The 72089-nt window shown below is 42.9% G+C and overlaps 1 protein-coding gene across 1 annotated transcript; it reads left to right on the top strand.

Annotated features, from left to right (window-relative positions):
• Nucleotides 1–24808: 24808 nt before the first annotated feature.
• NPL (N-acetylneuraminate pyruvate lyase) lies at nt 24809–69838 on the top strand. Its single transcript, XM_040263844.1, has 12 exons — nt 24809–24859; nt 29649–29732; nt 40517–40590; nt 41688–41775; nt 45492–45549; nt 53439–53514; nt 55023–55115; nt 56068–56216; nt 56854–56900; nt 59459–59543; nt 64070–64109; nt 67836–69838. The coding sequence occupies exons 2-12, from the start codon at nt 29665–29667 to the stop codon at nt 68018–68020; spliced, it is 963 nt and encodes a 320-aa protein (XP_040119778.1). The 5' UTR covers nt 24809–24859; nt 29649–29664; the 3' UTR covers nt 68021–69838.
• Nucleotides 69839–72089: the final 2251 nt, after the last annotated feature.

The following is a 72089-nucleotide window of genomic DNA, read 5'->3' as shown; positions in this document are numbered from 1 at the left end:
GATAGGGGATCCCAAGAATCGAATTTTTCCTACTGCACAGCACAGGGAACTCTGCTCAGTGTTACGTGGCAGCTTGGATGGAAGAAGAGTTGGGGGTAGAATGGATATACGTATATGTATGGCTGAGTCACTTTGCTGTCCGCCTGAAACTATCACAACATTGTTAATTGGCTATACTCTGATATAAAATTAAAAGTTTTTTTTTTTTAAAAAAAGAATCAAATCTCAGTTCTTCCGTTGGATGAGTTAACTTTCTCCTCTTCAAAACAGAGAATTAAGTGAATAAAACTGCAAAGTGCTGCTGCTGCTGCTGCTGCTGCTAAGTCGCTTCAGTCGTGTCCAACTCTGTGCAACCCCATAGATGGCAGCCCACCAGGCTCCCCCATCCCTGGGATTCTCCAGGCAAGAACACTGGAGCTGGTTGCCATTTCCTTCTCCAGTACACGAAAGTGAAAAGTGAAAGTGAAGTCGCTCAGTTGTGTCTGACTCTTAGTGACCCCATGGACTGCGGCCCACCAGGCTCCTCCATCCATGGGAGTTTCCAGGCAAGAGTACTGGAGTGGGGTGCCATGGGGACTTCCCTGGTGGTCTAGTTGCTAAGACTCCATGCTCTCAATGCTGAGGGTCCTGGGTTTGGTCCCCAGCCAGGAAACTAGATCCCGTGATCCAGTGCAGCCAAACAAATAAAAGTAAACATTTTTTTTTCAAGGACAAAATTACAAACTTTATTAAAATAAATGCAACTTATATTTTCAAGTATAGCAGCTGAGTCAGAGATCATCTGCTGCTGCTGCTGCTAAGTCATGTCAGTCGTGTCCGACTCTGTGCGACACCATAGACGGCACCCAACAGGCTCCTCTGTCCCTGGGATTCTCCAGGCAAGAACACTGGAGTGGGTTGCCATTTCCTTCTCCAATGCATGAAAGTGAAAAGTCAAAGTGAAGTCACTCAGTCATGTCTGACTCGTAGCGACCCCATGGACTGCAGCCTGCCATGCTCCTCCATCCATGGGATTCTCCAGGCAAGAGTACTGGAGTGGGTTGCCATTGCCTTCTCCAAACATTTTTTTTTTAATATAAGAAATGATTCAATATGTTTGAATCATTCACTCAAGAACTCATGGAAAGAGCTCCCACCCTAAACAGAAACCTCTCCATCTTCTTCAGTCTACAGATTGGAAGAGAGGTCTCTGCCTTCATTTAACTTAAATTAGCAACTTTTTAAGTTTAGAGGGACAAGAGGTTTAAAAGTTTTATCTTGGGATAAAACATTAATAGGAACCTCCTCTTTTGGCTACTATACCTTTGAAACTTATTCAACTATACTGGATGATTTATGGCCTATGTAATCTTTTACCTTAAGAGCAAACATTTAAGATGCAAACTTGCAGTGGTGTGTATTGGGAGCTGGTGCCTCGAGACAGCAAGAACTTATTTTGCATATCTCTTCCCAGTTTTGTGTTTTGTGATATCATGTTGGTAACTTTAAGTTAGCCATAGTGCATGTATTTAACCCTTGCAGTTGACAAATGCTATAAATCAGTTGTTGGGCTTTTTTTTTTTCTCTCTCTCTCTAAAATTTGGCTGACCACTGACTGGGCCCCAAAGGACTCAAGATTCCCCCAGCCATCACTCTCCATCCACACACTACAAAAAGGAAACTGCAACCACATACACAAGTACTAGACAGGAATACAACACTGTGTGGCTAGAACAGCAAAAACAAAATGAAAACCCCTGGTGTATTAACCGTACATTCTTATCACGTGAGATTCTGACAAAGAGATGTCTTGAGTTTTCTTCTTTTTTAACTGAGAGTAACTGTAATATGCCAGAGAATTTTGAATCAGCCTTATCTGGAGCTTCAACTGAATCTACTCAAAAGACATCTAACAGCTGAAATTCAAACATCTCCGTTGCACGTTGCAGGTAATATAATGATATAATAACTGGCTTGTCAAAACAGGTGACCTCTCACTTTCCCCAGTGAGCTAATGTAGTGTTGCCGTTATAACCTTTCAATCCATGGTGGTCAACTGAACACATAGCCTTTGTTTTCTCTTACTTCTATTATCTATTCTCCTAAAGTTTAAATGGATTGTTCCTTTTCTTCTGCAACTCCAGACATTATGCTGTGTTCCCAAGACTGACAGGGGAAGAGGAAAATGCCTGCATGTATAGACCATTGATGCTTCTCTGGGGTCCTTTTCGCATGCAGTTCTTACTTAATTCTTCCGCACACCCTCTAAAGTAAGGTGCATCCATTTTCAGAGAAGGAAAAAGATGTTCCTCATGATAAGGGCTGTGGACTCGGCACCCTATTGTCATTGTTGCTCCTAGCCACTGGACACTGACTATCATAGCCATCAACACTCTGCCCCTAGACTGACGACAGTAGGGGAGCAAAAATTGCCACCCCAAATTGTGCCTCTTTGGCATGAAGGTTAATCTAGGCTGGTTATTTTTCAGGCCTAAAAGATTCAGGAAGAACCACTGAGTTTTCCCTAACAGCCTAAAAGTGTAAATAGAAGACCAATTCCAGGAAGGCATTATCATTATTACTGATACCTGTAGTATGAACTAGGGAGGAACCTGAGAAATTTCTGCTCGTAAAAATTCCTCTCTGTACCCCACTGTCTCCGTATGCCCTGCAAACATTTATTTATCAAATATTTGCTTTTCCACCTCCGTATACATAGCCTTCCTCCCTTTTGTAGGTCCAAACCATTACCCCCAACATCCTCTTTTATCTTTAGCTAAAAATGGAATTTATGATGAGGGCTCTGGCCATTTTGGTGAGTTATTGAGTTTTCCTGGGTTTCTCCCATGTATACATGTTACGAAACTTGTTTGACTTCCCCTGTTAATCTGTCTCCTGTCTACATAGTTTTTTAGATCAGCCAAAAGAACCTAGAAGGGTAAAGGAAAATTTCATCCTTCCTAACACTACCAAACTGCCCCTACTTCTTAGGGTCATAAAGCATAGGACAAGAACTTAAGTCTCATGTTCAAATACTATCTCATGTCAACATTTCAAGCAAACCTGGTCTTTTTTTTTTTTCATTTTGGTTTTTGCCATAGGAAGATTCTCCACCTAGAAAGACTTACAAAAAGGTAAATTCCCCAAACATAGGAGGGCGTTCAAATTCAGGACAGTGAATATTAAGATGATGATCATGGGCATCTATCCTATTCATGGCAGTCTATTAGCTTTTGAGTCTCCTTCTTTATTTGGGGAAATAACCGAATTCTGATCATTACCATTCCAACATAAGAAAGAATGCAAATTCCCAGCCTTCCTGGCAGCTAGGATTCAGGCATGCGCTTTAGTTAAAACCAATCAGGGGTGCCATGATAAGACTTGGATTCAGAAGTAAGCCACAAGGACAGATGCTCTGGCTTTCTGTGGTGGTAGCAGCAGTTGTGGCTATTTCCCAGGGATTGCAATGGTGTATTTCTGCTGTAAAAGCAGCAGCTGTGCAGCAGCAGCAAATTTCTATTAGATCTGTGTCCTGGTTTGTGGTATTGTTCCTCCAGGCTTATCCTCAAGTCCAGTTTTCCAGTTCACTCAACAGTCCTGTGATCCACCCACTATTTTTTAAATAAAATGCCTTTCCACTTATTAGCAGGAGTCAGCTTCTACTGCTTAGAGAACTCTACATAAGAACAACTATTTTTCTATTTCTCAGATGTGGAAACGGAAGCTTTCAGAGGTTAAATTCCTCAAGATCACAAAGTTAAACAATGACAGAACAAAGATTTGAAGCAGGACTGTTATAATCCAAAACTCACATTATAAACCAGGAAAGTTACACCACAAGGATGTAAAACTGATGAATCAGAGTTGAGTAGCTGTTGTTTTTTGAAGTTAGAATAAATTATAGAAATACCTAGTCCTAACCTGAAGTTCTGTGATATAAAGTGAAAAAGCAGAGGCCACAACCCAGATCTTCTGATCTGACGTGCTTTCTATGGTACCTCTCATCTTATAATCCTATCACATTGTTTCTTTATACATTTTGGGATTTTAAAAAATTATTTATTTATGGGTTACACTGGGTCTTTGATGCTGTGTATGGGCTTTCTCTAGTTGCAGCGAGCAGGGGTTGCTCTCCATCGCAGCGCACAGGCTTCTCATTGCGGTGGTCTCTCTTGTTGTGGAGCACAGGCGCTAGGCATACGGTCTTCAGCAGCTGAAGCTCGGGTGAGTCCGGTAGTTGCGGCTCTCAGGCTCTAGTTGCCCGTGGCATGTGGGATCTTCCCCGGACCACAGACTGAACCCGTGTTCCCTGCATTGGAAGGTGGATTCTCATTCACTGTACCACCAGGAAAGTCTCTTGAGACGCAATTTTAAGTGCAGTTGAATTCAAGACTTATACAGGGAGGCTTTCCATCGTTTCTTGCATCTCACATTGCCCTTCAATGCCTATCTTACCAAAGAATATGCTTTGGTAGTTTTGTCCACAAAAATCTATTTTTTAAATTATTTATCATTAAATACTTTTATTTCCCTTTCATTCTTTATGATAATTCTGTTGAATATAGATTTCTGGGCTTCCATGGTGGGTCAGATGGTAAAGAATCTGCCTGCAATGCAGCTGACCTGGGTTTGGTCCCTGGGTTGGGAAGATCCCCTGTAAAAGGGAATGGCTACCCAGTGCAGTATTCTTGCCTGGAGAATTCCATGAACAGGGGAGCCTGGTGAGCTTCAGTCTGTGGGGTCGCAAAGAGCCAGACACGACTGAGGGACTAAGCACACACAGATTTCTAGGTTGAACATTATTTTTCATCAAAAAAAGGATGGAGAACCTCTCCCTGCCTCCCTAATGGCTTTCTGATACGAGGAGTGATGGTTGTATCGTCTGCATAGTGCTTTTAGGGAAATGGGCATTCATGCCCCTTTTCTCTTCCCTGCAATCTCCCCACCACCCCACCCCACCCCGCCGCCTAGGGTGCAGACCAGATTGCCAGAGCTAAAGAAGCCATGGGGGATCCTGAAATAGAAGCCACAGATTGAAAATAACAGAGCCACTCTAGCAGCCTTTGACATCTTACATGGGAGAGAAGTAGCTTTCTATCCATGTTTTAGGGTGTCTTTTTAAAAACCTTTTTATGTCATATTGGAATACAGTTGAGTAACAATGTTGTGTTAGTTTCAGGTGTACAACAAAGTAAAAAGTGATTATTTTATATATATGTGTGTGTGTGTGTATACACATATACATGTATCTGTTCTTTTTAAAATTATTTTTCCATCTAGTTTGTTGCATAACGTTAAGCAGAGTTCCCTGTGCTATACAGTAGATCCTTGCTGGTTATCCATTTTAAATATAGCAATGTGTACGTCAATTTCAAACTCCCTAACTGTCCTTAGCCCCCAACCCCTCCCCTCTGGTAACCAAAAGTTCATTCTCTGTGAGTCTGTTTCTGTTTTGAAAATAAGTTCATTTGTATCATTCTTTTAGATTCCGCATATAAGTGATATCATAAGATATTTGATGTTCTTTGTTGGACTTACTTCACTCAAGTGGTATGACAATCTCTTGGCAGAACACTCTGTTAAATCTGAATTTCAGATAAACATTTTTTACTTTAAGTATGTACCATTCAACTCTTAGGACATACTTATACACACACACACACACATATATATATATATATTCATTGTTTATGCAGAACTCAACTATAACTGAGTATTCCGTATTTTAGTTTGCTAAACCTGACAAGCTTAGTCACCCTGCCTAAAACTGGCCTGAGGCCACATATCCAGTCTCTACATGAGCCTCAGCACCCCAGCCCCAGATTCTAGGACACACGTGTAGGTCCAGGAATATTAGCTACAGTTAACACATTGACTCTGAGTTCCTTTTTCATAATGAGAACTAAACTGTTTCACTTACCTTTTCAATACTGGTTATACATATTTTTAATTGCTGTCATGTTTTATCCAGACCTCTACACACAGGTAGGGGGAGAGGAGACTCGTCCATGTCAGCTGTTGGCCATTGTCAGAAATGGTTTAATTACTCTTTATATGCCTCTCACCCTCCAGCAGAGCAATGTGAGGTGCCATCCAATTGAAAGCCTGGAGCACAGAGGGTTAATCACCCGAATTAACGGAAAGACAAGGGAATGTGCAGGAACAAGCCCTCACTTGTACTCCAGGGATGCTGCCCATCTCAGCAAAAGGAATTATTCCTACAGGATGCACTCTTCAAAAGGGGGGCAAACATGCCCCCGTTTTAGCTAAGGTTTGACTTTCCCCAAACCTGGGTATCCAAAGGTTTCTTCTATATTTGGGAAACACAGAAAAGGAAGCAAAATTTTGACTTTGCTGGGTTTTATTTCACTGGGCCAACCGAAGATGAGACACTAGATGGTGAGGTAAAAATAGAAAATTATTAACTAAACGGGGTTCAAACAAGTATATTTTAAGACCTTAAATTAGTCAAAACCTAAAAATTGTAAGACACCGAGTCATAGGATGAGAAAATAAAGCACTTTTGTATTGAAATGTTTCAGAGAAAGGCCCCTTTCAAAACAGTTCTAAATCAAGTTCTCGGAATTGAAAAAGAGTATTTTGTTTTGACTTTAGACATGGAAAATCCCGTGGACCAAAAATTCCAAAATCCTTTCCAGAATTCTGGCCTTTTTTCCAGCAATTCCACATCCTCCATGTGGTTTCAAGGCAGGGCCTAATTTGCCTTCGACTTCATATTCACCAAAATTCTCAAATTCAGGCCTTTGATCTATCTCCAAATGAAATTTTACTTTCTGTTCTTGTACTCTGTGTTCAGGCATTTGTTCAAGATAAACATTTAAAATACAACACAACTTCTCAATTCTGTTTTGGTGTGTTTTGTTTTGTTCTTTTTTTTTTTTCTCAGTATTTCAGACACCTTAAAAATTGATTTATGTCCTAGGCTTTCTGCCCCCTTTAAGGTTTTGCTGTTAAAAATTCACAGTGTATGGGACTTAAAAAATGTGCATACCTCCAAAACATCTCCTACTTGATATGAGTTCAAGAAATAAGGTACATATTCTGCTAAATAGAAATTATTTATAACTCAAAGGAAAATGGAATAGTGCTTTTGATGTGTGTCTCTAAGCCCAGCACTCCTCTGTTGCATGAGTTCTTCAGTTCCAACAACCTCTACCTCCACCTCCAGTCCCTAGGCCTGTAGAATTCTTGTCTACCCCATGCTAAAAAACTCACAGGATAACAGTCCAAAGTATGACTACTCAAACTCTCAAAATAAATCAAATCAGAAAATCATAGACTTTTAATACATATTTTACATCAGAGCAAACCAAGTAGCTTGGGCAACATTTGGAAATTATACGAAAGCATAAAGAAGTGGAAAATCCATATATCTCCACCACTCTGATAAACATTTTTAACAAAAATGAAATCCTACTCTAGAAGATGTAGAATTTGCTTGTTTCCACTTAGCTACATATTGTGAATATTTCCCAGCATATTAAGTATTTTTCTACAGCATTTTAGTAATTACACATGCCATTTTCTAAATGTGTGTTATTTCATTAGTCCTTTATTTGAGGACATTTAGGTTGTCCCCAATTTCTCTCAACTCTGTAATACTTATTCTTGTAGAAAAGTTATCCTTGCAGTCAGTCATGATTATTTCCTTAGAATAAATTCCCAGAAGTGAAATTGATAAGCTGACGACTAAATGCATTTTCAAGATTTGAGGGACACGTAGCCAAATTACATTGCAATATGTTTGTCAGGCCCATCAGCATTCAAGAGCATCTATTTGCTTGCTTTAAGGAATCTTGTATAAACTAGGAAGATTATCTATTATGGGAAGGTACTCTTTATTAATGAAAAGGACTTACCACACAGTTCTATAAACATTGAATCTCTTAGTACATGTAAAACATTATTCAATTTAAAATAAGACTTTAGGAACCCCCTTGGTGGCCTGGGACTTCCCTGGTGGCTCAGACGGTAAAGAGCTGCCTGCGATGTAGGAGACCTGGGTTCGATCCCTGGGTGGGGAAGATCCCCTGGAGAAGGGAAAGGCTACCCACTGCAGTATTCTGGCCTGGAGAATTCCATGGACGGAGAAACCTGGCAGGCTATACAGTCCACGGGGTTGCAAAGAGTAGGACACGACTGAGGGAGTTTCACTTGACGGTCCAGTTATTAAGAATCCCTGCTTCCAATGCAGGGGCACAGGTTTGATCTCTGGTCAGGGAACTAATTTCTCACATGCTATGCAGTAGGGCTAAAAAATATATAAAAGTAGTTTAAAAACAAACAAACCTATCACAGGAGCAAAGACCATTAAAAAATAAAATACAGGGACTTCCTTGGTACTGCAGTGCTTAAGACTCCATGCTTCTAATGCAGGGGGTGTAGGTTCAATCCCTGGTCAGGGAACTAAGATCCCACATGCCTCGGGGTGCAGCTAAAAAACATAGAACAAAAATATGATTTTCTGTTTCTGAGGAAATTTTCTGTAGCACAATTAATAAAGAAAAGAAGGCATTTCTCTGTTTGAATATTTTTTAGTGGAGGATGCCACCTGTCAAAGAACCCCTTCTCTTTCTCTCCTCACCCAGCCCGAGGGGAGGTGCCAGGGTACAGCAGCTATTCGGCTCTATTCCATCTCCTATGTCACATTCAGTTTCCCATCATGCTCTGGGTGAAACAGCAGCCTGACATGATGAGAAGCCTCCCTGAAGACTACAGCCCACACTCATCCCTCCCTTCACTGAACTCTATTATACTTATTGTCTGTACCACACAATTAGCACTTTATTATATACTGTCTTGTTCTCTAATTGCCTCCACCACACAAGTTAGCACTCTATTACATTCTGTCAGATTCTGTAACTCTGTCATGTATTTTTGCCTTGTCTTTCCACACGGATTACGAGTACCAGGGTGGCAGGGACCCTGTCTGGTCTTGCTCTGGAGTTTCCCACAGCCCCAAACACTGTTCCAGGAGCAACAAAGTGGGCCTTCGACAAATGCCGGCTGGTTTACTGGTTGGCGGGGGGTCTGGGAGACTGGTTGATTTTCTGGTGGGCTTATTTAAGCCAGCATCTGAGCTATCTAGAACCTGGAGGAGAAAACAGAGAAGGTGCTGGGTTACAGAACACGGCACATGGTCATTCCAGCCACCATCCTTCAGTTCAAACTGCCTCATCACCGACCAAGTCATTTCGTTTCTCTCTGACTAGGTTTTCCATGTACGTAGAATAGGGAAATCAAAACATGTCACCAGATAACACCATTTTTTATATCACATGATGTTTTTCATCCAAAGATTTTACATGATAACATCCTCCCATGGGACAAACATCACTGCGTAGAGGAGAGGTCATGCTTTGAAATTAGAGAGACTTCTTACCAGCTATTTAGCTATTTGTTATCGTTAACAAATAGCTAAATAAACCTCTCTCCCTGAAACTAAACTCTCATCTCTGAAGTTACTTCAGTGACTGTAATTATTTGTAATATTACTACTGTCCTTAGGCTTGTTGGAATATTCTTATTTTTTCCAATTTCTGCAAGTGCCATGCTTCACAGGAAGTGTTAAGAATTATTATTATCATAGTAAGTATAACAAACACCTCTGTTTGTCTCATACACTGGTTAAAGAGTGTCTGCTTCAGCGGTGATTCATGGGTTTTCTTCTTAGAGAACAAAGTCAGGGAGTTACACAATTTCTTTATCTTTCTTGGTTGAGGGATTGTTTATGCTTAATGGTCTATTACATGACTTCAGACTTATTCAACTACGTAAAGAAACACCCGATACGCAGCACTAACAAATCCATTCCTCAGTCTGTCTCTTCCACCTCTGCTATAAACATGTAGGTGAATGGGGCACAGAGTTAACCTTATTTCTCTGAACTACGGATGATGCAAATAAAATATTCTGTCCCTGTGTGTCGTTTGCTTCCCCCCTTTTGATCAGTATGCTTTGCCATACTGTATCCATTTCTGTTTTTGTCTTTGTTTTCCAGATCAGCAGGAACACAATGCAACTAGTCACATAGCTGTGACATGTTATTTTCTTAAAACAAGAGCAGTTTAAGCCTCCCCCAAGTGCTGCTCTAACCCTGGATCTTCTCCACCTGAGGACCCCAGGAGCCTAAAGAGCTTCGAACAGCTACTTTGTAGGATAGATGACTCCCCCCCTTTTTTAAATTATTTTTAATTGGAGGATGATTACAAAGTTGCGTTGGTTTCTGCCATACAACCATGTGAATCAGCCATAAGTATACATATGTCCCCTCCCTCGTGAACCTCCCTTCCATCCCTCATCCCATCCCACCCTCTAGGTTGTCACAGAGCACTGGGCTGAGCTCCCTGTGTTATAAAGCAGCTTCCCAGCAGCTGTCTATTTCACACTAGGTAATGTACATGTTTCAACGCTACTCTCAGTTCGGCCCTGCTGGGTCCACAAGCCTGTTCTCCATGTCCGTGTAGAGGACATCCTTTAAGAAGAGTTTTCCTCCCTCTTCATGGGTTGCCTGAGTATCCCTTTGGGAAAGATGAACTGTTTCCTTTTGCGTACCTGTGCTAAACAGCTATTCGATTATTCTCTCAAAAGTATTCATCAAGGTCTGCCGTGTAACGGGCAGGGCCTGGGTGCTGGAGAGACAAGGGTGACTACCACTCTACCACCCAGAGCTGGGGACTCCCACTGCCTTAGGAACCCACAGTTTGATGGAGGAAGCAGAAAGCCTGAAAGATAACTACCACACAGGGAGATAAGTGTGAATCGAAAGTGTGTGGCCAGGCTGTCAGCCTGAGGCCAGTGTTGCCCACCACTAGGAGTCAACTTTGTCTGATAAATCTAAGGGAGCAGTTGGCCTGGTTAGGAGCTGATTAGACTGAAGGGAAGGGATGGCTTGAAGGTGCTTGCGACAAAGGAACGATAGGAAGGAACAGTCCTGGGGTGCAGAATGGGGCATGGGAAAGAAAAAAACGTCTTCTCTCTGACCTTGGCTCCCTGCCTAAGCTCTATAGACTCATTTCTGAGCCTGTGGACAGAGAGCTTGCAGGCAGAGAGGGTAGGGCTCAGTGAGGCGCTGGATAAAAGTCATGTCACTTTGAGACAAGGGTGAAAAACTGGCCGAGAAGAAGGGGCTTTTCTGTGTCTTTAGGCGCTGAGAGAGCAACTCTGGCTGAGAGCGCTGTGACAGTGGCTGAGGGGAGACACTGCCCCCCAGTGGCCTCATGGCAGGGGACACCAACAAGGAGCTGGAAGACTAACAGGAAGACGGGAGGGAACACCAGCGGTACCACCTGCCTGCCAGGAACACTGGGGGAGAAGCGGAGGGAGGGCTGCCCACTGCGCAGGCGGGTGGACGCACAGCCAACGCGAGGGGAGTTCTCACCACTAAGACAATAACCGTTACCAGCAGTGCTGATGCGCAGGTAAAACTTCAGGAAACAGAGGTTCAGTTCAGTTCAGTCGCTCAGTTGTGTCCGACTTTGCGACCCCATGGGCTGCAGCGTCCCAGGCTTCTCTGTCCATCACCAACTCTGGGAGCCTACTCAAACTCATGTCCATCGCGTCGGTGATGCCATCCAACTGTCTCATCCTCTCTCGTCCCCTTCTACATGCACAAAAGTTATGTGAACACCAAAAAAAAGCCCTTATTTTCTGGCCACAAGATTAAGCAGAGTGGTACATGCATTAGTTAGTAATGGGTCTGATAGGTAGAGCTATAGGAAGTCCAAGATAAGGAACAAGAGGAGATCCAGACACAACTTTGGGGGTGGGGGTGGAGACTGGGTGGCGGTGAGCGGGAGTTCAGCCAGACAAGGAGAGGGCTGCTGCAAAGCTATGGATGCAGGAGCTTCCGGGAAGATGCTGCCAAAGAAGATGGACCTGAGGCTGCACACAGCCTGGAAGTCAGACGACCAGACAGGAATACTCAACCAAATTTAAAACAGGACTTCTCTCCTGAACTAAACAAAATAAAATTCTATCCACAAGTACGTGGTTCAGTGGAAAAATGAAACAAAAACTTCAAACGGCCCTAAAAGGCATGTTGAAAAATAAGTCCCTCCCTTCCTCAATCCCTGTTGCCAGGAGAAATGACTGATAGCTACTGTCATACACTACTATAAAACAACTAGCAAGTTGTTAAATTTCTTAAATATTTCCTTTCAGGTTGATAAGTAGCTACTGCTTCAAGTCCATAAAGTGCTGCCTGCCCAGAATTTCAATCAATCATTAATGGGTTAAAGTTTAGATTCTAGGGGGTCTCCAGCATCCTTCCAGCTTGAAGGCCAGCAGCCATCCTGTTTGTCAATGCCGAGCCAGATAAATATTCTGAACAACACTGTTATCCTTCCAGATAACCTATCCACGTATATAGGCATATCCCTACACATATCTTTACTTCTTTTAATACAGATGGAAGAATTGAACACTGTTCTGTGTTTTGTGTGGTTTTTTACCTGCTTGGCCCACCTTTACAAATGTAGACTGTATGTATTTCTTTCAGAGCTAACATAATCTAGTTATAACAAGCTAAACTGACCTGAGAAATGGGCACAGGAATAAAGAGTGAGATTCTCGAATAACTTATGGGAGCTTTCCAGTAGACCCAGAAGAACTTGGCCGATGGATACAGTGGAAATACCACTTAAAGCTGGAATCCGAGAGTGCTGGCCTAGTATAATGATGCCCTGATGGCTTGGGTGGAGAGAATGAGGAGGGACAGGGCCAGAGAAACCTCCCTGAGTCTCCCTCCAGAGACCATCTGGGCTCCTACCCCTGTTACCAGCTGACAGAGGGGACCTAAGCTTTCCAGAGGTTGAACGATTAGCATCTAAATTCAGGCCTTACCCAGAATCAAACCAGTCTTGGATAAATATATATTAAATTGCCCTTACCTCAGTGAATTTCCTTTCTTTCAAAAGGGACACATAATAAATTTTCCTCATAAAACAGTCAAAATATGTTTCTCTTAACTGCTCCATCTTCATCTCAAATGTGAAAAGAAGCATAGAGCTTTTTTATTCATGAAGGAGAAAATACTTACAAACTAAATTTGAACCACATTTTTAAGTATCCTCTACATATCAGAAAGTCAAGACCACTGAATATGCATCTTCTTATAGTCGTCTTTATCATTAAAGCACAAAAGACTACAATTTGCAAGGGGGGCGGCTGGGGGACATAGTTTTTCATGTCTAGCTTTTGTGTTTCTATACATCCTTTTTTTAATATTAAGAGGCAAGGATTAAACAAGATTTAAAATTAAAGATGTCATCTGCATAGATTAAGGGGAAAGGAGGATGAGGAAATGGGAGAAGGAAAGGATTAACTAATATTGTTATTGTTTACTGATATTCCCAGAAACTTTCAGTCCAGAAAGGACTCATCAAAAGAGAAAGTAATTTCCGCTGATAGACTGCCACCTGGTGGTGAGTTTTTACTTTACGCACAATACTGGGTTCAAAAGAACTTTTTGGCCAACACAATATAAGCAGTTACTGAGTTTTGGGATGTTTTGGATTTCTGTTTGAGATCCCTGGGGAATGTTATAGACTATTGTCCCAAGGAGAATGGACTCACTTGTACGCTTACCAAAGACCTAACGATCAGGTGGCACAGTGGTAAAGAATCCGCTTGTCAATGCAAGAGACAGAAGAGACACATAAGACCCCAGGGTTGGATCCCTGGGTCAGGAAGATTCGCTGGAGTAGGAAATGGCAGCCCGCTCCAGCATGCTTGCGTGGAGAATCCCATGGACAGAGAAACCTGGCGGGCTACAGTCCATGAGGTCCCGAAGAGTTGGACATGACTGAGCACAAATGCAATCATCAGGTAGACAGCAGCAATGCAGGCTGAACGTCTTTCAAAAGGGAGTCTGGTCTTTGTAATTATTTGAAGATTACCAAAGAAGCCCAGCCAAGCAAAATTAATATTATTACATTTCTCTTCTGTTTTCAACCTATGGCATGCTCATAAGTCACCCTTGCTAGCAGTCAAACAAGGCCCAAATTTTCAAAGGGTTTTCCTCTGACTGGGTGGTGACAAAACATGTGTGCAACCCACTGGTTCGGTTCAGTTCAGTTCAGTCGCTCAGTCGTGTCCGACTCTTTGTGACCCCATGAATCGCAGCGTGCCAGGCCTCCCTGTCCATCACCAACTCCCGGAGTTCACTCAAACTCACGTCCATCGAGTCAGTGATGCCATCCAGCCATCTCATCCTCTGTCGTCCCCTTCTCCTCCTGCCCCCAATCCCTCCCAGCATCAGAGTCTTTTCCAATGAGTCAACTCTTCGCATGAGGTGGCCAAAGTACTGGAGTTTCAGCTTTAGCATCAGTCCTTCCAAAGAAATCCCAGGGTTGATCTCCTTCAGAATGGACTGGTTGGATCATCAGTCTAAAGACAGAACAGAGAATGTCCAAGTCAGCAACAAGGCAATGTTCCCTGGGTTTGATCCACACCAGGAATAATCTCCTCCCTGCTCTCAGAGGGGCACTACTGTTTCTGTCCGGCTCCTGTGTCCATCGGGCTCCGTAGTTTCACATCTTCTGTGTTGACACCATCCCTCTTAACCACAAAGGTCCCTCAACAAAATATTAGCAACAAAATTCGACAAAATATCAAAAGGATCATACACTATGATCAAGTGGGAGTCATCCCAGGGACACAAATGGGTCAACATCCACAGATCAATGTGACACACTACATTAATAAAATGAAGGATGGACTTCCCTGGTGATCCAGGGTTAAGAATCTGCCTGCCAATGCAGGGGACGTGGGTTCAATCCCCACTCTGGGAGGATTCCACAAGTTGAGGAGCAACTTAGCCCATATGCCACAACTACCAAGGCCCAGGCACCCTAGAGCACACGTTCCAAAACAAGAAGGGCCACTGCAATGAGATGCCTGAGCGCCGCAACTAGAGAGTAGCCTCCGCTCGCTGCAACTAGAGAAAGCCCCCATGCAGCAATGAAGACCCAACACAGGCAAAAATAAATTAACTAATAAAAAATAAATAACATGAAGGATGAAAACCATATGACCATCTCAATCAAGGAAGAACAAGCATTTGACAAGATGCCAAATGAACTTGGCGACTAAATCACCAACCACCACCAAAATGAACTCCAGCTTTTCAACCAGGCCCTCTGACATGCCTGAGAACTTCAAGAGAATTCTCATAACTGTAAGCTGGTTATATGTTCTTTCCCCTGAATGGAAACAACTCCGGCTCACTTAAGGACACGCCTGTTTCTGGTCCACAATGGATGGCAACCCTTTAAGATCCAACTTACACTCTTTCCTTCATGGATGTGCCCCCAATGTAGCACATTCAGACGGCATGTTAGCTGTCTGAAATCCATTTCTTTTCTAATAAGGCAACTGTGATATTTTGATCTATAGTAAGAAATATATATTTGGTCTTCATTCAGTTCCTGGTATGGAGGGCCTAACACCCTTGGAATTTCCTAAGTGATAAGAGCAAATCACTACAGATGGTGACTGCAGCCATGAAATTAAAACACGCTGCTCCTTGGAAGAAAAGCTATGACCAACCTAGACAGCATATTTAAAAGCAGAGACATTACTTTGCCAACAAAGGTCCATCTAGTCAAGGCTATGGTTTTCCAGTGGTCATGTATAGATGTGAGAGTTGGACTATAAAGAAAGCTGATCACCGAAGAATTGATGCTTTTGAGCTGTGGTGTTAGAGAAGCCTCTTGAGAGTCTCTTGGACTGCAACCAGTCAATCTTAAAGGAAACCAGTCCAGAATATTCATTGGAAGAACTGATGCTGAAGCTGAAACTCCAATATTTTGGCCACCTGATGTGAAGAACTGACTCATTGGAAAAGACCCTGATGCTGGGAAAGATTGAAGGCAGGAGGAAAAGGGGATGCCAGAGGATGAGATCACCGACTCAATAGACATGAGTCTGAGCAAGCTCCAGGAATTGGTGATAAACAGGGAAGCCTGGGGTGCTGCAATCCTTGGGGTTACAAAGAGTCAGACATGACTGAGCAACTGAACTGAACTGAACTGGCCTCTGTTCATGAGTGCTGAATAGAAACGAGAAGACAGAATCTGAAGGGGTAGAAAAGAAGAGCTTTATTACTTTGCCAGGTAAAGGAGGACACAGTGAGATCCTGCCTTGCAAAACTATGTCCCTACCCAGGAGGATCTGACTTGGAGTCTTGTAACTCCCAAGGGCGAGGTCTCTGACAAGCTGAGGGTGTGTGCAGGGCCTCAGGTGATGGGTCTCCTAATCTTCACAAACTTCTCATTGATCTCGCCTCAGGTGAGTCCTTGGCTGCTTCTCCCTTGATTAGCAACTGTTCATATCTGCCCTTTGGAACTCAAGGAAGGTCATGGAGGCTGGAGTCTTGCGCTATGTGCTTAGTCACTCAGTCATGTCCAACTCTTTTCGACCTCATGGACTGCAGCCTGCCAGGCTCCTCTGTCCATGGGATTCTCCAGGCAAGAGTACTGGAGTGGGTTTCCATGCCCTCCTCCAGGGGACTCTTCCTAACCCGGGGATCAAACCCAGGTCTCCCACAATGCAGGCGGATTCTTTACCATCTGAGCCACCAGGGAAGCCCAATTTCTTCTGAGAAATGGGGGACAAAACAGAGGCCTCCATGCCCCGAGGCCCCACAGGGCCCCACTCTGTTTTACTTGGAGAGTGGTCAGAGTGGTGAGGGCATGAAAAAATCTTCTTACCGTCTTTCCATGCCTTGCCGTAAACATCTCTTCCATCTGGCTGTGCCTGAGTTGTATGTTTCTCTGAGTTCTGTGAGCCATTCTAGCAAAGTAATCAAACCCATCATGGCACAAATATGTTGAAATTGGCACTAGCACCTTTCAACAACCTCACAAGAAGAAAAGGGCAACCTTTGGGAGAAATTACCATTTACCCACAGTCGGCAGTTCAGGAGCTTGTAATGACTCCACTTCCTTCTCCAAAGATGGAGCCTGTGGCCGTTCTGATCAATTACAGTGCTCCAGAGTCTCGAGCTCTTTTCTCTGAATCACAAAGTTTCAAACCTGAGTTACAGTAAACAGTATACGATGCTAAACCCCAATATGTTTTTTAAAAACAAAGAAGGGTTGAAGGGAGTCAGTGCCTCTAAGCCCCACCCTTCTGGCCTCCATGGGGACAGACACTGTGCTCTCTGCACCGCATGAAAACAAAGAAATGTGCCCCAGTGCCTGCTTGGAGCACCTCACAGTGGTGCTACGGGGCAGAAAATAAAAGCACAAAAAGTTAATGAAGGTGATTAGATAACACTGGGTAACAAGAGACGAAATGTCACAGAGTCCTTGCCACTCATCGGAAAAGTGTCAGGGTGGGGAGTGATAGTTAGGGAGTTTGGGATGGACGTGTACACACTGCCATATTTAAAATGGATAACCATCAAGGACCTACTGTATAACACAGGGAACTCTGCCCAATGTCATATGGCAGCCTGGATGGGAGGGGCGTTTGGAGGAGAGTGGATACACGCATATGTATAGCTGAGTCCCTTTGCTGTTCACCTGAAACTATCACATTGTTAATTGTGATAATTATATCCCAATACAAAATAAAAAAGTTTGTAAAAAGAAAAGTGTCAGAGGACTTGAAGCCCGTAGTGGGTTTTTGTTTTTTTTTTTTTGCCTCTCCCTTCTTCTAAGGCCTACTCAAGTGTCTAAGACTGAACTTAGGTGTCCCTTCCCCTAGGGAGACCTCCCTGAGACTCTCTTGCCTCATCATACACACACTTACTAACACACACACATACTCAACCAATCCACATGGAGTCTCCTCTCAGTGCTTCTTAATATCTTTACACAGGATATATATATATATATATATATATATATATATGCCTTTCCCACAATTCATAGTTGAGGCTGTGAGTTTCTTCAGAGCAGTTGGTGGATATTGGGATATGCACACCTCTCCCTCATTCTAATGAGACTCTTCCCACCCAACCCTCTTTCTTTCCTTCTCCTTCCAGAGGTATCAGAGCTCCATGACAATCTAAAGGCTCTTCCTGCCTTCCCTTGCTACCTCCTTCTGAAAATCTCCTGCACATCAAATTCCATGTTAGCATCTGCTTCTTAGCAAACCCTAACACATTATAATAAGGAACTGCCAGGTGGCCCTAGTGGTAAAGAACCCACCTGCCAATACAGGAGATGTGGGTTCGATCCCTGGGTTGAGAAGATCCCCTGGAGGAGGGCACAGCAACCTGCTCCAGTATTCTTGCCTGGGGAATCCCATGGACAGAGGAGTCTGGCAGGCTGCAGTCTATAGGGTCACACAGAGTCAGACATGACTAGGGTGACTTAACACATAAGTGACTTGGCATGCATGCACCAAATTTATATAATCATTTATATATTTATATAAATAAACATACGCTAAGTCACCCCAGTCGTGTCCAACTCTCCCTGACCCTGTGGATTGTAGCCCTCCAGGCTCTTTTGTCCATGGGATTCTCCAGGCAAGAATACTGGAGTGAGTTGCCATTTCCTTCTCCAATAAATAAACATAGTTATTTATAAAATATTTATATCAAATAGATTCAGAATATTGGCTTACTGGCTGGCAACATTAATCCTACTGATCGACATCTTTTGGGTACTTAATTTTTCATCTATTAAAGTGTGACTTGAGCGCTTCCTTGGTAGCTCAGTGGTGAAGAATCTGCCTGCCAAGGCAGGAGACATGGATTCGATCCCTGCACTGGGAAGATCCCACATACTGAGGAACAACTAAGCCGGAGAGCCACAGTTACTGAGCCTGTGCTCTAGAGCCTAGGAGCCACAACTACTGAAGCCCGTACACCTAAAGCCCACGCTCCGCAACAAGAGAAGTCGCCGCAACGAGCAGCCCACACACCGCTAAAGTTGTGCCACTGGAGAAAAGCCCAAGCAGCAACAGGCCCAGCACAGCCAAAAATGCAAAGAAATAAAATTTTTAAAAATTTCTTCAAGCGTGACCTTGAAAAAAAATACTAACATTGTCCCATTGGGATATAATATTCTTTTTAACATAATGAAACAAAAAGATGTAACTACGGCTCTTCCTTCCTCCCTTTTTTGCAGGATAACACAGTAGCAATTAATATAATCAGCTCCCAGATGACTGGAGATCAAATCACAACTCAACTGCTCACGGGTTCTATAGCCTTTGGCAAATCACTTAAGCTTTTTAAGCTCCTGTTTCTGATCTATAAAATGGGAGAATGCATCCTCATCTGTAAAGTATGACTTTTAAAAAAATAGTACCCACCATATAGGATTGTTTTATGAAATCATTAATAAGTAGAGGTGGCAAGAATACACAGAAGAACTGTACAAAAAAGATCTTCACAACCCAGATGATCACAAAGGTGTGATCACTCACACTCACCTAGAGCTGGACATCCTGGAATGTGAAGTCAAGTGGGCCTTAGGAAGCATCACTATGAACAAAGCTAATGGAGGTGATGGAATTCCAGTTGAGCTCTTTCAAATCCTGAAAGATGGTGCTGTGAAAGTGCTACACTCAATATGCCAGCAAATTTGGAAAACTCAGCAGTGGCCACAGGACTGGAAAAGGTCAGTTTTCATTCCAATCCCAAAGAAAGGTAATGCCAAAGAATGCTCAAACTACCATACAATTGCACTCACCTCACATGCTGTAAAAGTAATGCTCAAAATTCTCCAAGCCAAGCTTCAGGAATATGTGAACCATGAACTTCCAGATGTTCAAGCTAGTTTTAGAAAAGGCAGAGGAACCAGAGATCAAATTGCCAACATCCACTGGATCATGGAAAAAGCAAGAGAGTTCCAGAAAAACATCTATTTCTGCCTTATTGACTATCCAAAGCCTTTGTGTGGATCACAATAAACTGTGGAAAATTCTGAAAGAGATGGGAATACCAGACCACCTGACCTGCCTTTTGAGAAACCTGTATGCAGGTCAGGAAGCAACAGTTCGAACTGGCCATGGAACAACAGACTGGTTCCAAATAGGAAAAGGAGTATGTCAAGGCTGTATATTGTCACCCTGCTTATTTGACTTCTAGGCAGAGTACATCATGAGAAACGCTGGGCTGGAAGCACAAGCTGGAATCAAGATTGCCGGGAGAAATATCAATAACCTCAGATATGCAGATGACACCACCCTTATGGCAGAAAGTGAAGAGGAACTAAAGAGCCTCTTGATGAAAGTGAAAGAGGAGAGCGAACAAGTTGGCTTAAAGCTCAACATTCAGAAAACGAAGATCATGGCATCTGGTCCCATCACTTCATGGCAAATAGATGGGGAAACAATGGATGACTTTATTTTTCTGGGCTCCAAAATCACTGCAGATGGTGATTGCAGCCATGAAATTAAAAGATGCTTTCTCCTTGGAATGAAAGTTATGACCAACCTAGACAGCATATTCAAAAGCAGAGACATTACTTTGCCAACAAAGGTCCGTCTAGTCAAGGCTATGGTTTTTCCCGTGGTCATGTATGGATGTGACAGTTGGACTGTGAAGAAGGCTGAGCGCCAAAGAATTGATGCTTTTGAACTGTGGTGTTGGAGAAGACTCTTGAAAGTCCCTTGGACTGCAAGGAGATCCAACCAGTCCATTCTGAAGGAGATCAGCCCTGGGTGTTCTTTGGAAGGAATGATGCTAAAGCTGAAACTCCAGTACTTTGGCCACCTCATGTGAAGAGTTGACTCATTGGAAAAGACTCTGATGCTGGGAGGGATAGGGAGGGGAGGAGAAGGGGACGGCGGAGGATGAGATGGCTGGATGGCATCACCGACTCGATGGACGTGAGTTTGAGTGAACTCTGGGAGTCGGTGATGGACAGGGAGGCCTGGCGTGCTGCAGTTCATGAGGTCACAAAGAGTCGGACATGATTGAGCGACTGAACTGAACTGAATGAATTAATTTCTGGTGCAACGTGTAACAAAAGACCTATCCTAATGGATTTAAAAGCACTTTGCAAACTAGAAAGCACTTCAGGAAATTCATTTTCTCTAAATGCTTACTTAGCATTGCCCATTGCCTTTTACGGAAAACTGAGGTTAATTCACATCAGCAAGAGAAAGCTGAGGGACTTGCTTATGGTTGCGTTTCTGATTTATTAACACAGCACTTAATATTAGAAAATAAACTCTTTGACATTTCTACAGTTGGAGGTATTTTGGTTAAAAATACTTTTTCTTTCAAAATTCTTTCAATTGTTCTCCAGAATAAGCCAGAGAAGCTGTCGTATTAGTAACAAATCTGCTTTTAATATCTGTTCATCTCTTTTTAAAAACTGGAATATAGTGATTCATAACGTTGCGTTAGTTTCAGTGAATCATTTATACCTGTCAGTCAGTCAGTTCAGTTGCTCAGTCATGTCCGACTTTCTGAGACCCCATGAATCGCAGCATGCCAGGCCTCCCTGTCCATCACCATCTCCCAGAGTTCACTCAGACTCACCTCCATCGAGCCGGTGATGCCATCCAGCCATCTCATCCTCGGTCGTCCCCTTCTCCTCCTGTCCCCAATCCCTCTCAGCATCAGAGATTTTTCCAATGAGTCAACTCTTCACATGAGGTGGCCAAAGTACTGGAGTTTCAGCTTTAGCATCATTCCCTCCAAAGAAATCCCAGGGCTGATCTACTTCAGAATGGACTGGTTGGATCTCCTTGCAGTCCAAGGGACTCTCAAGAGTCTTCTCCAACACCACAGTTCAAAAGCATCAATTCTTTGGCGCTCAGCCTTCTTCACAGTCCAACTGTCACATCCATACATGACCACGGGAAAAACCATAGCCTTGACTAGACGGACCTTAGTCGGCAAAGTAATGTCTCTGCTTTTGAAGATACTGTCTAGGTTGGTCATAACTTTTCTTCCAAGGAGTAAGCGTCTTTTAATTTCATGGCTGCAGTCACCATCTGCAGTGATTCTGGAGCCCCAAAAAATAAAGTCTGACACTGTTTCCACTGTTTCCCCATCTATTTCCCATGAAGTGATGGGACCGGATGCCATGATCTTTGTTTTCTGAATGTTGAGCTTTAGGCCAACTTTTTCACTCTCCTCTTTCACTTTCATCAAGAGGCTTTTTAGCTCCTCTTCGCTTTCTGCCATAAGGGTGGTGTCATCTGCATATCTGAGGTTATTGATATTTCTCCCAGCAATCTTGATTCCAGCCTGTGTTTCTTCCAGTCCAGCGTTTCTCATGATGTACTCTGCATAGAAGTTAAATAAGCAGGGTGACAATATACAGCCTTGATGTACTCCTTTTCCTATTTGGAACCAGTCTGTTGTTCCATGGCCAGTTCTAACTGTTGCTTCCTGACCTGCATGTAGATTTCTCAAGAGGCAGGGTAGGTGGTATGGTATTCCCATCTCTTTCAGAATTTTCCACAGTTTATTGTGATCCACACAGGCAAAGGCTTTGGCATAGTCAATAAAGCAGAAATAGATGTTTTTCTGGAACTCTCTTGCTTTTTCCATGATCCAGTGGATGTTGGCAATTTGATCTCTGGTTCCTCTGACTTTTCTAAAACCAGCTTGAACATCAGGGAGTTCACGGTTCACATATTGCTGAAGCCTGGCTTGGAGAATTTTGAGCATTACTTTACTAGCATGTGAGATAAGTGCAATTGTGCAGTAGTATGAGCATTCTTTTGAACTGCCTTTCTTTGGGTTTGGAATGAAAACTGACCTTTTCCAGTCCTGTGGCCACTGCTGAGTTTTCCAAATTTGCTGGCATATTGAGTGTAGCACTTTCACAGCACCATCTTTTAGGATTTGAAAGAGCTCAACTGGAATTCCATCACCTCCACTAGCTTTGTTCATAGTGATGCTTTCTAAGGCCCACTTGACTTCACATTCCTAGATGTCTGGCTTTAGATTAGTGATCACATCATCATGACTATCTGGGTTGTGAAGATCTTTTTTGTACAGTTCTTCTGTGTATTCTTGCCACCTCTTCTTTATATCTTCTGCTTCTGTTAGGTCCATACCATTTCTGTCCTTTATCGAGCCCATCTTTGCATGAAATGTTCCCTTGGTATCTCTAATTTTCTTGAAGAGATTTCTAGTCTTTCCCAATCTGTTGTTTTCCTCTATTTCTTTGCATTGATCGCTGAGGAAGGCTTTCTTATCTCTTCTTGCTATTCTTGGGAACTCTGCATTCAGATGCTTGTATCTTTCCTTTTCTCCTTTGCTTTTCACCTCTCTTCTCTTCACAGCTATTTGTAAGGCCTCCTCAGACAGCCATTTTGCTTTTTTGCATTTCTTTTCCATGGGGATGGTCTTGATCCCTGTCTCCTGTACAATGTCACAAACCTCATTCCATAGTTCATCAGGCACTCTATCTATCAGATCTAGGCCCTTAAATCTATTTCTCACTTCCACTGTATAATCATAAAGGATTCGATTTAGGTCATACCTGAATGGTCTAGTAGTTTTCCCTACTTTCTTCAATTTAAGTCTGAATTTGGTAATAAGGAGTTCATGATCTGAGCCACAATCAGCTCTTGGTCTTGTTTTTGTTGACTGTATAGAGCTTCTCCATCTTTGGCTGCATAGAATATAATCAATCTGATTTCGGTGTTGACCATCTGGTGATGTCCATGTGTAGAATCTTCTCTTGTGTTGTTGGAAGAGGGTGTTTGCTATGACCAGTGCATTTTCTTGGCAAAACTCTATTAGTCTTTGCCCTGCTTCATTCCGCATTCCAAGGCCAAATCTGCCTGTTACTCCAGGTGTTTCTTGACTTCCTACTTTTGCATTCCAGTCCCCTATCATGAGAAGGACATCTTTTTTGGGTGTTAGTTCTGAAAGGTCTTGTAGGTCTTCATAAAACCATTCAACTTCAGCTTCTTCAGCATTACTGATTGGGGCATAGACTTGGATAACTGTGATATTGAATGGTTTGCCTTGGAGAGGAAGAGAGATCATTCTGTCGTTTTTGAGATTGCATCCAAGTACTGCATTTTGGACTCTTTTGTTGACCATGATGGCTACTCCATATATATAAATATATATATATATATATATTTTTTTTTTTTAAGATTCCTTTCCCATTTAGGTCATTACAGAGTACTGAATAGAGTTCCCTGTGTTATACAGTAGGTCCTTATTAGTTATTTATTTTATAGATAGTAGTGTGTATGTGTATGTGTTAGTCCCAATTTCCCCATTTATCACTCCTCCTTTTCCCTCCTTGTAACCGGCAAGTTTGTGTTCTCTAAATGACTCTGTCTCTGTTTCACAAATTAGTTCATTTTACCATTTTTTTAGATTCCACTTAAACGCAACATATGATATATGTCTTTCTGACTCACTTCACTCGGTATGACAACAATCTCTAGGTGTATCTTTCTAACAGGAGAACCTTCGGGGTTGGGGCAGCAGCTGGAGCTGGAAGATCAGGGAATCCCCAAGGGGCAGGCAGTGTTCTCAGCACGCTTCTAGAACAGCAGCACGAATTTCCAAATCCGTTGTTGCAGGGCCTCGGGCAGAAGGCCGGTTAACACAGAAAGGAGCCCAGAAGGGGAAGAACCGGCCCAGCAGAAGAAAAAGAGAAGATAGGTGTGGCTGCACCTGAGGAGAGGTGCAGGACGGACGGGATGACTGCGCGCTCGGAGAACCCAGGTGCTCACAACTGTTGGGGAGCCGGAGCTGCGCGCCTGTGGGCAGCCAGACCCCGGCGTTGGCGGGGGCACCCCGGGAAGAGGGAACTCCACCTGTGCGCCCGGCCTTGGGCCGCGGGCGGCGCGGGCGGAACTGCAGCTCCCGGGCCGGGCGGGGCGGGCACGTGGTGCGCGGCTGCAGCGGTAAAGAACGCCCCTGGGAGCCGGAGCGCAGCGGCGCAGGCGGCCTCGCGGCGGCTGGGTGAGCGCGCCCGGGCGGCGTGGACGGACGCACCGACGGACGGACGCATGGAGACCGACAGACAGGGAATGAGCGCAGAGGGGCGTCGGGGAGTGGACTCGGGGGTGGGTGAGACAGTGACGGCCGGACGCAAAGGTCAAGGCCGGGAGCTGGAAAATGGAGTCTGGGGGAGTGTGAACGCGACACCCTCCCGGCCCGGGGGGAGTGTCCGGACTGACGGACGGACGGACGGACGAGAAGGGGGACCCACTCCGCTAGGTTCTGTCCAGACCGCAGAGCCGGGCCTCAAGGATCCTTTTTTTAAAATGATCAGAGTGAGCCACTGGGGAGAAGAGAGTTTAGGGATTAAGTGGGATCCAGTCCCTTCATTTGATGGGCGCTGTATTTCTGCATTTTTGTGTGTTTAGTTTCTCTATTTCTGTCTTTCGAGTGACTCTCCACGCCTAGAACTGCATCTTCCTCTTCCTCCCCCAGCGATTTTTTTAAACTTTGTTCTTTTAAGAGAGCTTGACTTAGGCAGCTTGAATTATTTGCACTAAGGATTCTTGTCTGTGGAAAGAGGTGTTAGATTTCGAGAGTAATAAGTGTTTAAGTAATGATACTCTAAATACTCCTATTTACAAAACATGGATCATTCTCAGTTACCATGGTTGTGATTTTTTTTTTTTTTAACTCCATCTCTTCCTGAAGCAGTTTCACAGTTTGCAAAGCCAGTAAACTTTGCTCATTTATTTTCCCTTGTGGCTCAGCTGGTAGAGAATCCGCCTGCAATGCAGGAGACCTGGGTTCGATCGCTGGGTTGGGAAGATCACCTGGAGGAGGGAAAGACTTCCCACTCCAGTATTCTGGCCTGGAGAACTCCATGGACTGTATAGGCCATGGGGTCGCAAAGAGTCAGACACGACTGAGCGACTTGTACTTCACTTCACTTCCTGAAGCATTTTCACGGTTTCTAAAGCCAACAAACTGCTCATTTATTTAGTGTATTGCTCCGCACAAAGATAAATTTTTGAACCGTTCTTGCCCCCTGACGGCTTACACTGGAAAAGAAGAGCCAGAACTACCTATCTCTGATGTAGTTTTTAGTGAAAAGCAAATGTTTGAGGGAATTCTAAAGAGTAAGAAATTATTTTCATTTAGGGGATCAGAGAATGTCCTCTCATATTTAAGGTGAGTTCCAAAAGTTGGTTATATTGAAGGGGCTGAAATGGGAGATACTGCCATTCTGGGTGGGAGAACAGGCGAGCCAGGACAAGGTAGGTTGCAACAGAGCACCAGGGACCAGTTGGACTGGGGCACTTCAGGTGTGGGGAGATCTCTACAGAGACAATAGACCAGGAAACTGGGTATTTGTCCCATGGAAGCCAGGAAGAAGTTAATTAGTGTTTTCTGAGCAGGGCCAAATCAAGATCATTAATGTCTGAGCTACTAGGTTAATCTGGTAGCCTGCCTATGTTGGAGAAGAGAGTTGGAGTTAGGACAGTGATTCCCAACTCTTATCCCAAGCCTCATATTTTTTAACAAAGCAAGCTGTATTTAAGTGCACTTAATTTGAGACATTGATAGATAGATAAGTCTTTCTATCTTGCCAGTCCAGGCTTTTGACCATCCTAAGAATATCCTTGTAACTGCCCTAAATATGAAATAAATGCAGCTAAAAGCACAAGAATATGGAAATCTAGAGTGTACGGCCTCTAGGAGACTTGATATGGAACCTAGCTCTCTGAACTTTTATCTCTTGAACCTTCTTGAGCCCCTTTAATATGGAGTTGTGCCCATTGGTCTAGATAAGAGGTGATTAACGATGTGTAAATTATGAGAGGGACACTAAGGGGAGCAGGAAGGGTTGCAGGGAAAGAAGATAACAGATGGAAAGGAAATGACTTAGTCCCTGAATAGAAAAGAGTAGCCAGTGTTGGGGAGGTGGTGCCGACGGAGCTGAGATGACAGGAAACGTGCTGATAAAGGAAAGCTGCCTATTCTCTCCTATAGTCAGCAAGCAAGACTATTCATGTAATTCTCTCAGCATCCCTATGAAAAGTGATTACTGTTATCCCCGTTTACAGAAGGGGAACCTGAAGCACAGAGAGGTTAAAGAGTAGTCCTGAGGTCACCCAGCTTGTAAGTGGTGGAGCCAGGATGTGGATGCAGGAAGTCTGACTCCAGACCTAGAGCTCTAACCCTGCTAGTGTAAGGAGCAAACGAAGACAGTGTTTAGATGATCAGATGGCAGGTTTGCTTTAGGCTGTCCTGAGTTGAGATGCGTGCAGGAGGAGGATGCGTGCAGTTGACGGTGTGCAGTGGACACAGTGTCAGCATCATTTGGTGCTCAGACCTTCCTCTGGGGTAGACAGGGTCCTGTGTTCCTGGCCTTGCATTTTCCCCATGGGCCAGGTGATTACATTTCTCTTTCAAAACTTCCAACAGGATTTAGTGTCATCTTCAAACTAGGAGAAGTCAGAGAAATCCTAGTATCCTTTATATCTGGTAAGGTTCCCTTTATTGCCCTTCAATACAGAGCAAAACTACTCGAAGGCTTTGGGCTTAATTTCAGGAGCCGAGCTCACCAGGGATGTATCTATTTGTAAGGGGAGGTATCACCATTGGCCAGCCACAAAAACAATATGTTTTGCCACCTGTACCCTTTCATGTTTTTGTCCTTGCTCTGCCCTGTTTCTAGCTTCAAGAGCTCACTTGAGCCAGGATCTTAGGGGATACAGAAAAAGTAGAAGAAGTGATCTCTGTACTCTGGAAGTTTATGCTCCTATTTGGGAAGATGAGATTAACAGTTATAAAAAATAAACACAATAGGATAGTCCATAATATTACATTATGTGGGTCAAATTTAAGCATAGTGGGCATTGGTGTTTTTTTGGTGCACTAGGTCTTTGTTGCTGTGCATGGACTTTCTCTAGTTGTGGTGAGCAAGGGGAGGCTACTCTTCCTTGTGGGTGTGCAGTCTTCTCATTGCAGTGGCTTCTCTTGTTGTGAAGCACAGGCTCTAGTTGTAGCTTTGGGGCTCTAGAGCTCAGGCTCAGTGGATGTGCACAGGCTTAGTTGTTTTGCAGCACGTGGAATCTTCGCGGACCAGGGATCAAACCTATGTCCTCTGTGTTGGCCGGTGGATTCTTACCTGTTGCACCACCAGGGAGTCTGGCATTGGGCTTTTAAAAGTGACCTCAGAACTATAATGGGGCTTCCCTGTGGCTCAGAGGTTAAAGCGTCTGCCACCAATGTGTGAGACCCGGGTTCGATCCCTGAGTCGGGAAGATTCCCTGGAGAAGGAAATGGTAACCCACTCCAGTATTCTTGCCTGGAGCATCCCATGGACAGAGAAGCCTGGTAGGCTACAGTCCAAGGGGTCGCAAAGAGTCGGACACGGCTGAGCGACTTCACTTTCACTTCAGAACTATAATATACTCTCTCTTGTTAATTATAGACATCACTAACTTTTCACCAAGTCAAACATCTTTTGTATAATTGTCACCAAATACTCTGATTATGTTTTATTTTCTTCTTCAATTGTTAGACTTTGCATGTGTGGCTTCAAATTTTCATGTCCTCCAGCTCAAAAATTAATAGTGCTCTGTAACTAGTTAAATGGCAGAGGTGGGAGATGAACCAGGTAGCCTCCTGTGGAATCTAGGCTATTAACCAGGATGCTTGATGCCTCTCATTGCCTGTTTTGGGCAACTTCTTGGCTTTTTTATGCTGGTTATGAGCAGGTACATTCTCAGCCAGGTGGTGAGGGATCCCTTTACCCCAAATGAGTGTTTACGAGGTTCATTGTCTCAGCAGAGATCTCTGTGGAAGTAATCATCCAGCTACAATCTGGACACCTCATTCAATCACTCACATAGAAAGAAAGAAGAAAGTGAAGTCACTCAGTTGTGTCCAACTCTTTGGGACCCCATGGACTGTAGCCTGCCAGGCTCCTCCATCCATGGGATTTTCCAGGCAAGAGTACTGGAATGGGTTGCCATTTCCTTCTCCAGGGGATCTTCCTGACCCAGGGATTGAACCTGGGTCTCCCGCACTGCAGGCAGACTCTTTACCATCTGAGCCACCAGGGAAGCCCAATCACTCACATATCCATCACTTTTTAATTGAACACAAGGTGTCCAACAGAGCAGTCAGTTCAGGGAAAGCAAAGACAAATGAAATCTATTTCCTGTCATGGGGGAGCTTGGTCTAGTGGGGAAGAGGTAAATGTAGTGTTTGCGATGTGATTTACTAAAGCCAGGGAAACAGGGAAAAACTGATTAAAACTAGAATATGAAAGGATAGTTAGGTAAATCTAATGATAATTATGTAGCTCACACTGAAGCCTTTTAAGGCTTAAATACTGGTCTCAGGGGAGATTCTTGCTCAATCATATGAAGTTATGAAACGACATAAGACTGTCCCTTTTCTCCTGACCATATTTCAACCTGAGTAATGTATTTGACCTTGCTGAATTCGGTTCATATTCTTTCTTCTGCTGTTTTTCATCCCTGCTCTCTGAGGTTTCAAACTGCCTTGGTCATCTGTATAGATAAGCTGGGAGTCCTTTCCAATGGTATTTTCCTAGAACATTACCCTCTTGTCTCCATCTCTCCTGTCTTTAAAATATAGTTTCCTCCTTTACAGTGTAAAGCTCTCACATTTTACATTCCTCTCATTTGCTCTGTGTTTGTACACTTGTAAGCATTTTTCACAGTTCTAAACTGTGTAGGAATGGACTTTGCCCCAGAGTTTTATCATTAATTGACATTTCTTGAAGACAGGAAGGACATTATATGTTTTCCAGACATTTCAGCAACTCGATGGCCTCCCCAAAGAAGAAGCTCCAAGGTCTTGTTGCTGCGACCATCACGCCGATGACCGAGCATGGGTAACTATGGTTTGGGACTAAAGAGATCTCCCTCCTCCGTAATGATCCAAAGGTCTCCATAGTAGTGGTGGCTTGGACTCTGTAGCTTCTACCCCTACAGTGTCTCTGAGCCCAGGTCAGAGAAGAGGTCTCTATATCCCAGGCAGTGCGAAGGGAGATGAGATAATATATGGCAGCTCACCTTCTTCCCAGTGTCCATAGCCCCACAAAGCAAAATTCTGCATGCATTTCATCAGAGCCCTGCCCATTCCAAGTAAGACCAGTGGAGTTGGGTGCGGAAAATCTCATTTTAGCAGGATTTGATATCAAGCTTTGGCCTCTAGAAGCTGTGTCTAGACTGTTCATGGACGTGATGAAATGTTCTACCCTGAAGGAAGTGGGGAAGGTTTCTGCCAGATGGCCCCCTTAAGGCATGTTTTACAGACTCATTTCAACATTGGTTAAATGATGGGGAGCTTGCAAAAGGGAGGTAATAACAGATGACTGCTGAGAAATTGTTACCCAAGCAAGCGTTTTCCAGATGAATAGTATGGTGGTACTAGCAGAGAGTGGTCATGTGCCCCGGGCATCCATGAGCAATATATATATCCTCCCTGAACGTTACCATTAACACAATGGGGATTTGTCCACCTTCTGGATCTGTTTTTGACATGTTAGAAGAAAAGCTTCTCCTTTCTTCCTCTATTTAATTGCAGCCATACCTACATTATGGAGTTATGAGTATTAAAATGAGATAATCCATTACTAGTGTTTAGCACAGGGTCAGCATGTGCTTAGGTTAATTAGTTTGAATTGCTATTATGGCATAAGGGATAAATGAAAGATGACGTATTCTATAAGCCTTTAAATAAGACTTATGCTTTTGGTCTTTTGTTACTGAATTTTTACAAACCTTAACCCTATCCCTTTAAAGGGGATGACATTTTTTATGACTTTACTGTTCTTAATTCAGAGTTGGCTGTATCACAGTCTTCCCTTAGGCCATTGGAGTTCAAACATTTTAACTGCTAAGATTCTCAAAAAATCACATCTTTACTAGGTCTAAGTAAAATTCTTGCTGAGATGGCATGGTTAATAGCATTTTTTTTTTTTTCTGTTGCCTCTCCATTTCCACAAGTGCTAAGAAAGACTGAAGTCAGCTCTATTCTCAATGTGTCAGCTACTTGTTGGGCAGATAAAACAGCAGTCATGTGATTGCATGAGCAGACAGGATTTACTTCCTGTTGTGGAGTAAGATCCTGTTTGCAAGCTCAGAACACTGCATCTGGTTGGTGCTACTTTAACCTTTTTAATCAGATCCCTCTTAGCCTAGAAGTGGCTTTCTTCAAAGTCCTGCTTGTTCATCTGGAACCCTCGCAGTGTCTGTGTTTTCACTCTATCCTGCTGTTTCCCTGGGATACCAGGACCCACACATATTAGAGATAACTAAAATGACTCTGCTTTTCTGGATGCTTCTCTGTTTCCCAAATACTTCTAGCCCTGTTGCCTCCATTCACTATTTCCTCTTTTTTTTCATGAATTCTTTTCTCTTCTAGGACCCTCTCTTTCCTGAAGTGTGAAATAAAAATGTGTTTTTATAAGGGCCTTGTAAGAATTTAAATTAAATCAAAATGTGTGTAAGTACATGGTACATAGTATGCATGTAAGTTTTGTCAGTTCCCTTTTCTCTCCATCTTTCTGCTCCATCCAAACATTCCTATAGCTATGAAGCAGGTTTGGAGCACCCACCAAGAGCAGGTGGATATTAACCTACTTGCCCACAAGAGAATCTGTTTTTCTGACATGTTTTCTAAGAGACAGGACAGAAAGAAGAGCCACATGGAATCTAACACCTAGAAATTCTGCCCAGTGACCTACCAACATAGGAGGTTTCCTAACCTGGCTCTTAAACCACGGCCTCCATAATTCAGAATGGCTGAAGATTCTTTTTTCTTCATAATTCTAGTGATTCAACTCTGGACATAAGTTGATGTCCTAAAGTGAGGAAGTTGGCAGGAAAAAAACATGGTTAAATAAATTTTAGTTAGAATATCTGGGTTCCTAACCCCCCGCTCTGACACCACTAGCTATCTGACCCTGGGGAGCTCTATTCACCTTGTAAAAGTTCTCTCATATTTTGTAAGGAGACAGAATTCAACCTCATAATCTCTAAGGCCATTCAAATGCTGACAGTCCACAGTTCTCTGGTGTTAGGTTATTAGGGATAGTGTGGTGATCTCCGTTAAGTAAGAATTTCTGAGTACCTGCAACTCCAGTCCATCCTTCACACTGTAGTCCAATGAGTTTCCTCATAAATAAATATAATCATTTGATGGACATGAACTTGGGCAAGTTCCGGGAGATGGTGAGGGACAGGGAGGCCTGGTGTGCTGCGGTCCATGAGGTCACAGAGTCGGACGTGACTTGGCGACTGAACAACAACAGCAAATTAGATTTACTCTCTAAGAATCTCTCCGAAGTCCGTTTTGCCTAAGCTTTGCTACTCGCATGGAATCTAAGTCTGTTTTGCCTAAGCTTTGCCACTCGCATGGTCCATGGACCGTTAGCTCCAACATCACATAGGAACTTGCCAGAGATGCAGTATCTCAGGTACTACTACACACCACTGAACTAGAACCTGTATTTTAGCGGTGTCCCTGAATGATTCTTTAGCACATTGAAGTCTGGCATCAACTGGTTGAAGCCCAGAAGCTGGGATGACATAGGAAGTCCTTTACAGTCTACCTTTCCCACTATATTTCTTTTCCCCTTTACACATTTTGTATCTTCTGCCTTTTTCTACCACCATCCTCTCCTTTCCCTGCTCTATTTGAACTTGTCTATTCATCCATCATTGAGTTAGACAATGCTGTGGTCCTAGTGTGATTAGATTGACTAGTTTTCTGTGACTATGGTTTCAGTGTGTCTGCCTTCTTGCAACACTTACCATCTTACTTGGATTTCTCTTACCTTGGACAAGGGGTATCTCCTCACCACCGCCCCTCCCAACCTTGAGTGTGGAATAGCTCCTCTAGGCCCTCTGGTGCCCACGCAGCTACCGCTCCTTGGACCTGGGGTCGCTCCTCCTGGCCGCCACCCCAGCCTTGGGCGTGGGGCAGCTCCTTTAGGCTGCGGCCCCTGACCTCGAACGTGGGGTAGCTAATGAAACTAAGTCATGCCCTGTGGGGCCACCCAGGCCTGGCACTCTTGGCCGCCGCCCCTGACCTCGGACGCGGGGTAGCTCCTCTAGGCTGCCGCCCCTGACCTCAGACGTGGGGTAGCTAATGAAAATAAGTCATGCCCTGTGGGGCCACCCAAGAAGGGCGGGCATGGTGGAGAGGTCTGACACAATGTGGTCCACTGGAGAAGAGAATACCAAACCACTTCAGTATTCTTGCCTTGAGAACCCCATGAACAGTATGAAAAAGCAAAATGATAGGATACCAAAAGAGGAACTACCCCAGTCAGTAAGTGCCCAATATGCTACTGAAGATCAGTGGACAAATAACTCCAGAAAGAATGAAGGGATGGAGCCAAGGCAAAAACAATACCCAGTTGTGGATGTGACTGGTGATAGAAGCAAGATCCGATGCTGTAAAGAGCAGTATTGCATAGGAACCTGGAATGTCAGGTCCATGAATCAAGGCAAATTGGAAGTGGTCAAACAGGAGATGGCAAGAGTGAATGTTGACATTCTAGGAATCAGCAAACTAAAATGGACTGGAATGGGTGAATTTAATTCAGATGACCATTATATCTACTATTGCGAGCAGGAATCCCTTAGAAGAAATGGAGTAGCCATCATGGTCAACAAAAGAGTCCAAAATGCAGTACTTGGATGCAATCTCAAAAACGACAGAATGATCTCTGTTTGTTTCCAAGGCAAACCATTCAATATCATGGTAATCCAAGTCTATGCCCCAACCAGTAATGCTGAAGAAGCTGAAGTTGAATGGTTCTATGAAGACCTACAAGACCTTTTAGAATTAACACCTAAAAGAGATGTCCTTTTCATTATAGGGGACTGGAAAGCAAAAGTAGAAAGTCAAGAAACACCCGGTGTAACAGGCAAATTTGGCCTTGGAATACGGAATGAAGCAGGGCAAAGACTAATAGAGTTTTGCCAAGAAAATGCACTGGTCATAGCAAACACCCTCTTCCAACAACACAAGAGAAGGCTCTATACGTGGATATCACGAGATGGTCAACACCGAAATCAGATTGGTTATATTCTCTGCAGCCAAAGATGGAGAAGCTCTATATAGTCAACAAAAACAAGACCAGGAGCTGATTGTGGCTCAGATCATGAACTCCTTATTACCAAATTCAGACTTAAATTGAAGAAAGTAAGGAAAACCGCTAGACCATTCAGGAATGACCTAAATCAAATCCCTTATGATTATACAGTGGAAGTCAGAAATAGATTTAAGGGCCTAGATCTGATAGATAGAGTGCCTGATGAACTATGGAATGAGGTTCATGACATTGCACAGGAGACAGGGATCAAGACCATCCCCATGGAAAAGAAATGCAAAAAAGCAAAATGGCTGTCTGAGGAGGCCTTACAAATAGCTGTGAAGAGAAGAGAGGTGAAAAGCAAAGGAGAAAAGGAAAGATACAAGCATCTGAATGCAGAGTTCCAAAGAATAGCAAGAAGAGATAAGAAAGCCTTCCTCGGACATCAATGCAAAGAAATAGAGGAAAACAACAGAATGGGAAAGACTAGAGATCTCTTCAAGAAAATTAGAGATACCAAGGGAACATTTCATGCAAAGATGGGCTCGATAAAGGACAGAAATGGTATGGACCTAACAGAAGCAGAAGATATTAAGAAGAGGTGGCAAGAATACACAGAAGAACTATACAAAGAAGATCTTCACGGCCAAGATAATCACAATGGTGTGATCACTCACCTAGAGCCAGACATCCTGGAATGTGAAGTCAAGTGGGCCTTAGAAAGCATCACTATGAACAAAGCTAGTGGAGGTGATGGAATTCCAGTTGAGCTCTTTCAAACTCTGAAAGATGATGCTGTGAAAGTGCTGCACTCAATATGCCAGCAAATTTGGAAAACTCAGCAGTGGCCATAGGACTGGAAAAGGTCAGTTTTCATTCCAATCCCAAAGAAAGGCAATGCCAAAGAATGCTCAAACTACCACACAATTGCACTCATCTCACACGATAGTAAAGTAGTGCTCAAAATTCTCCAAGCCAGGCTTCAGCAATACGTGAACTGTAAACTCCCAGATGTTCAAGCTGGTTTTAGAAAAGTCAGAGGAACCAGAGATCAAATTGCCAATATCCTATGGATCATCGAAAAAGCGAGAGAGTTCCAGGAAAACATCTATTTCTGCTTTATTGACTATGCTAAAGCTTTTGCCTGTGTGGATCACAATAAACTGTGGAAAATTCTGAAATAGATGGGAATACCAGACCACCTGACCTGAAGCAGGTGGTCTTGAGAAACCTATATGCAGGTCAGGAAGCAACAGTTAGAACTGGACATGAAACAACAGACTGGTTCCAAATAGGAAAAGGAGTCCGTCAAGGCTGTATATTGTCACCCTGCTTATTTAACTTATATGAAGAGTACATCATGAGAAACGCTGGACTGGAAGAAACACAGGCTGGAATCAAGATTGCCGGGAGAAATATCAATAACCTCAGATATGCAGATGACACCACCCTTATGGCAGAAAGTGAAGAGAAACTCAAAAGCCTCTTGATGAAAGTGAAAGTGGAGAGTGAAAAAGTTGGCTTAAAGCTCAACATTCAGAAAACGAAGATCATGGCATCTGGTCCCATCACTTCATGGGAAATAGATGGGGAAACAGTGGAAACAGTGTCAGACTTTATTTTTTTGGGCTCCAGAATCACTGCAGATGGTGACTGCAGCCATGAAATTAAAAGACGCTTACTCCTTGGAAGGAAAGTTATGACCAACCTAGATAGCATGTTCAAAAGCAGAGACATTACTTTGCCAACAAAGGTCTATCTAGTCAAGGCTATGGTTCTTCCAGTGGTCATGTGTGGATGTGAGAGTTGGACTGTGAAGAAAGCTGAGAGCTGAAGAATTGATGCTTTTGAACTGTGGTGTTGGAGAAGACTCTTGAGAGGCCCTTGGACTGCAAGGAGATCCAACCAGTCCATTCTGAAGGAAATCAGCCCTGGGATTTCTTTGGAAGGACTGATGCTAAAGCTGAAGCTCCAGTACTTTGGCCACCTCATGTGAAGAGTTGACTCATTGGAAAAGACTCTGATGCTGGGAGGGATTGGGGGCAGGAGAAGAAGGGGACGACCCAGGATGAGATGGCTGGATGGCATCACCGGCTCGATGGACGTGAGTCTGAGTGAACTCCGGGAGTTGGTGATGGACAGGCAGGCCTGGCGTGCTGCGATTCATGGGGTCGCAAAGAGCTGGACATGACTGAGGGACTGAACTGAACTGAACTGAACTGATTCATTCATCAAAACCATCCCCTGGTCATTCTTCCCCAGTTTTCCTAAAAAGTGTTATAGAGTCCTTCCTCTGTGGTCTCATAGCACCCTGTGCCTACCTTTTCATATTATATCACAATTATTTGTTTATGATGATTACTTTAATAACTGTTTGTTACATGTATGTTTCTACCAAGAGATTTTTTTTCTTCAATCTGGCTGAGCCAGGTCTTAGTTGTAGCACGTGGGATCTCCTGTCTTTGTTTCAACATGTGGGATTTTTAGTCATGGCATAGGAATTCTTAGTTGCAGCATGTGTTGATCTAGTTCCCTGACCAGGGATCAAACCTGGAACCCCTTCATTTGTAGCCTGGAGTCTTAGCCACTAGACTAACAAGGGAAGTCACCCAACAGGCTTTGAGCTGCCTACCCTTATATATAGTTATTTATTGGGTACCAAACGCTGCATAGGGACTGAGCATATATCTTATTTATCTTTGAATCTTCAACATTTCACACAGCATATGGTAAATTTAGTTAGCTGTAATTTCATGAGGAGAGGAAGCTAACATTGATTGGCTGAACACTATGTGTTAGTCTTCATGTGGGGCATTTTAAGGGACATATTCCACTTAAATCTTCGTAGCAACTCAGAGTTGTTACTTCTGTTAGTGCAGTTGATGAAACCAAGATCCTACAGACTAATGCCTAATTGGAAAGGAAGGTCAATCTCTACCCAGCCCAATTCGTGTCTTTTTCTACATCAGAGTGAAGGACTTTTGTTTTCCTTAGTTGTTTCAAGAAGTCACTTTTTCCACTGGGCAAGTTCACAGTCATTAGAACAGAGAGTCCATTTCAGATTGGCCAAAATGTCTGGAAAAAAGTTGTGTTTTCTCCGAAGGCCCTGGACTTCGTCATGAGAATTTTTACAACACACTGTGGTAACAACAAACCTGTTACCCAGCCAGTCAAAGGGCCCGGCCCGCTGGAGATGGATTTGTGTAGACTGTCATCTTTGTAACTGTTGCGGGAGACTGAGCGACCCAGATTTCCAGAATAGGACGCTTTCCGCCTCTGGCAGGGTGGGGTCGTTGTAGCCCCTGCATGCTCCTCTCCCAAAGGAGTTTTTAAGTAACCGAGTAGTTATTTTGCCAAAAAGGATGAGTAGCTTCCATCTGATTTTGAAAGCTGAAGTGTACATGGAATAGTGTTAGAGTGAAAGTGTTAGTCACTCTGACTCTTCGCGACCCCATGGACTATAGCCCACAGGCTCCTGTCTTCATGGGATTCTTCAGGCAAGAATACTGGAGTGGGTTGCCATTCTCTTCTCCAAGGGATCTTCCGGACCCAGGGATCGAACCTGGGTATCCTGCATTGAAGACAGATTCTTTACCATCTGAGGCACCAGGGAAACCCAGGAAAACATTAGATTAAACCAAAAGAAAGCATATTAAAGTGAGTACAGTGCCTACTAGGCCTCGGTCACCTGGAGCTCTAGAGGCTCCTCCTTGGTGAAAAGGCCAGGCCTGCTCTCGGTGTGTAAGTATGTGGCCAGGGTGGAACTGGGGAGATGTTGAGACTTCAGTGAAAGTCTGGAGGAGCCACTGTGTCTGAATCCATGACTCCAGCATAAGCTATTGCCCAGAGACTTTATTTCCGGTTTCCGGTCCGTGATTGGAAAGTCCCTGGGGCCTGCCAGAGGTGTCTCCTGGCTGCTTGCATGAGTAGGTGGACATCAGTGGTCAAAACTAGAGCTACTGTCACACAGACAAAGCCCCTGCTGATCGTTCCTGCATCTCAGGGCTTGTTCCAGGTGGGGAAGAGCCGACGGAAGCAGCAAGGGGCGAGTGTGTTGTAAAGGTGTGATTCCTAGTGGTCACAGATATCTGAAGCAGAGAGACTTCAAGAATTTGAGCAGGTCCAGCTGACCCAAACGAGGGTCCTGAGATGAATTGTCTAGGCAGCCCACTCACCCATCTTAGAGTCTTACTCAGTGAGACTGAGAGGCCAGGATTTGACATTTGAGCAAGTAGGGCAGGGAGGGACAGTGTTAATGATGCTGGGACATGAGCCATTATGGAAAGCACCTGCTCCCCTTGCAGGCCTTTCAACTACATTAAAGTGTCCCTTTGCCCAAGTCGCAGCTTGGACTGGTTGTCTCTTGCACATTGTGGGCAGTGGTTGCCTAGGCATCCTTTGTTTTCATCTCTATTGTTCTGTTTCCTTTGACAAATACCCTTTGATGTCTATGTTTTCTATATGGCTCAGATATTTTGGTTTCTTTTTGTTTTTTTAAGGACTCATAAGATGAAAAGAATGTTAATAAGGTTAAAATTAAATTAGTATTCTCTGGCCCCACTGACAAAAATGCAAAAGTACTAGCCAACTCATATCAATACTTAGTTTTCTTGTCAACCACACATTCTGCAACATTTAACATCCCTTGCCCCACTGTTTTCCTTTGTGTTTTCATTCTCCATCCTCCCCACCTATATTTTGATTGAGAACAGCTCACTTTATCTGATCCGTCAGTTTCTAGATTTTTAAACTCAATATGATTTTAAGGAAAAGAGCCCTTATTGCCTGAAGTATCAGATCTTTACAAGGTCAGTACTTTTCAAACTGGAAAGCACATCCAGGTCATCTGGAGGTCTTGTTACAGTGCAGATTCTGACCAGGAGAACTGTGTGTGGCCTGGGACTCATCATTTCCAGCTAATATCCCCAGACACTGATACCGCTGTTCCACAATTGACACTTTGAAAGACAAACTGATGGCAAAGTTCCTTTCCAGCTGTTAATCCCCTTTAGTTTAACACTAACACATGTAAATGGCTTTACGCCTTCCTCTATTGTCATAAATATTAAGTGCTAAAATTCTTCAATTACTAAGATTGGATCTTCTTCAGTTCAGTTCAGTTCAGTCCCTCAGTCGTGTCCGACTCTTTGTGACCCCATGAATTGCAGCACGCCAGGCCTCCCTGTCCATCACCATCTCCCGGAGTTCACCCAAACCCACGTCCATCGAGTTGGTGATGTCATCCAGCCATCTCATCCTGGGTCGTCCCCTTCTTCTCCTGCCCCCAATCCCTCCCAGCATCAGAGTCTTTTCCAGTGAGTCAACTCTTTGCATGAGGTGGCCAAAGTACCAGCTTCAGCTTTAGCATCATTCCTTCCAAAGAACAGCCAGGGCTGATCTCCTTTAAAATGGACTGGTTGGATCTCCTTGCAGTCCAAGGGACTCTCAAGAGTCTTCTCCAACACCACAGTTCAAAAGCATCAATTCTTCGGCGCTCAGCCTTCTTCACATTCCAACTCTCACATCCATACATGACCACAGGAAAGACCATAGCCTTGACTAGACAGACCTTAGTCGGCAAAGTAATGTCTCTGCTTTTGAATATACTGTCTAGGTTGGTCATAACTTTTCTTCCCAGGATTAAGTGTCTTTTAATTTCATGGCTGCAGTCACCATCTGCAGTGATTTTGGAGCCCAAAAAAATAAAGTCTGACACTGTTTCTACGGTTTCCCCATCTATTTCCCATGAAGTGATGGGACTGGATGCCATGATCTTCGTTTTCTGAATGTTGAGCTTTAAGCCAACTTTTTCACTCTCCTCTTTCACTTTCATCAAGAGGCTTTTTAGCTCCTCTTCACTTTCTGCCATAAGGGTGGTATCATCTGCATATCTGAGGTTATTGATATTTCTCCTGGCAATCTTGATTCCAGCTTGTGTTTCTTCTAGTCCAGCGTTTCTCATGATGTACTCTGCATATAAGTTAAATAAGCAGGGTGGCAATATTTTCTTACTTCCTAAGAAATGATTGCTTCTGGCCACACAGAAAATGTTAAGTTCTCATTTAATCACATCCCAGCCCATCACTCTACCCCAAAAGGGCAAAAGATAATTAAGTAATTATTTTTTAAATATTACTTGTAATGCAGTTTAAATGTAAAACCTTTGTGGATAGCTAATAAGGTTTTGCTCACATAATTGAGGCACGTGTGGCTGAGTAGAGAAGAAAAAAATCCAGGCATTATTCAGAGCAGGCTAAGAATTTCACAGTCTGGTTGGGTGGATTTGAATAATGATTAACAAGAGAGAGCAGTGATTCAGCTGTTAAGAATCTGCCTGCCAGTGCAGGAGATGCAGGTTGGACCCTTGTGTCAGGAAGACCCCCTGGAGGAGGAAATGGCAACCCATGCCAGTATTCCTGGGAAATTCCATGGACAGAGGAGCCTGACGGGCTACAGTCCATGGGGTTGCAAAAGAGTCGAGCACCACTTAGTGACTAAACAATAACATGGATTGAATAATCTAGAAAAGAATAAATGTGCATTCTTTTCCGATTTTTTGTGTTTTTCAGAGAAATCAACTTTTCAGTCATTGGTCGGTATGTGGATTATCTTGTAGAGGAACAGGGAGTGAAGAATGTCTTTGGTAAGTCATCTTTAGGGATTTCTCTACACATCTCGAGCTCAGTCCTTGGAAAGCAGATTACTAGCCTGGAGGTCACAGTGTTATTGTGTTATAGGTTATGGTTGAGCCTGGCTAAGCAGTGTAAAATTTGTGAATTTTTAGGTTCGTCAATTTTAGACCTAAAAGATGATCAAGAGATTATCTAATTTGGTAGTGTGCTTGAAATCGGCCAGGAACTGGGACCCTTTACCAGAGCACTTGCACCTAGACCAACAGACTATAAAGAGACTATAAGGGGCTAAAAATCGCTATGCACACGTGCAACTGGGGCAAATTATGAGCAATAAGATACAAAAAGGCCACGAGCCAGCAGCCACTTCTGAGGTGCTGGGAGCAAAAGCAGGGTGCTGCACACGATCCCTCCAGACTGCACACCAAGCAAGTGGGCAGACCACCTATGCCTCCTGCCCAACCCACGGACCCGCCCTCTTGTGACCCCCTTTAAGGACCGGCATGCCACTTTGGGAAACGAGCAAGGATGCCTGTTTCTGGTTCTCCCTCTCCCCGGCTGCATCACAAGCCGCCATAAAGCCTTGCCTGAAATTCTCATCTGGCGTCTTACCAATTTCTATTGATTAAGGAGTCCAAGGACCCAGGTCTCTAGACAGAGGTCGTTTTAGATCTGCAGTACCCACCATTGTCTTCGTAAGTAAATGCCGCTTAGGACCGCTGAGACATCCCAGTACTGGGTGGTATTGGTTTTCCTGCCATTAAACCCAAATAGAGAACTTGCCTGGTATGTTCAGAGACTTGCCTGAAACCTGGGCAGTCATCTCTGTCTCCATTTAAAATACTTACTCTCTATCCCTGAAAACAAGGACAGATTTGTAATTATAAATCATGCCTAACCTTCCCTGTCCTTTTGATAAGATGAAGATGAACTGAGTCTGAAGTGAAGAATGGAAACATGGCATCACACCACTGGCTCCAGACTCCTCAGTGTGTCTCCGTGTCCCTTCCTCTTGAGCAGGGGTTTCTGCCCCTGCACTGCCAGCGTTGGTGCTGGAGGAATGACAGGTATCAGCTGGTCCCCCTGACTGACTCTCTGTTTGGAACAGTGAACGGTACGACGGGAGAAGGCCTGTCCCTGAGCATCTCGGAGCGCTGCCGGGTCGCGGAGGAGTGGGTAACAAAGGGGAGGAACAAGTGAGTGGCTCCATCGAGATAAACTCCCTTATCTGCCAGGGCAGCAGAGACCACAGCTCTATCCCAGATGACACAGCCTCCGTGCCTTCCGGCCACAAGTCTAACCCACGGTCAGCTTGTGGGGAGAGGAGCGCCCTTCCTTTCCATGTGGAAGGGCAGCAAGACACTCCCGGCTCTCAGAGATCCCATCGTGGAGCCGGAAACTGCCTCTGGTCTGTTTACCAGGCCAGTCCCTTGCTAGGGGTGGGTACCCTGTCCTTGGATGAGGGGCAGAGGGCCCTGGTGGTTGGCTGCTGGCCCCTCTGCTGAGCCGCGCAGCATCATTCCTGTCTCAGGGCAGGTCCTGTTGCTTCCATCGCGTCTTGTCTCTGCACACGACTCCGAGTGCTCTCTGTGGGGCTGCCTCTCATAGGCTTAGGGAGCTTTCTGCATCCTCTAAACTTCAGTGCAATGATGGATTTTTGTCATAACACTCAATTCATGCCTGGGAAAACCAATAGAACTGCGTCGATTCAATAGGCGCAATGAACCAAGTTTGATTCGTTGTCTGCTACTTTGTGGGTTATGCACTGTGCTGGCACTGGGGATGTAAAACAGGATCTCTGCCCTCAGGTTGCTTACCATCCAGTGGAGATGTCAGGCCATGAAAACTAACACTGATCCTTCTGATAAATAGTGTAAACAGGGATCAGAGAAGGGAGTGATTGACGGTGCCTTAGATTGGAGGTAAGTCTCCGATCCTTAAACGGCGTTAGAGCACCTGGCACGTGTGCTAAGCCGCTTCAGTTGTGTCCGACTCTGCAGCTCTGTGGACCATGGCCTGCCAGGCTCCTCTGTCCATGGGATTCTCCAGGCAAGAATACTGGAGTGGGTTGCTGTGCCCTACTCCAGGGGATATTCCTGACCCAGGGGTCAAACCCGAGTCTCTTATATCTCCTGCATTGGCAGGCGGGTTCTTTAACACTAGCGCCACCTGGGAAGCCCTTGGAGCACTTGGGGCACTCTGAAATTGTACGCCAAACTTGAATGTCCACATAGGCAATTTCTGTCCATTTTCAGCCAATTTTCAGTCTGATCCTGGGCCCCAAACAATTAAAGACCATGGGCGGAGTGAGAAAACAGGAAGGCTAAGTGTAAACATTAAGAAAAGCACCAGAGGGAATTCCCTAGTGTTCCAGCAGTTTAGGAAGCTGTGCTTCTATTGCCGGGGGTGCAGCTTCGATCCCTGGTCGGGGAACTAAGATACCATATGCCTCCCAGCGTGGTCAGAAAAGAAAAGCACCAGAAACGGGAGGGTAGTGAAGCGGGCACAGACGGAAAAAACTCAGAAGGGTTGGAGGGAGATTAGGAGAGAGTCCTGTCACTGCAGGAAGGAAGGTCTTGTAGAGCGTCCAACGAACATGGGAATTAAGAGCAGGGCTTGAAGGCCAGACTGCCTGAGTCGGCTGCTGGCTCTGCCTCTCTGTAGCTCTGTGAGCTCAGGCTGGTCTTAAACGCCCTATGTTCTGTCTATCAAGCCGGAATGTTAATAGTACCCATCCTATAAGGTGGTAGTAAGGGTCCAAGCAGTGCCTGACACATAGTACTAAGGATTATATAAGAATTCACTGTAATTATTTGCAGTAGGTGCCGTGTCCATTATAACATTTCTTTTAATAATTGTTAGATGCTGTGAGAGTCTGCAGAATGGAGTATTGAGAAGGCAGGAAATGACCGGTGGCCTCAGAGAGAGCAGAGCCCATCGGGTCATTGTCACAGAAGCAGATCCAGAGGGGGTAGAATGCAGCAGACACCTGGAAGGGGGACCACTAAGGGTAGTTTATTCTCACACTCAGAAAAACGTTTGCAGGTAGGGACTTCCCTGGTGGTCCAGTGGCTAAGACTCTGAACTCCCAATGCAAGGGGGCCCAAGTTCGATCCCCAGTCTGGAAACTAGATCGCACAGACCGAGATTAAGATCCAGCACAAAGAAATAAATTTTAAAAATACTTAATTTTTAAAATGTGCTGGGATGAAGGGAAGGAGAAAGGGAATAATGGATTAGAGAGGAGGAACCAAGATTAAAAGAAGGGTAGTTTATTTCTCTCACAGTAGGAAATTCTTAAACACATTTCCATGCTGAAAGGACAGTGCCATTGGAGAAGAGATAAAGAGAGTGGAGAACCGATGCCTTTGATGGACGATCTCGGCGGGGCTTGAAATAAATCCAAATGTAGGTAGAGTAGCTCTAGGAGACAGATAAGAAGCTGAAAGGAACATACAGAAGGGATTACAGCTAAGCACAGAGGTGAGGAGGGGGAAAAGGGAGTCTGTGTGCAGAGTGCCTTTATCTTTGGTGTCTTGGAAGCAAGGAGCAAGGACATCTGCCAAGAAAAAGGGGTTGTGGGGTAGAATTTAGAGCTTGAGGTGAAAAATCAAGACTTGGAGCAGCCTCTGCAGGGACTTGGAAAACAAAATAAGTCATGGCGACTAGAACACTTTGGGGAGTCTTTTCCTCCTGGATTGAGAAACTGCAAGTTTGTACTAAAGCCACAGAGTCAGCAGCCTGGTGGAGAGGAGAAGGAAATGCATGATTGTTTTAACCTAAGCCAGGAGATGGGGTAGTAAAATGTTTAAGGGAGTCATGCAGTAAAGCTGCTGGTGAGGGTAAAAAGCCAGCCACCTTTTCTTCTTTCAGAAATCTTCTCTTATCCTTTACAAATGCAGACCTGATCACAGGACTTCCCAGTGAGATCCCATTTTACCTAAGATAGCACAAGTCAAGGATGATGGGAGGATTCAGTGCTCAGGCCTCAATGGAGATGACATGTCTCCATCCCATGAGAGCGGCACGTGTGTCGTTCAGAGTCCCTGGAAGACTCACCAGCATGCCTGAATTACAGCTGAGTCATATTGATCCTACCAACAGAGGAACAGTCTAAGTGTGGCTTCTTCCCAGGGTGCCCTGTGGCACACATCCAAAGATGAACATTGGCGTCTCAGAGAAAACCTCTTTCATGGCCAAATCCTGAGGAATTTCAAGATAGGAAAAAACTTTTCACAGCGAGTTCGTTTCTTATAGGACTGATTCCTGGATGTACTCCTTAAGGAACCTCTTTATTTTTATCTCCAACCCAAAATATCTCAGTTTTACACCTATCTTCATGTATACAGTCACCATCAAATGCAGAATCTCTAACAAAGAGTAGTCAAAACAAGTCCTCAAGTATTGATTAATCTGTTATTACTTTCAAAATTCTATTGCTTCAGTTCAGTTCAGTCACTCGGTCGTGTCTGACTCTTTGCAGCCCCACGGACTGCAGCACGCCAGGCCTCCCTGTCCATCACCAACTCCCGGAGTTTACTTAAACTCATGTCCATTGAGTCAGTGATGCCATCCAATCTCATCCTCTGTTGTCTCCTTCTCCTCCCACCTTGAATCTTTCCCAGCCTCAGGGTCTTTTCAGATGAGTCAGTTCTATGCATCAGGTTGCCAAAGTATTGGAGTTTCAGCTTCAACATCAGTCTATTGCTTGGTTGAATCTTAAATTGTATTCCCGGGACTTTTTAAAAAATCCCTGATCAGATTAATTTAAAGTAGACCATGGTAGAATTCACTAGTCTTAAGAGTGAGATTAGCCAGATATTAGCTAACTGGTAAAACCAGCACAAACCAGAATAACCAGCACAGCCCTTTGTAAACTTCAAGTGATGCAACAGAGGTTTCTCTTTTGCAGGTTGGATCAGATAGTAATTCATGTGGGAGCCTTGAGCTTGAAGGAGTCACAAGAACTGGTATGTATGTGGGTCCATCTGGGAGAAACCACTTGAGGGACCTCCATCTTTATGCTGGAGTTAAAGTCAGTATCATTTTTGCTAAATATTGGATGCTATGCTAGTGCATATAAAGTCTAGAACCTCAGGGAAGCCAGCATAGAGCTATGAAGAAAGCAGCCCAAGGTGATAACTGCTGTAGCAGAGTGTCAAATAGGAGACAGAGGCACCTCTTCTATTGGGCAAAGTAAGGATGGGTATGGAGCTATCTGGCTTGCAGGTAAGGAACTTAACTTGAGCCAACCTCAGTTTTCTCTGGGAAGTAAAAGGCAAGACCATCTGCTGGGCCTAAAGGAGATGGAGTGAGTGTTCAGACATGAGAAGTGGTAAAAACTGAGAATTAATGCCTGGAGAATGGAAGAGAAAGTTTAGACAGAAGAAGCTTGCCCCCACCCCTGTTTATAGCAGCACTGTTCATGAGGTCGAAGCAACCTAGATGCCCATGGATAGATGAATGGATAAAGAAAAGGTGGTATATAGTATACATACAATGGAATATTATTCAATATTGAAAGGAAGCAAATCCATCTTGTCACATGCTGCACTATGGATGAACCTCCTTGAGGACATTGTGCTAAGTGAAATACGCCAGTCACTAAAGGACAAATACTATATTATTCCTCTTCTGTTATGAGGTATCCAAAGTAGTCAAATCCACGTAAACAGAAATTAGAATGGTGGTTACTGGGGACTAGTGGGAGGGGAAAGAAGAGTTGTTTAATGGAAATAGAGTTTGTTGTCTGAGAAAAAGCAGCAGGCTATAAAACAAAGAAATGCATTTATTTGGGATCTTGTTTTAAATAGAAGTATAGTTGATTTACAGTGTTGTGGTAGTTTCTGGTATACAGCAAAGTTATTCAGTTTTATATATACTCACACACACACACACACACACACCCCTAGATTAAGCAGTTATTACCTTCAGAAATCTATTGTTTGGTTGAACCTTAAACTTTATTCCCTGGACATTTACTTAAATCCCAAATTGGATTAATTTCAAATAGACCTTGGTAGAATTTAGCCGTCTTGAGATTGAGGTTACTTAGGTATTAGTTAACTGTCAAACAAGCACAAACGACAGCAGTGCAGCCTGTCTGCATCACTGTAAACTTCAAGTGATGCAACTGTGTTTTCTCTTTTGCAAATTGGATCAGGTGTATATATAAATATAAAGAATATATATTCAGATTCTTTTTCATTATAGATTATTACAAGATATCGATTATTACAAGTTTCCTGTGCTATACACTTCCTTGTTGTTTATCTGTTTTGTGTGAAGTAGTATGTATCTGTTAATCCAGCATGGATGGACCTAGAGAACATCATACTAAGTGAAGTAAGTCAAATTTATAGGTGGAATCTAAAAAAAATGATACCCAAATGAACTTATTTACAAAACAGAAACAAACTCACAGACAATAGAAAACAAATTCATGGTTACTTGGGGTCTTAGAGTTACAATTCAGGGAGCACAGATTCCTGCAGCCCCCAGAACAGTGTCCCTCTGGGACCCAAAAGTCAGGAGTCTTTAAAGGAAAACAGAGAAGTACACTTAGTTTCCGTAAGTTATTTGCCAAGAGCTCTGATCGGGAGGTCTATATCTTCTTTTTTTTTTTTTTTTTGGTTACAATTTATTGACTGGTCAAGTGTGTCTCAGATATGCAGATGATACCACCCTAAGGGCAGAAAACAAAGAGAAACTAAAGAGCCTCTTGATGAAGGTGAAAGAAGAGAGTGAAACAGCTGACTTAAAACTCAATATTCAAAAAACTAGGATCATGGCATCCAGTCTCATCAGTTCAGTTCAGTTCAGTCACTCAGTTGTGTCCGACTCTTTGCAACCTCATGAATTGCAGCACGCCAGACCTCCCTGTCCATCACCAACTCCCGGAGTTCACCCAGACTCATGTCCATCAAGTGGGTGATGCCATCCAGCCATCTCATCCTCTGTCGTCCCCTTCTCCTCCTGCCTCCAATCCCTCCCAGCATCAGAGTCTTTTCCAATGAGTCAACTCTTTGCATGAGGTGGCCACAGTCCTTCCAAAGAACACCCAGGACTGATCTCCTTTACTTCATGGCAAATAAATGGGGAAAAATAGAGATAGTGATAGACTATATTTTCTTGGGCTCTAAAATCACTGCAGACAGTGACTTGCAACCAAGAAATTAAAAGATGCTTGCTCCTTGGAAGAAAAGCTATTACACACCTAGACAACATATTAAAAAGCAGAGACATCACTTTGCAGACAAAGGTCCATCTAGTCAAAGCTGTGGTTTTTCCAGTAGTCATATATGGATGAGAGAGTTGGACCATAAAGAAGGCTGAGCGCTGAAGAGTTGATGCTTTCGAACTGTGGTGCTGGAGAAGACTCTTGGGAATCCCTTGGACAGCAAGGCGATCAAACCAGTCAACCCTAAAGGAAATCAACCCTGAATGTTCATTGGAAGGACTGTTGCTAAAGCTGAAGCTCCAACTCTTTAGCCACCCGATGCAAAAAGCCAATTCATTGGAAAAGACCCTGATGCTGGGGGAAATTGAAGACAGGAGGAGAAAGGGGTGACAGAGGATGAGATGGTTGAATGCCATCATCGACTCGAATGGAGATAAGTCTGAGCAAACTCAGGGAGATAGTGAAGGACAGGGAAGCCTGCTGTGCTGCAGTCCATGAGGTCATAAAGAGTTGGACACGACTAAGCGATTAAACAAGTGTGTCTCACTTATTATCAGTAATGGCACATTTCTGCACATTACCCCAAGATGCCTTTCTCAACAGATAGCTGCTGCTGCTGCTTTTTTTTGTTGTTGTCAGCAGGGTCAGCACAGTTCACAGTTTAACAGGATGGAGTTCTAAAGTACAAAATAAAGTTCCTATTGACAACTCCTTCCACAAGTTTCAGATTTGCAGGATGAATAAGTTCTATAGATCTGTTTCTCAACAATGTGAATATATTTAGCAGAACTGAACTGTACACTTAAAAATAGTTAAGATGGTTTTTTTTTTTAAACCTCACTGTGCAGCTTGTATAATCTTAGTTCCCCGACCAGAGATTGAATGCAGGCCATAGCAACGAAATGCTGGAATCCTAACCATCAGGCCACCAGTGAATTCCCAGTGTTACATTTTTCTAAGTCACAATTTTGAAAAATAAATTTTAAAGTAATTAAATTTTTTTAAAAGGATTGCCCTAGTGGTGCGTTGTACGTCTTCAGTTTGTCACATCACCACTCAACACAGCTGTGGAAATTTTCTTCTAGGTACACTCTTCAGTTAGAACATAGGAACAAGAATGCAAAGAGTTACATTGCTCTGGGTTTAGAGGTGAGCAGGTTAGGTGGAGTAAAACTGTGGCAAGGGAAGAAGGAGTTAAAAGTTGCTAGCAGAAAAGTAAATGGTGTGGTGATTTTGAAGCCTTTGTGAATGGAGTAAGTAAAGAAAGCCCAGAGATATTGTAGACTGGACTGCTGTCAGTCAACTGTTGACTGAAAAAAATGTGCAGCCTAAAAGGCAAGAATTATATTTTAATCAGCGTCCTTAACTGAGGACTGGGGCCTGGGGTACAGCCACTCAGCTAGCTCTGAGGGACTGTTCCAAAGAGGCAAGGGAAGAACCTGGATGTGTAGGAGTTTCTGGCTGAAAAAAACAAAAATAAACCATGTAGTTGAACATCAAAAGATTATAGCTTATCACAAAAGTACATTTCAAGTTAATTATTTTAGTCCTTTTCTTTGTATGGGAAAGTGCATGCAGGCTTATTGAAACCGTTCTTTTGATATGCATGTTTTTCTCCATCCTGAGTTCTTCTCAGGGCACCCTGACCTAGTGGCTGCAGCAGCTGATGGCAGCGTGGTCGAAACACTGTTTACTGAAATGGCAGAGACGTTCTTTGTCCACATAACTTTGATGTTCTAATTCCAAGGAGCGCAATGACCCCATCTAACTCCAGCATCTTCTTGTGGGTTTTGTTTGATCGAGAAGGCAATGGCAACCCACTCCAGTGTTCTTGCCTGGAGAATCCCAGGGACCAGGGAGCCTGGTGGGCTGCCGTCTATGGGGTCGCACAGAGCTGGACACGACTGAAGCGACTTAGCAGCAGCAGCGTGAATGCAAAATTGCTTCAGTCGTGTCTGACTCTTTGCAACCCCATGGACTGTAGCCTGCCAGACTCCCCTGTCCATGGGATTCTCAAGGCAAAAATACTTGAGTGGGTTGCCAGGCCCTCCTTCAGAGGATCTTCCTGGCCCAGGGATCCAACCCACGTCTCCTGCGTCTCCTGCCTTGAGAGGCGGATTCTTTACCACCAGTGCCACCTGGGAAGCCCTTGTTTGATTCTATTTCCTGTTATTTGAATTAATTAGTTAGGTTTTATTTGTCTATTTATTTATTTGTTTTGGCCCTGATGTAGTATTTGGGATCTTAGTTCCCTTACTGCAGATTGAACCCGTGCCCCCTGCAGTGGAAGCCCAGGGTCTTAACCATTGGACTGTTGGAGAAATCCCTATTAATTGAATTTAGAAATGGGATGCATACTGTATACTTGCAAAACTGCAATTCAACACTCTTAGGCAAGCCACAAGTGAAGGCATGACTAAATGATTGCTTAGTAAGCCTAGAATCAGAACTTGAAAACTTGATTTATTCTTTTTGATTTGTTGTTCCTACAGTTGATCTTTCAAGTAAGGTAGTACAGTGGAGGAAATCTTTTTTCTCCCCCTTCTCCTTTCAATTGCTGTTTTCTCTGATGGAAGAGGTGTTAGTTGCTCAGTCATGTCTGACTCTTTGAGACCCCATGGACGGTAGCCCACCAGGCTCCTATGTCCATGAGATTCTCCAGGCAAGAACATTGGAGTGAGTAGCCGTTCTCTTTTCCAGGGGATCTTCCCAACCCAGGGACCAAACCTGGGTCTTGTAAATTTTAAAATATTGTCATATCATGACATGAGAGCCAATGTTGTTCATTGGGCTCAATACTACTGCTGCTGCTGCTAAGTCGCTTCAGTCGTGTCCAACTCTGTGCGACCCCAGCAACAGCAGCTCACCAGGCTCCCCCGTCCCTGGGATTCTCCAGGCAAGAACACTGGAGTGGGCTCAATACTAGAATAGTATAAAGATAATCTTAGCATAAAGATTAATCCCCTGCCGTGGGATAATCTTGCCAAAGAGACAGTAATATTGGCATCTGCTTAGACATAAGTCTCCATTGGATGATGCCTGAATGGGCACTGCCATCAACTATCTACGAAGTGGTTTTGGTTCTTCCTTTCAGCTAAGGTTACCCTACTACTCTTGTCCTAAACAGTGTACTGAATGATTCAAATATGTCGCATTTCAATCCTGTATTAATAAAATTCTGTCCAATGTCCTTGACTGGTGTTTAGACTATATTCCAGTCTCTTTCTGACTCTTCTGCTTTACTTCTGCAGAAAGTTAATCACATCTATTAGATACAGATATCCATAGTTTAATGTGATGCCCCTTTTAGGTAATGGGACGTGTTTCACACATCCACTGGGTGCTTGCTATGTGTTCAGCACCATGACTGATCTGAACACAAGAGTCAATAAGATCTGACATCCTACCCTCAGGGAATTAACTCTAGTTGAAGACCAGTAACCATATGCAACTATCTTACAATGTGGTAGGCTTAGGTACTCTACTTGAAATACATACAAAAAAAGTTATGAGGGCTCAGTGGGAAGAAATGTTCATTTTTTCTGAGATAATGTGAGAAAACGTCAGAAGAGTATCTTCTGTATCTTCTGTGATGTTTATAATCTTTCTACTCAAACTTTCTCAACTGCATTGCTGAAACCATTGTGGCATTTCAGGACGGCATGAAGGGTGTTCCAAAGAGCTCCAGTCCTTTATGTCTCACTGCAGAAAGATTTCAGCAAGAGGCAAAATGATAGCTAAAAAGTGATTTATTCGAATAGGATGCTTGTGAGGCTTACACAAGAGAGTGGGCGAGAGATTACCGGGCTATAGTTTTATAATCAGAGGAGAAGTGGGGAGCGGGAGAAGACCTTCTTTGTCTTTCTTGAATAGACATCATGCTTCCAACATCAGTTCCTCCTTCAGGTTGGGCAGGGGAGTTTTCTTATCCCTTCATGGTCAAGCTAGGTACACAAATTAGTGTTTTTCATGGGTGCAAAGAGTGTGTCCTAACAACGGAGCTCACTGGGCATGGCGTAGGTCTTACGATTGTTGTTATTCAGTCGCCCAGTCGTGTCCAGCTCTTTCCTACTGTTGCAATTGTTTTATTGTTTTGGTCATGTCTCATGCTTCTGCTGCAAAGCAAGCATGCTTGCTTTTGTGGATAAGCAAACCTGCTTTCCGGAGTAATCATTAACTTACAGAGGTCTCCCATTTTTTGTCTACTTATAATCCACTAGTGGCATTAACTATTTAATCACCTGCTTTGTCCCTTTACTCTGTCCTTAACATTTCCAGTCTGTAATATAAATTTTGAACTGTGACTACTGTATCTTTGGAGAGGAAAGTTGGTATTATCCAACGGGCTGAACACTGGAAGAGCAATGACGTTTGCAAGTTTCGCTATCATTAACAGTTACAGTTTATCAAAACAAGCTGCTCATGCCTCCATAGCAAGTTTTTTTTTGTAGTGACAATGCCTCGGAAGGTTCAAGTTAAATACACAGCTCACCTCCTCCAAAGGTCTCTACTTAGCAACCTGGGAAATTTTCCTGGTAATGATATTATTAAACATGGCTAATTTCCCACTCTAGTGGTACATCAGCTGGCAAATTTGAAAAGTCTGTTGTTAACCTCTAGTATCTAAGTTAGAGGTGAATATAATAAATCTCTTACTCAGGATAGTTGTGATATTGTGATTTATAACAAGAAATATATTGAATTGGCCAAAAAATCATTTGGATTTTTCCATAAGATCTTATATATTTGGTTTTTGTCCCATTTCTGGCACAGAGGTCCTTAAAACCCTTGGAATTCCCAGAGATGAGAACAATAAAAGTGTCTCTTGTTATGTTAATGAGGTGATTTTTGGAAAGCACTTAAGGTTGGGAGCTGGTTGCCAAGAACACCAAGCCAGTGAATTAAGGGGTTGGAATTTTCATTCTCAGCTCTCTCCCTGCAGGGAGGGAAAGGGGCTGGAATTTGAACCAGTCACCAATGGCCAATGATATAATCAATAATGCATATGTAGTAAAACCTCATTAAACATACCAAAGGATGGATTTCTGGTTTGGTGAACATATAGAGATTTGGGGAGGATGTGGGGGACGTGCACTGGGAGATGATGTGGAAGTTTTATGCCCTACGCGCCCCTTGCCCTACGCGCCCCTTGCCCTATGCGCCCCTTGCCCTACCCGCCCCTTGCCCTGTGCATCTCTTTGATCTGGCTGTTCCTGAGTTGTATCCTACTTTAGATATATATAAAGTAGACAGTGGTCTCCTCAGTCAGTCATTTCTCTGATTTCTGTGAGCCACCTTAGCAAATTATTTGACCCTTGGAGGGGGTCATTGACACCTCCAATCTACAGCCCGTAGGTCAGGAGCACAGGATAACATGGCATTTGACGTGAGGATAGTATTCTTGCCTGGAGAATCCCCATGGACAGAGGTGGCTGGCGGGCTACAGTTCATGGGGTCACAAAGAGTTGGTCCTGAATGAGCAACTCAGCACAGGAGGCTGGTCTTTTGGGACTGAGCCTTTAACTCGTGGAAGCTGATTCCATCTCCAGATAGATAGTGCCAGAGTTGACTTGAATTGTAGGAAACCCAGCTGGTGTTTGAGAATTGCTTGTTGATATGGAGCAACCCCCACACTCACCCACATTGGAACTGTGATCAATGGTCTTTCTTCTTTTAAAGGCCCAACATGCAGCAGAAATAGGAGCCGATGGCATTGCTGTCATTGCACCTTTCTTTCTCAAGCCATGGAACAAAGGTAGGTAGATAGGTCTAAACACACAATGCCACACATTTTCCATTTCTTTATGCCGTCATTCCAAATGCTTGTATTTCACTCATGAAAGTAGAGTCCTATGAACTGCTGTGAAGAGTCTCATGGCATGAGACTGCCATGGCATAGTAATTCTCCGGAATTTTCAGACTTCCTGGATCCATAGGAGAAAAGACTCCATTAAAGAACTTTGGCTCTTTTGCCAAGTAATCTGATTAGGTCATTCACCAAGCCTGGGGTCAACCTATAGGTGCCTGTGTTTGGGTCAGGTATCCACTTCTTGTTCAATCAGTTGTGTAGAGTGTCAGATTACATGGCAAAGCGTGAGACCGTTTTTCTCCAAAAAGAAAAATAAAAGAGGAATATAAGTGATGGGCATTTTGAGACTACATGTACTATTCAAGTGAGTAAGTGATGAACTGGAAAAAAGATTTCACAGAAATATCCATTGCTTTCAAAATATCAAGTTCTTGTTTTCTCTATGGAAACTATTTGTGGTTTCCAAGTGTACTGAGTCCTTTTATTTCTTTTGATTAGCAAAAATACAATACAAATTAAAAAGGATTAAAAGCACAAGATGTTATTTGCATGCAGTTAAATATTTATTGGTAGCGAGAAAATAGTTGTTAATTAGACAAATAATTTAAATACTACAATTCGGAAATTTAGCATGAATATTTAAAAGTTTTTTAACATGGTTTTTCATTTTTATTGCATAAATACTTTACACAAAAGACAAAATAAATACATAATTTTGTCAGAAATATTTATCATAGATAGAAAACATCACCACAGCATTCAGATGAAGTACATTGGATTTCTTCTCCCACTATTCACTGGCATCCAAATGTAAGCAGTCTTGCTGGATTTGTTTATCATAAATACCTATATAAACAGCAGTGAAGTTCCTGTTAAAGTTCAAATTAGATGATGTAGGAAACCCCAGTTCTTCAGTAAACCAAACTGAACTCTCTTCTGAAAAATATAAATTTCTCTCCAAAGGGGAAAAGTACCAAACTCTGGTTGAAATGTGCCATTACTTTCATGTCTTCCCATTTTGAGCAGATGTTGTTTCATCTTTTTCTTGTAGGATTTTCTCAATTACAACTTTATTCTGATCTTAATGCAAAGTCTTTACTATTCACTGACCACACTTACCCTACTGGGTAAGAGGAAGAGGATCCTGTTTGATGGGCTCCTGGTTTTTGTAAGAGTATTTCATGACTTAGTACATGGGAAGATTTGCACCAGTTTTTTGTTAGAATTTTAGTATAGTAGCAAGGGGAGCCTCTTCTTTTGGCCCTTCTGGAGAGAGGGAAACAAAACTTTGCATGAAGTGAATTGCAGTAGCAATCTCAGAGATAGTAAGTGTGGTCAAGAATTTTCAGCCTCCGAAACAGATGGTTGCGTGTCACTCGGTGGCTCATTTTTCCCTGGGGAAAGGCAGTGTTTTCCACCTGTTCACACCATGACTTTTCCTGCTGTTCTTTCAGATGTCCTAATTAATTTCCTAAAAGAGGTGGCTGCTGCCGCCCCTGTGTTGCCATTTTACTACTATCACATTCCTGCCTTGACCGGGGTAAAGAGTAAGTACCGCTTTCCACGTTTCTTTCCCTTTACCCCTCACACTGTACCCTACTTCACTAACACACTCCCACACTCCATCCCATCCCACCCCACCCCATGTCACGAAAGCATAAGACTGTTGACTAAGGTAGTTCCAACTGCTCCAAAATCAGTCACTCATCAAAAATAAGTCAGCCTGGGACTGCCCTGGTGGTCCAGTGGTTGAGAATCTGCCTTCTAAAGCAGGGGACGTGGATTCGGTCCCTGTTTAGGGAATTAAGATCCAACACGCCACTAGGCAACTAAGCCCATAGAATCTGGATGGCACCTAAGCCCATCCGCACCTAGAGTCTGGATGCCGCAACACCCACATAGCTGGGGGAAAAAAATGTCCGTCCTTATCGACACTACCTTATAATGGAATATTTTAAGTATGAAAGACAAGTTGACCCCTAGGCACTTCTAGCAGACACCTTGGGTCTGTGTCACACACGCCGCTCTTTCTTATATGGGAAGATACAGCCTGCAAACCCCGCTAGGACAGTTGGCTTTGTACCCTGCCACATCCTCAGTGCCTGGCACACAGGAAGGTACTCTGATCTCTTCTCACTTTTCTTCTAGCTTTTCTGTTCATTATTGTACCTCTCCAGCCTGAAGACTGTTACAGTTAGATGAAATTTCTTAGGAGGCTATTTTTAAAATCCTGCTCCTTTTAACTTCCTTAAAAGAAAACACTGAAGTTGTGCTTTATAAATATCCACCTATTGTTCAAGGAACAGAAGATTTAGATCTATAATTTGACAAGTACAGACAAACAAGGAGGCAAGGGCAAGTGATTATGTTCACTCTGCAACCAGTTGCAGCTGCGAGCAGCTCCTGGCAGCTCCGTGCAGATGTATGGGGCTAGATGGGATGTCCTCTGATACTTCCTGGGGAAGTGCAGGTGAACAAGACGTTTATTGTTTTGAGCAGTTCGTGCTGAGGAGTTGTTGGATGGGATTCAGGATAAGATCCCCAGCTTCCAAGGGCTGAAATTCAGTGACACAGATCTCTTAGACTTCGGGCAGTGTGTGGATCAGTATCGCCAGCGACAGTTTGCTTTCCTTTTTGGGGTGGATGAGGTAAGTCACCTCCTGGCATGTCCCAGCTGGTTAGTTTCCCTCCCAAACAATTGATGTAGCTGCTTATATAGTAGCAACTCTTCTCCTTTATCATCATAGTAATTATGTTCTTTGTTTCTGTTTTTTTTTTTTTAATTTTACAATTTTATTTGCTATTTATACCTCAGTAAAACTGAAAAAAGTCTATCATAGCCTCATGATGAGGCTTTTGCCATAATTTGTTACAAGCAAGTTATTGGTCCCACCCACTCTCAAGGAAAGGAACATATTCAGGGGGTAACACTAACAAACAGAGATCAGGTAGGCCATCTTAGAATTCTGTCCATTATAATGAAATAACTCGATAGGTTACTGAACAGTATTTGTATTATTGGCTAACAGCAATGTGGATGTCACTCTCTAGCATGGGGAACTAGGGTAATGGGGAGAAAACTGCTTTATGTGACTATTCCTTGCACACACTGCATTGCACAAATTTATTGATAAAAGTTATAAGAATATATAGTAAAAAAAAATCTGTCATTAAGCTGAAGTTGAATGTAAGTATGTTGAGTATGTTCAATGATGTTTATATTTTATAAAGCATATGTGTTTATCTGTCAAAACATAATGGAGGAAAATCTTTGTTTCTGATCAGCAACTGTTAAGTGCTCTGGTGATGGGGGCAACTGGAGCGGTGGGCAGGTAAGCAGGACTCGTTTCCCCAATGATTATAACTGTAAAATACCCCCCAGAGCCACTCGTCACCTGAGTAGTTGTATTTCTTGCATGTAAACCTTTTCTAAGAGAAGTTGCCCTTCTTTGCCACATTCTCAGTGAAAATGAATTAAGTAGGTCTTAGCACTTTGGTGGGCTTCCCTGGTAGCTCAGCTGGTAAAGAAGCTCTAATTCTACCAACAGTATCTTAGACTAATCACTGGATTCTTAAGAGTAACCAGCAAGGCAGGAGGTTCTTGAAATTCAGAACAAGGGTGTTTTCCCAGTTTCTCACACAGTAACTCAGGATCAGAGAAGTTTTTATCTTGTACTGGGAACAGCAAGTTCTTACCTCCTCCTCCTCTAATGCAGGAGACCTGGGTTTGATTCCTGGGTTGGGAAGATCCCCTGGAGAAGGGAATGGCAACCCACTCCAGTATTCTTGCCTGGAGAATTCCTTGGAAAGAGGAACCTGGCGGGCTACAGTCCATGGGGTCGTAAAGAGGTGGACATGACTGAAGGACTAACTTTCACTTCTTACTTTGTTAGTAACTCAGTCACTGTTTTAAGAAGCAGCTGTTGCAGTTAGTGGTGAGGCACACAAGCTGAAAGCGTGCATAGAACTTCTTTGTCAGAAATTACTTGGTTACAAATAACAGAACTATTCAAACTAGCTTATGTGAAAGAAGGTAAGTTATTGTAAAATACTGGGAAATTTCATACACCCCACGGGGAGGGAATACAGTGAGGTGTCAGAGAAGATGAGAACCCCAAACTGCAAAGCTCTCAACTGCAGACTGTTCTCCATCTGTGGTCTTTGGACATCTCTCTATCTCCCTTCTCTTCAGATGGGCTTTCTCTGCATGCACGTGGCCAGTCATGGTGCCTGATTGGGGCATTTCAGGCTGTCACTAGATAGCACTGCCAAGCCAAATGTCCATGTAAAGCCCAATCAGTTGCAACTGGGAGGGGAGAATCATGTGGCCCAATGTCTACTCAGCAAAAGGCCCTGGGACATTCGATTGAGCATGTCCACTGCACATGTTAACCTAATTCATTAGAAATGTGCCCGCAAGCAGGTTGAACTATTTATATTAACTGAAAGTGTATTTTTCTCCCCTGTGGGAAAAGTACAGGGGAAGCAAAGTGATAGCTCATAGCATATCTTGGTGAGCATGGCTTTGATGAAGAGTAGTTGAGTTGGATAATCTTAATGGCTCTTTCATCAATCCAGGATGCCTGAAACAACCATTGTCACACAGGCCATTTCTATTGAGGAAACCTGAATGCCTGGATCTGCTGATCATGGAAGTTCTTTTTAGACTTTTTTTTTTTTCTGACCTTCATACTAGGCATTTTTATTCTATCAACATAATCTGAAGGCAAAGTACATTTGGTTACACTTCATTTCTTCTTAATCATGATCAACATTCCCAGACCCCTGAGACATTCATGTAACATATTGTGAACTCTGGTGTTTCACATCTGCAAGTAACTTACCTCAGCAATTATATTTTATTCTTCCCTATTTTACTACTGGGAGAAAATATGAATTTCACATTCTTGGAATCCCTTGTATGGACTCCAGGTACTACATATTTGAGGTACCAACAATATGCTCTTCCCGGTACAACAAGATAAAACCCTTCTCTGATCCTGAGTTACTGTACGAGAAACTGGGAAAACATCCTTGTTCTGAATTTCAAGAAACTCTTGCCTTGCTGGTTTCTCTAGGAATCTAGTGATTAGTCTAAGATACTATTGGTAGAGTTAGAGTTTCTTTTTTAAGATGGCAAGAACAGCTTATCAGATCAGATAACTCTCACCTCTGTTTTTGTTGAAGTGTAATAGAAGGCAGTACAAAGGGATGGAAAACCTTCTTGACAACTCTGTAGCCTTTCTTTGAGGCATAGCATCTTCACGGCGAAACGGAGACCACATCTCCCTCACAGGGTTTTGAGAGGATCAGACATGGTTTATGTCAGGCAGTGAAATATAATAGTCAATGAGAGGTCTCTCATATTATTATTATAATCAGTATTAATGTTATAATTAGAAACTAGTCCCTAGGTAGCATGTAACTTGACAAAGAATTGAGGTAATCTGCTAGGAATTTCCCCTTTTACTGGGGTGCTCCATTCACCCTGTTCCTCAGCTTAAGGTTTCTAGGATGTACTTTAGACATTGCATTTTATCCACAGTTCTTATCTAGCATTGCACCTCTGTGTGTGCCCTGGGTCAGGTGTTGCCCTCATTCACTCTTTGCCAAATATACCTCTGTCTTTCACTTTTTTCCAACTCTACCTTTTTTGTATTTTTCCTCCCTTTTCTTCATTCCCTTTAGTGTTCGCTGTCTCCTCTGCACTGCTTAGTATTGTTGGAAAATTCAGAACTAAAGACACCTGATCTTTTAATAGATTAGGGCCCAAAAATAGACTTCTGGAAGGCTTGGTATATTTTTCCTTTTAAGCTTCAGAGGGGTTTGTAGAGCTGGGTCTTCCCGCTGAGTTACTGATCCTACAGTGTGTGCTGTTTTCTCTTTCTAGTACCTATAACTACCTGGGAAAAAAGACAAAGCAGATGTTGGAGGCTTTTGAACGAAAAGACTTCTCTTCAGCTCTGAACCATCAGGTTAGCTTTCTTTTTCCCTCCTTAGAAGTCACAGCCTTTTTTCTTTCCCACTTGAGAATTCTTATTCTCTCTCATCAGCATTCCTACCATGCCTGCCCTCTTTAAAATTGCCCAGCTGCTTCTTTCTGTATTTTCTGTCTTTATTTTTGTTTAAAACCAAATCTGCCCCCATTGTCCACGCTCCCTACATGTCTAATCAGGACAGGCCCCAGACGGGAATGACTCCTTTCTGTTCCTCCTAGAAATGATCTTATTTTTAATCTACATTCAAAGTGTTTTTATGACTGTGAAATAATAGTGATGGGTTTCTGGGTAAGTGACCACATGCCATCCCCTTGAGAACTTCACACTTGAGTCACCAGAGTATATAAAGAAGCTATGAAGCTGGTGACCCAAAAACAGGAGACTTTATCCAAAATCAGAGCAAGTCAGTCTCCTTTGCCCTGGAAATGTTGCTGAGAACTTTATCCACCAGGCAGGAAACGAGAGCTGAGTAGGTGATCCAAAAGGAAGACACCAACTTTGAAACAGGAAGAGGAAAGCATCAGGAACTGGTGTGTCTCAGGGAAGCCCCCTGGGGGAAATGGTGGGGGCTGTCAATGTTGCAGGGAGGACAGTCTCACAGTCTAGAGAAGGAAAAGCTTCGCCAAAGGCTAGAACCAGTCGCAACAGCTGGTAGTGTGTATACTTTAGGTAAACAGAATAAAGTGGAAAGAAAGAGTCAGCACAACAGAGTGACTTCTGGAAGCCCTAAGAGGTCCAGGAACTTTCAGGATCATAAAAGTGACCAAGAGGAGTAGCCAAAAAAAAAAAGAGTGGGAGTGAAAGGCATAAGCAAGATCAGAGCAGGTGGTTGGTTCCAGTAAGCTCAGATAGGGATCTTTTGAATAGGACAGGCCACCATCCTGTCCTAAGAACGGACTCACTGGGAAAGACCCTGATGCTGGGCAAGATTGAAGGCAGGAGGAGAAGGGAAGGCCAGAAGATGAGATGGTTGGATGGCATCACTGACTCGATGGACATGAGTGTGAGCAAGCTCTGAGAGTTGGTGGTGGACAGGGAAGCCTGGCCTGCTGCAGTCCATGGGGTTGCAAAGAGTTGGACATGACTGAGCAACTGAACTGAACTGAACTGGCCACCATCAGGGCAAATCAGGAATTACAGAACAGAAGCCACAAAGCATCCTGAAGGTTAGAGGGGTGACCTCAGCTCTAACCAAGAAGAGAACAGGAGGAAGCAGTTGCCAGCAGTGATTAAATACATCCCTCCTGGGACTTCCCTGGTGGTCCATTCCTTAGGAATCTTCCTCGCAATACAGGGGCCATGGGTTAGATCCCTAGTTGGGGAACTGAGATCCCACATGCCACAGAGCAACTAAACCTTTGTGCTGCAACTGCTGAGCCCATGCCACGGGGGAAGATCCAAAGATGGAAAGAAAACCCTGCATGCTGCAACTCAGACCCAATGCTGCCAAATTTAAAATTTATTTTAAATTTAAAATTTAAATTAAAAAAAATTTTTTTAATACATCCTTAGCCTTTAGCCCTGAACATTGAGCCAGCCTAAATCTACTTCCTACTTAAAGTTTAAAACAGCTTATTTAATATTTATCTTTGTTCCGCCTCAGACCAGATGAGGCTGAAAGCAGGCACACCATAAGGACTTAGGAGGCTATGTCACCTAGATTAAGCATTGGCAGGATGTTGGTTTTAAACTAAGACATGAAGTCTGAATTGTGCAGACTCATGCCCTCTCTTTTTATTTATAATTTTCTTCTTCCTAAGTTTTTCCCAGAAAAAAAGTGTTTCTGAAAATTTCAACCTGTTCTGAGCTGAATGGTGGGAAAATCATAGAATGGTGTAAACCATGAAATGGATGCGAGATGGACCCTTCCATTTAGTGGTTTCTTTTATGGGTTGACTCAGCTTCCATCTCCATTCCATTTTTTCTTTTAGTCCTACTCAAATAAGTCATCTCTCGTAAAACATTATTAGGAAGGAGTTTAGTTCATCACATTCTATTTTTTCTTACAGAAAGCCAGTGTGAGTGGGTCTCATTTACGTATTTGTTAATATACCAAGGGCTGAACTGATGATTTCAATAAAGCTGGTCTCTGCCCTAAAGGAGTTTGTAGTCAAGTGAAGAAACAAACAAGTAAAAAGTTAGGGCTAAACTTACTCATTCTCATAGATTTAAATGCCATCCATTATATTTACAAAGTGAAATGATGCATACACAAAGATATTCCTTATAACATTGTTTATAATAGCAAAAGATGAAAACAGCTCAAATATCCACCCAAGGAGACGGTTAAATACATTGTTGTTCTTTAGTCACTAGGTTGTATCCAGCTCTTTTATGACCCCATGGACTTCTCTGTCCATAGGGTTTTCCAGGCAAGAATACTGGAGTAGGTTGCCATTTCCTCCTCCAGGGGATCTTTCTGACCCAGGGATCGAACCCATGTCTCCTGCATTGGCAGGTGGCTTCTTTACCACTGAGCCACCTGGGAAGCCCAAAAGACAGGTGGGCACAGCTTAAAGGGAAAGGTCCCACCGCTATGTTTGAGTTATTTAATGGATCTATTTACAGCCCTTTAAAAGTTTTCATATGCACAGGTGTTAAGAGATCTCTATGATATATTAAGTGTAAAAAAAAGCAACAAAGTAGAGACTTTTGGGGTTTTTTATTTTTATATATATTTAATTTTATTATGAGTAGCTAAGGCAGTGGCATCCCACTCCAGTACTCTTGCCTGGAAACTCCCATGGATGGAGGAGCCTGGTAGGCTGCACTCCGTGGGGTCGCTAAGAGTCGGACATGACTAAGCGACTTCACTTTCACTTTTCACTTTCAAATTGGAGAAGGAAATGGCAACCCACTCCAGTGTTCTTGCCTGGAGAATCCCAGGGATGACGGAGCCCAGTGGGCTGCCGTCTGTGGGGTCGCACAGAGTCGGACACGACTGAAGCGACTTAGCAGCAGCAACATTGTTAATGAATGGTTTGATTAAATTATTTCCACTGAGCACCAAGCTAAGACCAGGTTGGATAGGGTGATAGTGAATAGGAAATAAAAGCTTAGAAGAGAAGCAAAGTAGAGACTTTTGAATGTAATGTGCCCTAGTTTGTGTGCCAGGAAAAAAAGAACATGTGCATATACGTTCTTGGTATTCAAATTTTATTCTGCATGGAATTTTTTATTGCTTGTATACAGTTGATTAAGGGCTTCCCAGGTGCCACCGTGGTAAAGAATCCACCTTGCAATGCAGTAGATGCAAGAGACACTGGTTCAATCCCTGGGTGGGGAAAATCCCCTTTAGCAGGAAATGGCAACCCACTTTAGTATTCTTGCCTGGAAAAATTCCCATGGACAGAGGCACCTGCCAACCTACAGTCCATGGAATCACAGACTCAGACAGGACTGAATGACTAAGCATGCATGCACACACATACAATTGAGTAAAACAACATAAAAAGCAAATGTTATTGAAAATGCATCTCTATTGAAAATAGTGAGATGGATGGGGATCTCTTCTTTTTAAGAATTTGCTTCATGAATTTGTGGACGAATATCCTTTAATGCTAGAATGAGTTACAGTTCGGCATCAATACTACTTCTGGTTTTTGTTTTTATAGAAATAAGTTCTGTGAAAGCATGATCATATATATTAGTAGATAAGAATGGAAGAAACTTTAAGCAGCGTCCCTCAGTTCTTTGAGCAGTTTTTGAGTCATATGCCATAAATCACAGAATGCTTGATCATTTAATGATTTTCAACTGACAGTGTGAATCACAACATTAAAGGCAATGTTGAAAGGAAAAAATTGAAAACCCTATGATTTTTAAGAGGACTTGTTATTCATTAATTAGAGGAATCACTCTGTCAGCTCTCTTTGTGGATGCCAATACCAACATTTGATCTGCTTTATTTGATTCCAAGAGGTGTCCCAAGGCAGTGATATAGGAGGTATGTCTTTATTTTTTCAAAAGTAGGAGAAGAATTGTGAAAGGGGAAATAGAAAAGGACAATCTACACCTCCATTATGTGTGAATCCTCTCTTTGATCAATTTTAGAAATAGCACTTATGGAATTTGAGTATCTAGAAATTGATTTCCATAAATCAGCCTTGGCCGAGTGTCCCCAAGGTGTCTTGGAAAGTAATCCAGAAGTTAGAGCACCCCAATTTGGAAACAACTACACTAGCTGGTAAGCTTGTCTATGTAGCCTGGATGGGTAGAGGTTATCTTCCCCACCCTAACTCTGTATTGAACCATTCCTTCATTGGAGCTTCTTTTCTTCATGGGCTCGATTCATAAAGCTTATATATATGGAAAGATCCTACCTTATCCTAGATGGATCTCAACCATCCTCACTTGGCTGTTTTTTTCCATTCTGTCAGACCTACACAAAACTAAGATGTGCGGACCTTTGGTTTGAGCTTTCTGTAATTTGACCTCCAAATTCTTTAAATTGTTACCGCGGTTCAGTAATACTGACTGTAGATTTGTTTGTTTCTTTCTAGTTTTGTATTCAGAGATTTATCAACTTTGTGGTCAAACTAGGTAAGTTTCCCTCTTTGTCTGCTACTCGGGAGAGTTTGGGGGCTTCCCAGGTGGCACAGTGATAAAGAATCCACCTGCCAATGCAGGAGATGCGAGAGACTTGGGTTCGATCCTGGGTTGGGAAGATCCCCTGGAGCAGGAAATGGCAACCCACTCCAGTATTCTAGCCTGGAAAAAAATCCCCTGGACAGAGGAGCCTGGCAGGCTACATTCCATGGGGTCGCAAAGAGTTGAACACGACTGGGCAACTGAACACACAACACTGGGAGCATTTCAGAGAAAGTGATGAAGGACTTTCAGAGGTTTCAACAAGAATACCTTTTAATCAGTTGTAAGCAAGGTTTTATCCCTAATGCTAACTTTCAGAGCCAGTCCTATAAAATGGTGAAGTAAACCCAGTTGGAAGGTCTTGGCACCCTTCTGCAAACCTCTCTTCATCTTAGCACTTTACTCACCTTCCTACTCTGCGCACACACCATTTTTTTACCCCTTTTCTTCTAAACCATCAACACTCCCTCCCTTCCCTTGCCTCTGCTCCTTAAAATTCTACTACCACACTATAGCTGATTTCAGCCTAAGTATTTGGAAGAAAGCAGCTTGAATATAGATCTTACTAAACTGTGAATGACTGACAGCTCTCCCAAGAGTATCTGGAATTTAAAAGTTTATTAACACAAGTAAGCTTGAATGGATAGAGGTTTGAATAACATGACAATGTAAAGTTTGAGGGAAATACAGTGAATCTGAGTAGAGAAACTTCTCCACAGTCTCCGAAGTCTTGTCCCGTAACAAATGACAAATGCCACCATTCACTCCACTTCTGCAAGAGCTTGGCCCTTCCTGAGAACCTGGGTCAAGTCCAGGAGAAGTTTCAGGTTTTTCTTGGCAGACCTCCTCCCCTTCCTTTCAGAGCCTTCTGCCTCTTCCTGGCAAGTCCTCCCAAGCCCTAGGCACCTATTCTGTATTGCGTCCCTCATTCTCACGGGTCTTCAGCCAGCTCTCTTTATCCTTCAAAGACAATGCTTCCCATTTGCTTTTCCACTTCGATGATTTTGGTCATATTTGTGTGCCACCAGTACTAATGGACTGGCCACAAAGTTCGTTCTGGGTTTTTCGGTAACTAGAAGGAACTTTTTGGCCCACCCAATATTGTTAGCTATTATTATTCCCTTGTCCTAAACAATACTTTTCACAAAATCATGGGTTGGTATATGTTCCTAAGGTGCATAAAAGTAGATATTGAACTACTACTAGTTTTTCCAGTTTTTAAAGAACTAAACGTTTACCTGTATGTCTAAGATCACTTTGCATACCAGCGGTGATACTGCAAAGGATTTTTCTTCCAGTTTTATCGAGATAAATTTTACATACAGCATGTATAACTCTGTTTCTGTCTTTATTTGTTGTATTTTAGATTCCACAGATAAGTGAAATAATATAGTGCCTTTTTCTGTCTGACTTATTTCAATATCATTTAGTTCAATACCCTCTGGGTCCATCTGTTATAAGCTTCAAGCTTTCAGTTCTTTTTTCAGTTCAGTCGCTCAGTCGTGTCCGACTCTTTGTGATCCCATGAACCATAGCATGCCAGGTCTCCCCGTCCATCACCAAGTCCCAGAGTCCACCCAAACCCATGTCCATCAAGTCGGTGATGCCATCCAACTATCTCATCCTCTGTCGTCCCCTTCTCCTCCTGCCCTCAATCTTTCCCAGCATCAGGGTCTTTTCAAATGAGTCACCTCTCCGCATCAGGTGGCCAAAGTATTGGAGTTTCAGCTTAAGCATCAGTCCTTCCAGTGAATATTCAGGACTGATTTCCTTTAGAATGGACTGGCTGGATATCCTTGCAGTCCAAGGGACTCTCATTCCATTGTATATAAGAGAGACTTAATAAATGTGATAGCCTTATCGTGAAGGTAGCTCTCCCTCTCCCACCATTCATGATAAGAATAGGAGGGCCACTTGCATTTAGCAAAGTATATTCTATGTATTTAGCCAAACTAGTATTTTCCTTCCCAATGCTCAGTTGTTACTGACTGTAACTGTTACCTTAGGAAAGGAAAGTTACTGCTCATACCTTTAGTCTAAGAGTAATAGCCAGTTAAGAAAACAAATATCGTCCTGTGCCATATTCTGGATTATTTCCTTAGACCTACCTTCAAAATCACTAATATTATCTTTAGCTATTTTCTACAATTTCATTTCACTGGTTATATATTTTTCATTTCCATTATTTCTTTTTGGTTATTTCTTCCAGATGATCCCATTCTTTATATGTCCTTCTCTTAGCCTATGGCTTCTATTCTCAAATATTTTTATCTCTGTGAAATTTCTTTCAGAATTTTGTGTCATCTTTTCTCAGGATGTGAAATTTGTGAGTTGTGTATTTGCTGGTTCCCATGCAGCTTCTTTTTCCTCGTGTGCTTTGTGACTTTTAACTCTGAATTCATCTTCAAAGACAGTTGTTTCCTGGGGAATTCGTTGTACTCCAGGTTGTGAGGTGTCTTATCAAGTGATTTTATATCTGCCTCTGCAAACACTTTAGTTTCATCAGTTCTGACCAAGTCTTTAGGTATATTTTTTAGTATGGTTCCTGTACTAAGCACATAATATAGATCCAGCATTTATATATGGCACAGGCTTGGGATTTCTTTTACTTCCTTTTCCAGCCATGGACTTCCTGGTGGCTCAGACGGTAAAGCATCTGCCTACAATGTGGGAGACCCAGGTTCAATCCCTGGGTCGGGAAGATCTCCTGGAGAAGGAAATGGCAACCCACTCCAGTATTCTTGCCTGGAAAACCCATGAACGGAGGAGCCTGGTAGGGCTACAGTCCATGGGGTTGCGAAGAGTTGGACACGACTGAGTGACTTCACTTTCACTTTCCTTTCCAGCCACAGCCCTGGCAGAAGTCAGGCTCCCTTGCCTCTTAGGAGAGTTTTTCTTTCTTTGTTTGTTTTAGTTTGGTTTTGTTTTTTCTATTGCTTTTCATGTAAGACTGACTACCAACTTTATACTGGGAGTTTTAGTTCCACCTCCTTGCTGTATACAGACTGAAGGCTTTATCTGGCATTGCAACCCTAATCTAAAACACTAGCACTGAGTCATAAACTATTACCTTAATTAGTGCATTTCCCAGGGACTTCTTAGATGTGCTGGAACTAAATTCTGTCTTAGTGATGAAGTCCTCTGTCTTTCAATCCACAGCGGTACATCCTTGAGTAAGATTATCCTCATGGACCATTGGTTTCAGCGTCTCCCTACCACTTTGACCTCTTTATTCCTGATACCTCTTGTCCCTCCGTCTTGCTTTTGAGGTTCACTTTGAGTCTCACTTTGTTTCATTTTATAATTTATCAATTTGTTAAAAAAGCTTTCAGCATTTGTATGTGTTCAGAGCAGGCCTAGGGATTTCCTAAGGGGCTTTCCAGGTGGCGCTGGGGCACCCCACTCCAGTATTCTTGCCTGGAGAATCAATCCCATGGACAGAGGAGCCTAGTGGGCTGTAGTCCATAGGGTCGCACAGACATGGACACAACTGAGGCCACTGAGCATGCACGCAGGGATTTCCTGCATCTGCTCAATCTGCCATATTGACAAAAATACCCCATCTTTTAGTTCCATTTTATCCTGTCCTAGGAATCACTGTAAGAATATGATCTCTTCTCTGGAATGTTTGTGGCAAAGTGGACCATCCCAGCCATGTTTCCTGTTTATTTTTCCTAGGTTTTGGAGTGTCGCAGACCAAAGCCATCATGACTCTTGTCTCCGGGATTCCAATGGGCCCACCCCGTCTTCCACTACAGAAAGCCTCCAGGGAGTTCACTGATAATGCAGAAGCTAAACTGAAAAGCCTAGATTTCCTTTCTTGCACTGATTTAAAGGATGAAAATATGGAAGCTTGTAGCTAGTATCTGTCAAATCAGGGTGTGTACATTGAAATATAATGCACCTTGAATACAGCATTTATTTCTCAAAGAGTTTTTAGATGAGCTTGAACTCAACCTTCCTAGCAAATGAAATCCTACAGCAGTCAACAAGTATTTAAATACCTACTATGCTCTTTTAAAAGTTTTAATTTGTGAAAGTGCAAAAACTTCAAAAGGAGTCATAGCCCTAAATCATTCAATATTTCACAAAATTTTTGTAGAGAAATTTTTGCATATATGGATGAGATCAAATCAAGAGGAAAACTGTACTTGATTAATTCCGTTTGCCTTCAGGAGCTCCCATTATCTTAATTCCTGGTTCTTAATTCTGTTTTAAAGTTTTCTAATTTTAAACCACTACAATATACTTTCATTTTAATAAATATTCATTTGTAATCTTGGACAACTCTGAGTGATTGCATTTAGGCAGATATTCTAATTGTAATGCCAGATTAATACAATGTAACTCAGCTATGCACAACTATTAACATATCACTTCACTTGGCTGCTCAGTCTAACTCAGTATATCTGCTTTCAGATTAATTACAGTGTCACAATTTTCCCCAAAAACTTTGGGTTAGGTGAAGACTTGCTTCAGTTACTATAACTAAAGGGCTCTTTGGGTGTTTTTCACATAACAAAGGAGAGGCCTTCCACAAAGATGAATTCATGTCTCTACTTGCTGCTGTAGAAAGTGAAAGTGAAGTCAATCAGTTGTGTCCGACTCTTTGCGACCCCATAGACTGTAGCCTACCAGGCTCCTCTGTCTGTAGAGAACTTCTTAAAGCTCAGAGTTTCGCAGAACCAAAGATCTCTCTGCTCTGGGCACTGCAACTTCCTCCTTTCCTCACTAGGGAGAAAGTGTCCCCCAACAGTGCACTGAATTATTGGAAGTGAAAACCAGAGTCCCTTCTGCAGTGAGCCCAGCAGCTACTTACTTTCATTTTCCAGTTGCATTTTCAAGCAGTCACTTTTCAATGATAAAAGGTTTAGGGAGGACCCAAAGATCTCACTTTAACTTTCTCTACACAACCTCTTTACTTTTTTCTTTCTCTGGGATGTATAACTGGTCTCTCAGCCTCCTCTGTAACAGACCCAGGTGTGTGCTTTCTAGCAACAAAGTCTGTTGATGGTTAATCCTTAATGATTTTAAACTTGATTATCCAATCTAGTAACTACCTAGGGTTTTATTTTGTTGCCTGATTAGTCTGCAGAGGAGAAGTGTTTGAAATTCATAGCAGTTTATGCTGTTTTTTAATTTTTTTAATTAACAAGAAAACTTGTTCATAATGAGAATTTGAAATGAACAATGGATTCAGTTATCTTTGCTAACCCTTTTAAAAATTGACTGGGTAGGTAACAGTTGTTATATTTATATATCCTCGCTCCTTTTACTGACTCAATGGACATGAATTTGAGCAAACTCCAGGATACAGTGGAAGACAGAGGAACCTGGCAGGCTGCAGTCCAGGGGGTCACAAAGAGTCAGATATGACTTAGTGACTGAACAACAGCAACACTCCTTTCTTGCCCAGGAATAACGCATACTGTTTCCTCATATTTCTGTCTTCTTTAGGAATAAGGTATCTGAATTAGAAATTGAACCACAGTTGCTTATGTGAGCTTATATTCTACCTCATTGAAACTTCTTGAAGTTAACAGCTGTTAACTTCCTAAAAGAAGAAAAGTGAGGTTTTTTGTTAGTGTTTGTTTCTGAGCATGTCATATCCCTATTTAATGATACTAAGGCCAAATTAATTTTTCAGTGAAAATAAATACTGGCTATCCACTAAGCAAAGAGCTCTGTTTTTCTTGTTTTGCTCATCTGAAATTAGCACTTGGAGAGCTTTTAACATGATTAATGAGATCTTGTGAACACAAAGAGAAATATGATGGTTAAACAAATGACCAAGGCTGAATTTTAACTTTGTTATGTTGTTGGGTTTTTTTTTTTTAATAATTTTTATTTTATTTTATCTCTTATTTTTGGCTGTGCTGGGTCTTTGCTGCTTTGCACATGCTTTCTCTAGTTGCAGTGAGTAGGGGCTACTCTTTGTTGTGCTGCATGGGCTTCTCATTTCAATGGTATCTCTTGTTGCAGAGCACAGGTTCTAGGCATCCAGGCTCAGTAGTTGTGGCGCACAGGCTTAGTTGCTCCAAGGCCATGTGATATCTTCCTGGACCAGGGATTGAACCTGTGTCTCCTGCATTGGCAGACAGATTCTTTACCACTGAGCCACCAGGGAAGCCCCCAGTGTATGTTCTTTATACATCAGAAAGAAACATTACATTGCTGCTAAACCGCTAACTCAATAGCTGGCAAAATAAAGTTGAAAATGATACAAAACCCAAGAAGTGATATAGAAATTTGCATTTATTATCATCAGAGATCAGAATCACAGTTCCACTCTCAGATTTTTTCCTAGGTTGCAAACTTTTGACTGTGCTTCGAACAGTAGCAGATGGGGAATGGAAAATATCTACAGACTCTTGAATGATCCATGTATCATGGTTTGGAACAGTGGCAAATACAATAAGAGAATGCCTTTTGCTAAGTGACTTTAGAGGAACAAGCAGGTCAAAGAGACATAGATTTTAAAAAGTTACCATCACTGAAAGATTTGAAGTATTTATGTGTTTATGGGGCCTCCTTATATGTGGAGTACATCATGAGAAACACTGGGCTGGATGAAGCACAAGCTGGAATCAAGATTGCCAGGAGTAATATCAATAACCTCAGATATGCAGATGACACCACCCTTATGGCAGAAAGCGAAGAAGAACTAAAGAGTCTCTTGATGAAAGAGGAGAATGAAAAAGTTGGCTTAAAGCTCAACATTCAGAAAACTAAGATCATGGCATCTGGTCCCATCACTTCATGGCAAATAGATGGGGAAACAGTGACAGACTATTTGAGGTGGTGGGGGGGGCTCCAAAATCACTGCAGATGGTGACTGTAGCCATGAAATTAAAAGACTCTTACTGCTTGGAAGGAAAGTTATGACCAACCTAGACAGCATACTAAAAAGCAAAGACATTACTTTGCCAACAAAGGTCCGTCTAGTCAAGGCTATGGTTTTTCCAGTGGTCATGTATGGATGTGAGAGTTGGATTATAAAGAAAGCTGAGCACCAAAGAATTGATGCTTTTAAACTGTGATGTTGGAGAAGACTCTTGAGATCCAACCAGTCCATCCTAAAAGAAATCAGTCCTGAAAATTCACTGGAAGGACTGATGTTGAAGCTGAAACTCCAATACTTTGGCCACCTGATGCAAAGAACTGATTCACTGGAAAAGACCCTAATGCTGGGAAAGATCAAAGGTGGGCGGAGAAGGCGATGACAGAGGATGAGATGGTTGGATGGTATCACTGACTCAATGGACATGAGTTTGAATAAAGTCTGGCAGTTGGTGTGGACAGGTAGGCCTGGCGTGCTGGTGTCCTTGAGGTCGTAAAGAGTTGGACACGACTGAGCAGCTGAACTGAACTGAACTGAACTGAATGTGTTTGTGGGCTGGGAAGGTATGTGATATGACTTTTTGCTTTAAAAATCACTCTTGAAGCGGTGTGATGAGTAGATTAAAAGACAAACTGGGAACAGGGAAACCATTGGGTGGCCTATTGCAATAGGTAACCAGTGGTGGAGACTCAAACTACGGAAGTGGCAGCAGTGATAGAGGGAGGGAGTGGAATAAAAGATATTTAGAAAAAGAATCAACAGAAACTAGATACGGAAGATACAACTGGCACTCCGTATCTGCAGGATATCTCTGTATCCAAGGATTCAACCAAATACAGAAGAAAAATATTGGGAAAAAAAATTCCAGAAGTTTCCAAAAACCAAAACTTGAATATGTCACATACTGGTAACTATTTACATAACATTTACATTGTATTTACAACTATTTACATAGCACATACATTGTAGTTATTAGAAATCTAGAGATGATTAAAATATATAGAAATATATCCTATAGGTTTTATGCAAATACTGTGCCATTTATTTAGAGACCGGTGAATCTCCATAGATTGGTATCTGGGAGGGTCCTG

Source organism: Oryx dammah, unplaced genomic scaffold (assembly GCF_014754425.2).
Source record: "Oryx dammah isolate SB20612 unplaced genomic scaffold, SCBI_Odam_1.1 HiC_scaffold_21, whole genome shotgun sequence".
NCBI lineage: Eukaryota > Metazoa > Chordata > Mammalia > Artiodactyla > Bovidae > Oryx > Oryx dammah.
This window is presented reverse-complemented; position numbering and strand designations above follow the sequence as displayed.

Bases quoted from the DNA above. Each gene is read 5' to 3' on its own strand.
- NPL (XM_040263844.1), top strand. From the start codon at position 29,665: ATGGCCTCCCCAAAGAAGAAGCTCCAAGGTCTTGTTGCTGCGACCATC. The intron at 40,591-41,687 runs GTAAGTCATCTT...TGTTTGGAACAG, and splicing joins GGGAGTGAAGAATGTCTTTG to TGAACGGTACGACGGGAGAA. The intron at 45,550-53,438 runs GTATGTATGTGG...CTTCTTTTAAAG, and splicing joins TGAAGGAGTCACAAGAACTG to GCCCAACATGCAGCAGAAAT.